Source organism: Typopeltis vanoorti, chromosome 8, assembly GCF_054136105.1.
Source record: "Typopeltis vanoorti isolate ZY-2024b chromosome 8, IOZ_Tvanoo_1.0, whole genome shotgun sequence".
Classification (NCBI taxonomy): Eukaryota; Metazoa; Arthropoda; class Arachnida; order Uropygi; family Thelyphonidae; genus Typopeltis; species Typopeltis vanoorti.
In genome coordinates, this window is record NC_143556.1 from 22,541,551 (window position 1) to 22,613,639 (window position 72,089).

The 72,089-nt window shown below is 36.4% G+C and overlaps 1 protein-coding gene across 1 annotated transcript; it reads left to right on the plus strand.

Moving 5' to 3' along the window:
- The first annotated feature begins 12,714 nt into the window (after positions 1-12,714).
- On the plus strand, positions 12,715-28,800 carry LOC150103835 (uncharacterized). Its single transcript, XM_090397033.1, has 3 exons — positions 12,715-12,850; positions 21,211-21,740; positions 28,607-28,800. Exons 1-2 carry the CDS (start codon positions 12,801-12,803, stop codon positions 21,716-21,718), a joined length of 558 nt encoding a protein of 185 aa, XP_090253159.1. The 5' UTR covers positions 12,715-12,800; the 3' UTR covers positions 21,719-21,740; positions 28,607-28,800.
- The last annotated feature ends 43,289 nt before the right edge of the window (positions 28,801-72,089 follow it).

The window sequence follows — 72,089 nt, forward strand, 5'->3', positions numbered from 1 at the left end:
ACAAGATGAAAACACTGGCATAACATTCATCCTTGAAATACGCAAAAAATAAATCAAAAATAATTTTAGAATTTTAATTGTTGTGTGCTTTGGATCTTTTTCTTGAAGCACTTTTCTTCATTTTCTTTCTATACTAGTTCTTATATAATCTCTATCACAACTTTATAGTAACAAATAATACCAATTCGTAACGAAATATTAATTCATGACTCATGTAAACATCTTGAAAAGCTATAATAACAAATGTTTAATATAATAAATTCTATTAATATTAATAATCAACATAATTAGTGCAAAAAATGAGACATGGAGATTCTGCTTTGCTCAACGGACATCAGATTGGCAACTTGATTTACAATTTTCTGGCTGGAAATACCTTTTTCCCGAAATTTTTCTAGCGCCTAATATAGGATTTAAGAGAGGTAAATATCGCATCCTTATTCTTCAGACTGCTCTCGGAGGCCTTTTCGTGAATAAAAATCCAAGTTGAGAGTGCATGGTATGTTCATGAGTGGTGGGGAATTCTCTGCAATCGAGAAAAAAACCATAATTTGTACGGTTGTTCCGCAGTCTGATGTGTTTCGTAAGCAGGACACACTCCCGGAACAACCCGGATAAACTACAGCAATTTCGGACAAACATATATTCTTGTGGTTGCTACCACTACGCTAAATAAGTGAAAGAATGAATCCTAGATAGAATTCTAGTGAATTACTTGACGTTTTCTGATAGCAGATGATTTTCATCTCCAGGTGTGAGATCATTATCCTGTTTACTGAAATCCTTAAATGGCTTTGAAAAGGCAGTTTGATCTCAATCAGGATTCTCTCACTCTTCGTTTCTATATGAAAAAAGTCTACATATTTATGTGATTCGGACCCATGAAAAATTGGAAACATACAGTACAATTATTATCGTGTTAGGGGTAAGATTTGAGCAGGATTACTATCGCAACGACTAGTCATCATAGGTCATCAACCTGTAATATTAATTGACAGGTTGGACTCTCTAGGCCAGGGGTTCCCAACCCTATGCCCGCGGGCACCATGGCGCCCGTTGACCAATTTGTGTGTGCCCGCCGCTGTTCAACCGTGTACCGTATAGTTTGAAATAATCATGCAACAATTCGTGGCATGCTATATGACGCATGCGTTAATGACACATGACGAGTATTAAACACATACAATGTAAAGTAGACGCGCATTCGACGTTGTTTGTTCCAGTTTAAGAACTGGAATATCATCATATTCTCCTAATTATGAAGCACTGGCCAATGAAATGCAAATGCCAAAGATCACACGAACTACATATATATATATATTTAAATTTTTATATAATGTAAACTTTTAAGTAATAAAACATTTGATTATAATGTTTTATAATCAAATTTGGTAAATGAATACATACAATCTTTGTATGTATTCATTTACCAAACGAATTCAAAAAAATTGTTTGAAAAAATAGATGGTGCCCGTCGCCCTATCGGTAATTTAGAATGTGCTCTAGGAAACAAAAAGGTTGGGAACCCCAGCTCTAGGCAATGTACTCCTGTCTCGCATTAAGAAGTTAAAGGCGTTCAGTCCTTAATGTCCCGTGGTACATGAACCTAAAGTCGTTCAGTTCATGCATTTACCACATTATGACTAATCTGACTAATCAGTCATACTCGCCAGCACAAAACAATACCTATAACTAATCACGTCAAATGTTCGTACTGTCGCTAACGCCAGGTCAAGCACCTGCCATGGATTTGGCCAGTCGAACTTCACCTTTACAATAAATTTAAATTCTTCTTTCCCCAATTTATTGATAATTTTCCTTATTCTAGCCTACATGCTTGCTTACATCTAACTTATAACTATTTTACATCCAGAGCTATTAGCTCACCTACTCCTATTCAAGGATCTCCTATTCTTATCTCACACAGAGTAATTCATTTTCAGCAAGTCCACCAATTTAAACCAGATGAGACATGCATCGCTAGACTTTCCGAGAAAGGTCCTCAACAACTACTGTGCTGTGGAAGGGTGATGGGTTAATGTAGTACATCCCTCCATGTCGTGTTGTCTAACGACGAATAACTGCAGAATTTCCATCCCACCCGTGCACCTACGCACAGGAGCACGGGTGGGATGGAAATTCCCCACGTTAAAGACAGCACGAAGGCCCAATCCATATCCCTTCGGGATCCTTGAGAGGCCACCCGGACCTGGTATCACGAAAGTGGTTCACCAGGAATTTCAAAAATGTGTGTTATCTGCACTCATCAGGCTTCCCCTGATGAACAGGGCAAACCTTATATTGACAGAATTCGTAGACAATCTCACCAGCTGAACCAGGGCTCCATCCAAAATGTCTACCTCAAGAAGAGTTATGTTTACTCCACCAATTGCCCGCGATCTTGATTGGTATTCTTTCGTTTAAACATTCAGATCAGAGAGCATAAAATCCCGTTGGCGGCAACACCTCTCCAAAGCCATCTCAATTTGCTTCATTTCTGAGTGGGCTGTTAGTTTCCGACCGAAACGGTCACGCCAGACTAGCCATCCGGCACGCCTCTCCAGCTGATGCATTCCGACGTTCTTCCGGGCTTAACCGTTCCATCACTGGACTGTTTCATCCAGTCCCAGTGTAGTGCCATACCCGCTTCGGACCCCAGCACGACCGGCTTAGAGCCAATCCTTGTCCCGATGTTACGGATCTGTCTTGCCGATTTTCCTTACCTACATTATTCTATCGACTGGAGGCTGTTCACCTTGGAGACCTGCTGCGGATACGGATACGGTCCGGCACGAAAATCACACTCTCTTCCTCGGATTTTCAAGGGCCAACTGGAGTGCTCCGAACACCGCAGGAGGCGCGGGGCTATCGTCTGTGGAACAAACAACAAGGAATTCATTCCTTTGGATCGACTGACACACATAAAACTGTGTCAATATCAATACTAAATATCACCAAATGAAACGAAGTGATGGCAATCAGCAAATAGTGCAGGATCTGTTCTAAAGAGATAAACAGTTAGTAAATAATAGCATTAGATTTGCTAATTCTTAGAGACTAGGAAAATTGCATTTAGAAATAGAATACATAGAATTTTTAAAGGCTATCTTATTATATATTATAATACATTATATATTACTATAGAGGAATGAAAGCAGACCAAAACTTACCAGTATCCCTTAATCAAAATGTTTAATGTTTATTAAGAGGCAAAGTCCACCCTGCAATTCCAGTCCTGCTCATCAATGCAGAAGAATAGTAATAAGCAACAAAATGGACTGAACAAAAACAAAAAATAACGGATAACAGCTCAAAACTTCCCATATTGATAAATAGAACAACATTAGCAAATAGCGCAGTGATCTACGTGGAATAAATAATGTTTTTCCATGGATGAGACCTCGAAATGCAGGACAGTGTAACTTGAAGCAAAGAATAACTACTGCAGATTGATGCGGAGGATGAAATCTTAATTGCTCTCCTCTCAGAAAAGGAAGATGATGGATTCATTTATACATTTTCTCTTGAATTTATGGCAAAAGCATCTAAGGCTGTAAGATCAGAGAATTATGTCTGTTAAATACTTTAGTTCTCTGGCGTATCAAAAAAAATATATATATATCTAACATACTCCATATGTTAGTAAGAGATTTCCAGCCATCCTTTATTGCACGACTGTGGGATAATTAATAAATAGTAGAAGGTATTTTATTCCTAAGGGAATTAGGCAGAGCAGTATTAGTTCTCAGTTCTTTGGAAGTTCAGCCAGCATCTGGTCTCTTCTTGCAGCTGACGGCTTCACGTACAGCTAAAATCAAGAATTATCCGTGAATCAAGATTTGGAGAAGAGAGAGAGAGAGAGGACTAAAAACAACTGCTGCATCTCGTGGTTCTCAAGTCTGACAGATATTATATCAGAAATATTGTAAAGGTTTCTTGATTGTTTTTCCTGGTTAAAATTCGAGTTTCCGGGGGGAGCACTACTTTGCTGGGTCAAAGATCAACTAACTCTAGAACTAGTTGAAAACAAAAAAAGTCTGAAAATAACTCCTATAGCTGACAACTGGAATTCGGCTTGTGTCAGTTTAGCGCTATGTTTCCAAAACGTCCTTTAAAATGTTATGCTCTTTGCTGTTTACAGCTTTCTTTAAATTTGCTCCTTGTACTAATGAATATGAGAGCGGGTGTGTCAAATAAGAAACCAAAATGATTTTTTTTTTCAAATAAACTTCACCTGGACATTCTGTTGAATTCCTTTTATTGAAAATATAAATCAGCCGAACAATTTATTGCCATCTTATTTTACATCTTTCTCTTATAAATCTTTCTTAGAAATTCTTAAGAAATTTTTCAACAGAACATCCTTATAAAAATATCAGTCCATCGTTAAGTTTTGCTCCAAAAGGGAAAAGGTGATCTATCATTTTACAGAAATCAAAGTTCATCTTAATAACCCACGTTCTACTGATAAAAGTTAAGGCTAAATATATAAATGTTATCCTTTCTTTTAGTGTTACATGGTGATCAGCATTCGTTTTAGAAATTATGGACTTTAAAACCGTGTTTTAAAAAACTCTTTTAATTTCCCGACGTTTCGATCTTCATATCAAGATCATCATCATCTGAAGTATATACAAAATACACAAGAACAAGCTGAGTTACATTACATAGAGTGAGTAAAGAAACACTGAATTTGATCACCGGTAATTCTACTGGCATGACCTCTAGTGAGAAAAAATAAAATAAAATAATTAATTAATGAAAAACTGCAATAAAGATAAATTCTATTTGAGATAACATGAGAAAACCTTTCTTATAAATAGTCTTCTTTCAGTAACAAAGATATCCTATTTTTAGCATTACAATTGTTATTTTTGATTTAGGATTCTGGATTACCTACAATCCTGTTTATAGTTAACTCTTAGAGAGAGAGAGAGAGAGAGAGAGAGAGAGAGAGAGAGAGAGAGAGAGAGAGAGAGAGAGAGAGAAAGAGAGAGAGAGAGAGAGAGAGAGAAAGAGAGAGGTCCCGTGGGTCGAATATGTACCTTCCATATGCTTGGGATTTTTAGACCGTCATTATTGTTCAGATTGGGGTGGTTGATAAGAATCTCACAGGCTTCCTTAAATTTGCGTTCATACCATGTTTTGGTGTGATGTAAAGAACTGGTGCTTTTCCAGTCTGTTCTATGTAAAGTGTTCAGGGCATGGTTAGAAAGGCCGGATTCACCATAGCTGTTATAGTTAATGTGTCGTTTATGTTCCTTTTGTCTGATAGGAATTGTGCGTCCTGTTTCCCCTATATATGGTATGTTACAGGTGCAATATATACGGTATACTCCAGGGTGGGCCAGCGGAGGGAGTGGGTCTTTGGATGAGTTGAGAAAGCTTTTTAGTTTTGCAGGAGGATTAAAGGTGGCTTTGAGGTTGTATTTCTGTAGTATTCTGTTTATTTTATCTGATGTCCTTTTAATGTAAGGAATGGTTATAGTTTTATTGTAGTCTGGTTTATCTTTGTTTTTTATTGAGGTCTTGTAGAGAATTTTTTAGTAGTGTTTTGGCTGTATCCATTTTTTAGAAAAGTATTGATGATAACTTTAAATTCATCTTTCAGAGATTGTTCATTGGAGCAAGGTTTCAAAGTCTTGTTTTTTAGAGTAGTAATGACACCTAGTTCTAGTTTTTCTGTTGGGTGGTAGTAGGAGTTTATGTGTATATATTGGCCAGTGTGTGTTGGTTTCCGGTACACAGTGAAGAAAAGACTGCCAGAGGGAAGACGTGTGACAAGTGTATCTAGAAACGGAAGTGTGTTCTGTTTTTCAATCTCAATTGTGAATTGTATGTGTTTGTGTTGTTTGTTTAGGTGGCAAAGGAAAGTGTCTAGTATCTGGCGGCCATCGCGAAAACATCTTCAACGTATCTAAGCCAGACTTTGGGTTTTAAAGGAGAAGAATCTAGAGCATGTTGCTCAAAATGTTCCATATAAAAGTTAGCAATAGGGGAGAATAATGGCGAGCCCATGGCTGTGCCTTCTTTTTGTATGTAGAAATTATTTTGCCGAACAAAATGGCCAGAACGCACAAAGAACACCGTGATATCTGGAGGGGATTTGTTCTGTAAAAGAAGGATTGTGTCATTGATCTGTCTAAATAAATATATAAGTATTGTGTCATTGATATAATATAAATATTATAATGCGTGGATGTTTATTATAATAAACCTACATATCGCAGAACGTATAGGCAGACAAGACTCACTTTTTTGAAATCGTTTGATAAACCAGTTCTAATTGAATTGATAGCTAAACCTCTGAATATCTACTGAAAAAGATCGTGGTCGTTTCTAAGACTAGCATTGTCCATTTAATATAATAATAATTTAATATTAATGCTAGAATCTTCTACAGGATAATGGAACAGATTAATTAGGTTTCGTTCTTAGATTGGATTTAGATGACTCTTCGTTTTTTTTTGTTCGTGACTTGTTTTTTTGCTACTAATGACTCCTTTTTTGTCTGTTGATCTTTTCTGAAATTCGAATAACAATCCTCTCTGACTGGAACTTAGTTCCAGACATGGAGGATCGTGTTGTGCCTCTCTGAAGAACTGAAAACTGCATCTTTTATTACTTTTAACAAATCATCCATCGTAGACTTTCGTTGAAAACTTAAAAATCATACAAAAAATACTTGGAGTCATTTCTTTATCATTGCTATATTAGCTATTAATTGTAAGATGAGATAATCTATGAGGAATGTTTAATATCAACTGGACGCTTAACATATCAGTGCAAATAGACTGAAATGTTATTCCTCCAGACTTCATATTTCTGAATGTGCGATCAGCATTCCTCGTGGCAGAAAAAAAATTTCGTCGATTCCAATCAACATGATTTGTTACCAATTTGTTTAACCCTACCAGACAGACACCGGTAATAGAATCCCACTGATCCATACAAGTAGCAGTAAGAATGGCACTGAAAGGGCATAAAATAAACTTTACATAACTTTAGCAAAACTACTCTCAGTCTTCAAACACTTAAAGCGAGCAAGAGAGAGATTCTTGAAATGTGCGTTGCAATAGATGCGAACACAGCGACATAACAGGGATTGTTCAGTGAGCTGCATTCATTTAATACAACTTTGAAATAAAATTGGACTTCGTGTTAGAGCAACACCCGATGAAACCTACATTATTGTACAAACATCCGATACTTCGCTACCAATAAGACGAAATATCGGATATTACTGTTTTAATATCTGCGGACATTGGAAGTGATGACGAAGTATTGAGAAAACGTTCTAATCTAACAAATTATAAATCAGCTTCAAACAAAATAAAAAAAGAAAATCCGGAGGAATAATTGTAAAGTGGAATTATTACCAGAAAAGTGCACACTTGTAAGAATACTGTACAAAATATTTTTTAAAAAATAAAATAAGCAGCGTACTAAGTAATTAGGCAAACAAGCCTGAAAATTAAAACAAAATGTATCCCAGTACAAGAAACAAATAAAATGACTATTCAAAATTAAAAATATATATATATTATTTAATAAATATCTTCAGGATAACAGTGATCTATTGTAGTTAATAATGAAGAAGGAGAAGAAATTAAATAAATAACAAACTTTAGCCTAAAGCAGAACTACTAGGACGGCTGCAATTTGAATATGACTTTCATGTAGAACAGAAACGAATAGGAAAAATGATTCCAAACTAAAGAAAAGAAATATGCGAATAGCTTATATTTATGTATTTTGTAGAAAATATATAAATGAAAGTTTCCGTATAGAAATATAGAACTGATAAGAGAATAACTGAAAAATTATACGAATTGAAACAGTATGTATGAACGTGAAGAAATAGAAATGGCGAATTAGAGTCAGCGAAAAATTAAAGAAATAAAATTGTAATTTCGCTATTGAAAATTAGCTAAACTTAATAGAAGGTCTAATGAAAGTATAAAACATGAAGCTAAGGAAATAACTAAACACGTCTAAAACTAATTCAGTTTTCATGTGTTCAGTTACTTTTTTCTTCCTTTTCTAAATCTTAAAAAAAAGAAACAGTATTTATAGAAATAAATAAATACAATATATATATATATATATATATATATAGAATACTCAATTAAAATATAAAAAAAAGGAAAAGATTCTGCGCGGGGGGGAGGTGTATTAATCCTATATTCATTGCAAAGGAAATAATAAACAAAATCATTAGAGTATAATAATTAAACATTTATACGTTTATTGACTTAGAAAAGGCCTTTGATTGAATCAGCATACAGAAATTTAGTATCAAGTTCCTCCTGTAGTAATAATAATAATAATAATAATAATAATAATAATAATGGAAAGAGCAAAGCTTGATGGTTGATGGAGTTGCCCCAACTTACAGCTAAAGACAAATTTACATTTAGTATAAAATGTACCTGATATTTTCTCATCTCCGCCTTCAATTTGCCCTACCGGGTACTCTTTATGACTACTCTTAACATAGTTTTAATTTCGTATTAAATGTAAATTTGTCTTTGATTGAAAAGCGACGAAGCTCCATCACCGAATCATCGTAGCAATTGCAATTACCAGATTGCGGAATGTTTCATAAGTTTCAGCATCAAGAAATATACTTCTGCAAATTATAGAAATGAATAAAAACTACACACACACACACACACACACGCGCGCGCGCGCACACGCACACAATAAATAAAGAATTTAAATTTGGTTGGATAAACAACGATAGAAGAAATGAAGAAAAACACGATCTCCATAGGTAATTATTTAAACTATAAAGAAAAACCCAGTAATTTTTCTATGCAGATACCAACAGAAGAAAAAAAAAAGACTGTCAATTGAAAAAGAACCAATAAAATGTAAATCTTAGTGAAATGCACTATACAGAAGTGAAAAAAAAAGTAAGAAATTGAAGTGTCCTTTATCAGCTTTAAATTTACCAAGAATTTATTAATCATGCGTCAAAACATTATGATTACTCAGCCTGTACGATTGGCCGGAAACATGCCAACCATCGCAGCATCCTGGTTTGGAGATTTTTCTCGTGAAAATCCCTGATCCCTTCATCCTTTCTGAACAAATCATGAGCTCATTATTAAATCTCGCGTTGTGAAAACATGTTTCGTAAAGCATTTTCCAAGCATTTCTTGGGCGGCAATGCAATTCTCCTGATTATAATCTAATAGAACATTTGCGGGGTGGACTTCGTGGAACTTAGCAACCGCCGTAGAAGCTAGTTCCTTGTTTGATCGCTGATCTTCACGATGTTATTCTGTCAGTTGGTCCAGATATCTGAGGTCACTTTCCGTGGTTTAATTGATTCTATGGCTTGCCTATAGAGTAAAATTATCTCGGCAAAAGGAAGCCCACACGCTGCTCTGTTTTGGCTCATGAGTACATGAACCTTTTTAAACAGAAGAAAGTTAAGCAAGCTTTTTATTCGATGGAGCATCCCAATTTAACTTACATTTTTGCTACAATCTATATGTAGTTATGAGATGAAATGTGATTTAAAAGTATATTAACGATATAAAATCTTCTATTTAAACATTAGTGATAAAGAGACAATATGAAAGACCTACCTTTCATAAATTCCTTCTACTCATTCAATCATACCGAAAGTTAGAGTACGTAGAACATCTTCAAGAAAATTGTCAGAGATTTAAACCACTTAATAAAAGCTAAAGTGGTCTCTGCAGAAAGAGCAAGTTAAGAGAAAATAACAAAAAAGATATTGTCGAGGCCAGAGATGGTCAAAGTCAAAAAGAAGAAAGGTTATCTGAAAAGTAGCTGACAGCCTAACGGCCTAAGTGATGAGAAGAAGAACGAAATGTGTAAGGTTGAAAAATATGGTAAACTTATTGCAGATAAACCACATGCAAGAGTTTTGAGGATTATAACGGTAGAATGCAGCAGATAAAACCTAAAACTAAATTGAAGAGAATAAGATTACACTGGAAAAAATGTACTGAGAGGTGAATGAAGTCAGACAAAGCATTCCAAGGGCATGATGGGGTAGTTTCGGAAATAACTGAATTTACAGGCTGCAACAGATGAAAAGCTGTTGTTGGGAGTTGAAGGAATAAAAAAAAATCGAGGCGTGGCATTAATAACTTCAATATACAAAAATCATAGATACAGAGATATTATCTTATAAAGATATCGAAAAAGCTCTAAGATCTATGAAAAGAAATATGGAAACTCTTGTTAAAAGGGGCATCTCATTAATCTAAATGCCGTAGTTAGGATGGCTAATTAAAATAGTAAAAATGGTTAATGAGGTGTTGCAGGAATTTGTCGCGTCAATGGATGTTCGACAGGAAACATGTGCCATCAACATGTGCGATTGATGAACGATACTGCTGAAACTAAGATCTATTAATTAATTAATTAATTAATTACTGCGACCAAAAGCAATACAGAATACATTGGCATGAACTTTCAGTTTGTGCCAATCTTATAACCTGTCGTACCAGTAAACTACTGGTGTCAAACTATTTCTTTATGTTTTGTGTTTCATATATGAATTTTCGTTTAATTGATATTTTGTGTGTAAATGCAGCTGTTTACCTATGATTTCATGATAATGCTAAAGTAGTTTATTACTGTATATGTTTTATAGAGTTAATAATAAACACAATATTTCGCACGCAGCGAATTCTGGTGGAAGAGTTTGGTTTCAGCCTTTCAGTATAATTTTTTAGTTGAATGTAAATAGAAGACTATTTAGAAAGAAAAAAAAAGCAGGGCTTTAAGTTATATACCCTAAACATCATAGTGTCAAACCATCCATCTAATAGTTCCTGGATGGACACAAACTAACTTTCAGTATAACTACTAAAAACATTTTGGTACTATTTTTCTACAAAATATCTACAAAAGTCTTCTACAAAATGATCAACATTGGAAGAGGATAATGATAATGTTTATAAATATTTGGATTTCAGAGTTGTGGAAATAGGGTTGGGTCATAGTTGAACCGGATGGCATTGGCTAGAAGCCTTGATTACCATTAGAACGGGAAGCAAGTTCGTGGCGTTTTGTCCTTTCAAAATCAGATTTAAATTTCGTTTCATGTTTTATTACTCATACTCTTCTAGCTGTTTACAGCTGCAGTGTGAGCGGAAAGTTTATTTTCCAGCCTCTCGTGCTGAACATTTTTCGTAGACTGCCTTGGAACAGTGGTCGAAAAATTTGGGTAGAGTGAGGGATGAAGATCTTCATTTAAGTTAGAATAATATCTCTTATTAAGCCTGAGCAGGTGTTTGGAACAAGAGAACTGCAGCAATAATAAATCTATGGAATGGACCAATAAAATGCACCACTGTCCCACTCGGCAGCCATTTATGCTGGTGGACACGTTGATGAAAATAGATGGGTGTAGACTATTCTAAAGTGAAGAAAACTTGTATCAAATCATGGCTTGTGTTACCAAGAGAGGAACTGAGAGCCACATGGCGCAGGGAAATTAAAGATTAGGGACATTCAGTGAGAGGAGAAAGATGTGAAGCTTACTGCCCACATGGAGGGAAACTTGGTTTCCTGATGCAAATCCAAGTTCAATGTTTAGGCACAAGCCACTTTTATTTTCCAAATTATATGTTTGATGATTGTCGAACACTTAACTGTGGAACTAAACTTGCTGTTAGCGAGTTTTTCTGAAGGACGGAGGACTAGCATAGAAAAATTCACTTAATAATCAGATGCTGAAATTTTGGAAAATGGTACCATTATTTTCAAATTTCAGCATCTCAATTTGAAAAAAAAAAACCATTCCATGTTAACAATGATAAATTTTCATTTATGATTTATATTTTTATGGCAGCTCCACACCAAAGATTGAAAGACCTGTTTCACATTCGTGCCATGTGTTAGCAAGAAGATACCAAGAAACCCAGTGTCGTATTTTTGAAGCTTTGTTTTCAGACGGCATGAGCAGACTTGGAAGAAAGTGGGGTGCATGGTTTATATTGCTGTTCGCAAACCACTGAACCCTTTTGTAAGGATTATTAATTTCTGTGTTTAAAATAGGATTTAAATAGTTTTTCTGTTTTCAGGGTACTTTTATTGTGAGATTTTGAGTGATAATAAAATAATATTTCAATAATTTGTTGGGAAAACAGGAGCATTTTTTCTAGTGTGGAAGAATTGGCAGAAGCTACAACTAGAACTAAAACGTTTTAATATTGCGAGGGTCATGCACCAAATTTGCCCACAATGTGGGTACCGGAGGTTGAATTTTTTTTTCCAATTAATATACAAATTTTCTTCTTTTATCTGTCAAATGTTTAATAAAAGTTTTCTAATAAATGTCTATCGAGTTGTTAATAAAACGTACATTTCAGCATTAAAATTTGAAAAAACAAAATCGTCCCTTTGTTTACTAAGCTGTTCACACCTTTCTTAAGGATTAATATTTGAGAGTTATTAAAATCAGTGATTAATATATCAAACTTTTATCCCCTTTTTTCCTTAAATCCTGTAATGTTGATATCAAAGATGGTGATGTTTTAATGCACTGCGCTGTCCCAAACTGGTTTCCGAAGGTACATGTATGATAACGCCTTTCTACGAAATATCACGACTTTCCTTGACGTAAAGAAAGTAGCATCCAATAGCAGATGATGTTTTGTGAAGTCATTAATACGAAAAGAAGCATTTTTCTCAACAACTTCCTTTTGTATTGTTGGGTTCTTTCTGTTCTACGCATGCTACGCTCTCAACGTTTGAAAAGAATTTGCTCTAACAATTATTTTCTTAGATTAAATAGCAAACTGTGAGGAATGCATACAAAGGACGTTAGTGTACAAATGATTAGATGGTCACTGATAAGGTAAGTGGATTGAGAGGAAATCTTTTTGTTTACTGGTAATATAGAATAACCCCGATGAATGAAATTGCATTTAGAAAAATCATAATAAGAAATAAATGATACAATTAAAAAAAAGGGCATATGATACTTGTGAAAAAAGTAATGTGACAACTGAGGAAAATGAATTCGAGGCACTTCGGATATTTGACATTTTCAAATGAAAAATAGTGTGGAATGGGAGGTCATATCGGACTTTGTGCTACCGTCTGTAAGGTCAGAATGAATAGTTGGCACAACCGTGCCATGCCAAATTCCATGGCCACGATATGATTTTTGTAATTTGGACTAAATCTTCAAATAGTACGGAGTTGTATTTCATGACCTGCTAGATACTAACCTTTCTTTGTATTCGAAGAACTGTACTATCTCCGAAGTAGTGTAGGGATTAGGGAAAAGTTTATAATGAATTATTGTAAGTAGGTTGTTAAATGGACGTCTTGGCTTTATTTAGTAATATTTTCTTCCTATAATAAAGTGAAAGTGGAAATGGATAGAGAAATAACCGAACTATAATACCGCTAAACTTCAAAAAGTCTTTTAAGATGATATCACACGACTTTCAGCATTATTTATTTAGCGTATGATGTACAGGTCTCGGGGTAATACATACACATTACATAAAACAGCATAAAAACAATTGTAAAAATCATATTAAAGGGGTACACTAGGTTGAAATGATTATACATCAAAATTAAGAATCAGGAGTCAGAGATTAATCCTTAAATCCCGGATCCACTCCAGGGATTCTGGGGTCAGTTTAAAAAAGTCCCTTTTAGAACCTGAGAATGAGTAGATAGGGCACTCAAGCACAATGTGATTTATAATCTGGATCCCTCTTCCGCATTCACAGTTTGGAGTATCGGACCAGCTCCATTTATGCAAGAGATGTTTATATCTCCCCATGTCCTGTTCTGATCCGATTTAAAGTGGTCCAGACATGTCTAGGGAGATTTAAGCTCTCCAGACGAGATGTCGGATTTGAATTGGGAATTTGAAGATTGGAGGTACGTTGAAACCAATACTCTCTCCATGAGTTGCATAGGTAGAAGTTCTGGTCGTTTATTTCTATTGCACTCCTCCAGGCAGGATGCCTGGATTTCAGTCTTTTTGAGGTATGGAAGGAAATGTCTTGGTGGATAGGCCAGGAACTGTTTCCAATTATTTTTGTCCATAGTTTGCTTAAGGCTGGGGTCCTGCGAAGCGAAGGAGGAGCTATGTTACTGGGAGTTGGGAGGCAGTAGCCAGGAGTAGATCTTAAAACTCCAGAAATTATCCTCATAGTTTGATTCAGCTGGACATCGACTAAAGAAGCATGCGCGTTGTTCAGCCACACAGGAGCACAATACTCTGCTGTGGAATAGACCAAAGACAGTGCGGTAGTACGCAGTGTGTTGGCATCAGCACCCCAAGAAGTACCAGCAAGTTTATGCATTATATTATTACGAGTTTTTAAGTTTCCAGCAATATTTTCTAGATGATATTTAAATGTTATACTTCTGTCTAGGGTAACTCCTAGGTATTTTGGATGATTGTTAAATTTCACCTGTTTATTTCTGAAGTAAACTTTTGGGATATAGTTGGCCTGGATATTACTTAAATGAAAGGATCCTTCTTCAGTTTTGTTCAGGTTAAGTTGTAATCACCATCGTCTAAAGTATTTATCAAATACAGTCAAATCTTCAGTTAAGGTGTTCTCAGCTTTTTGTAATGTTGAATGTTCAGTTACAATGGCAATATCGTCAGCATACATGAATCCCCGTGATGCTGTCTCGGATATCACTAATATATAAGTTAAAGAGCAATGGGGAAAGAACTAACCCCTGAGGTAGGTCATTTTTAATCTTAACGAATTTACTTTGGGATTCATTGAGAGATACCTGTATCCATCTGCCTGCTAGTATTTGATTAATTAAGTTGGCTAGTTTTGGTGATGGGATAGTTTCTAGGAATTTTAAGATAAGATCCTCTCTCCACACTGTGTCATTGGCAGCAGAGATCCACGAATACCGCAAATGTTTTCGATTGTATTTCATAACCGTTCTCTATAAAGGTTATAAAGGCCAGTACTTGATAGCAACATCTTCTGTCAGGTTTGAAGCCAGCCTTCCTGTGGAGTTCTGTTACTTATACTTTAAGAAATTCTGTTGTATAGCATTCTTTCGAGAAGTTTCAGGCAGATGCTTAACAAGGCGATAGGACGGTAGTTGGAAGCAGTTGTAGGATCTTTTTCAGGTTTTAAGACAGCAATAATTTTAGATCTTTTAAAAATTGATGGAAGTATGCCAAAGTCCAGGATATTATTGTGCATAGCAGTAAGCCATTTAGTAGTTTTTAGTACACAGTTCTTAATGAATTCAAGGTAGATGTTCTCGAGTTCAGCCGCCTTCCCAATCCTCAATTTACTGCCTGGTTAAGTTCCTGGGAAGTGAAAGTCTGAGATAGTGGAAAAATGATCAAGTTCAACGTGATATTCAGCAAAGGTGGGCGAAGTGGATGAATAAGATGAATGTGGCATCGATAAGAGTGTGGCTGATGCACAGACAACTATCATAGTGAAGTACATAGTGGAGTAGAATCAATGCGATTGAAGATGAGAAATTACAGGCTTCAAGACTCTGCCCCTGGTTCACACTATTGTTTCATTTTTGCATTGATGATTTGGAGGTAAAATCCAGTTGTTTGCTAATGAAGCCAAATTAATAGAGGAAGAATAACTAAAAATGATGTAGAGATCCTGTAGGATGAGTTGAATAAACGGAATTTCTTGGCAAATGATAAAGTTCAACGTGGCAAATAAAAAATTATGTATATTGAGCAGGTGAAAATGTTGCAAGCGATGGTCTATCGATGAGGTGAAAACTTCAAGAAACGAATGTGTGTAGAAGTAATTAACAAGAAGTTCGAGGTAATTAAAATTTGCTAACTAAAAGGTGCGTCATAGAATAAAGTGCAATTGCAGACTGTTTGATGTTAGTATTGACTGACAAAGCAATCGACAAATTAATTAAGAATCGTTTCGATATTCTTGAAGGGAATCACTTGTTGAAGAAACATGCTTACACTTTATATATATATAATATTCATCAAAGCTTGATTTGCTTCCTCAGTCTTAAGAACAGGCTGGTTAAAATCCACTAATTCGAGCCCTACCCAAGGGCCTATGAGTTGTGGAAATACTTTCTGAAAATGAATGCGTTGCCGAACAAAGCGGCCTTTTGGAGCTGCCCAATTTTTAATCCATCTAACTCGAGTGCTTCTAGATGTTTTTTCAATGTTTTAGAGATGGCGCCTAAAGCACCTATTATTATGGGACAACTTTCGTTTTCTTTTGCCAGATTCGTTCAACTTCGATTTGCAAATTGCGATATTTTGTAATTTTTTCATTTTCTTTGTTGTCAATCCTACTATCTCCTGGTACTGATATTTCGATAAACTTAACACCCTTGTTTTCACTTTTCTCAACCACTGCGATATCGGGTGTATTACATTCCAAGCTTTTGTCAGTCTGAATTTTGAAATCCCAGAGTATTTTAGCTTTTTCATTCTCAACCACGTTCTGGTGGACTTAATGCTTCCAATAGTCTTTAGATACTTCAAACCCATACTTTTTACATAAATGCCAGTGGATTCTCTTAGCTACGTTATCATGCCTTTTACGGTACTCAATTTGTGCGATTTTGCTGCATCCACTTATAATGCGGTCTACCGTTTCTTCCTTTTTTTGCACAATCTACATTTACTGTCTTCTTGAATTTTTTGTATTTTTGTCTTCATAACGTTGGTTTTAATGGCCTGTTCTTGTGCTGCAAAAATTACTGATTCTGTTTCTTTCTTTAGTGCTCCATTTTTCAACCATTGCCAGGTCAAGTTGCTGTCAGCGCTGTCCTCTATGCTGTTAAGGTATTTTCCATGCAATGCCTTATTTTTCTATCTTTCAGTTCTCACTTTTACTTGGTTGGTTTTGTATTCCAATTTTGTCTCCATGGGTTTAAATAAACCCTCTTTCCTTACCTCAATTAGAAATTTTTCCGTTATTTGCTGCAGGTAATTATTCAAATTTCGTTTTTCTTCTTCAATAACTTGCTTCACTTGTAATAATCCTCTACCTCCTTTTTTACGTGATAGATAGAGCCTATCAATGTCTCTGCGAGGATTGAGGGCATGGTGCACTGTCATTAATTTTCGAGTTTTGGATCTAAATCTTCCATCTCTAGCTGGGTCCATTCAACAATGCCTGCTAAATATCTCAGAACAGGTATTGCCCAGGTATTAATTGCTTTTATCAAATTTCCAGCATTAAGCATTGACTTAAGGAGTTTTCTTAATCGTTTCATGTATTCTGCTCTAGTCCTTTCTTTGATCTTATTCTGCAGAATTTGTGATGTTTCTAAAATTCCCAAATATTTGTAGCTGTCTTCGAATTTTATTGCCTCCATTATTTCACCATTGAGCAGCTCAATTTCGTTGATATCTTCAAACTTTCCTCTTGTTATTCCAGCAATTGCACATTTGTCTAAGCCAAAATCCATTGATATATCTTGACTCAATATGTGCACAGTATTAAGCAATGATCCAAGTTCATTCTCTGATTTTGCATACAACTTCAGATCGCCCATGTATAAAAGGTGAGATATCTTTTGCGCTCTTTTGCGCAGTTTGATAACCATGAGCCATTTATATAAAATTTATTACCATTTATTTAAAATTCTAGTTAAGGGGATCAATGACAATATAAACAATAGAGGAGATAATGAGTCTCCTTGAAAGATGCCACTTTTAATGTTTACCTTTCCAATTTCTTCTCTCTTTATAACCAACGTTGTTTTCCAGTTTTCCATGCTTGATTGCAAAAGGTTTTGCACGTTTTCGCTAATACCGATTGGTTTTGTGCATTTTAAAATTCACCTATGAGGCACGGAATCAAACTTTTTTATAATCTATCCAAGCGATATGAAGGTTGGTTTTTCTACTTTTGCAATTTTTAAGAATCATTTTATCAATCAGCAATTGGTCTTTTGTGCCTCTTGAATTTTGGCTGTTACCTTTTTTTTTTCAATTGAGAGAAGAGAATTTGCTTTAAGATAGCTGTATATTTTATCAGCTAGTATGCCTGTGAGTAGCTTCAAAGTTGTTGGCAGGCAGGTTATTGGTTGAAGTTTTCAGAGTTTGGACCTTTTTCTTTATCCTTTATGATCAAAAACGTTTTCCCTGTTGTGAGCCACTCTTCTTTTTCCTTCTAAAACATCATAAAATTAGTTAGCAAGTATTTCATGTAAGCCTGTTAGATATTTCAACCAGTAGCCATGTAATTCATCCTTCCCAGGTGTTGACCAATTTTTTATTTTTTTTAGCTTGCTTTTGAACCATTTCTGTTGTTATTTTCAGTTGGTCCATTTCTCGTTCTTGAGATTCATTCGTAATTTGTTCAATCCATTTTGCCTTGTTATTGTGCTCTTAGGGGTGTCCCATAGGTTTTTCCAAAACTTTAGTGTATTTCCTTTGTCTCTGATATTTATATTTATATTTTCTTTAAGGTTATCATTCCTGAAGCAATCAATTTTCTTGTAAAACTGGTGCTGATTTGCGTGAAACATCGAATTTTGCTTGTATTGTTCAATTTTTGTGTTTTTCAGCTTCTTTTCCTTAAGGTTTTTCAAATTGCTCACGTCTGCTCTGAGTTTAAGAATTTTATTCTCCAGCCGATGCTTCCATTTTGGCTCCTGAGCCTTATTGCTTTTGGGTTCACTAATCTTATATCCTAATTCAGATGTTACGACGTAGGCTATTGAATACATAAGTTGATTCGTTTGCCCAATAGTTCCAGTAGGAAAATCCCTTGCAGCTTTATTGTCCTCTTGTAGGAGTTCCTTCAGTTTTTGTTGAGGTACTTGTCTCAATACTGGTAGCCTAACTCGTTCCTGGTTGCTGTTCATTTGTTCAATAATTTTTCGTGCGAGTTCTTGTTCCTTGTCTGATAGCTTCCTTTCAACTATTTGTATATTTTCAAAATTTTCAGCATTCTGCAAGTTGGAATCTGGTTCTGCTCCATTCATATTCTTGGTCACTTCAGGTTCAGTACGGTCTCCTTTTACAGCTGGAGGTTTCAGTGCTTCCAGCTCAAGTTCACTAAATACCTTGCGTTTGATAATAAAGCTGTGTTGCTGCATCAGCCTTTCGGATGAAATTTCAGAATTTGGGTGTCGTTCAAGCCAAAGTTGGAACATTCGTTTCTGAAATCCCCTAACTGATGGGTTTGAACTGTAGAAGCACTGCATGACTTGTCTATTTTCAGCCATGCTCCACTTTTTCCTAGTAAATACTTTCGAGTTCTGTGGATCTTGCTCCTGTAGCCCAATTGTCACTGGCTGTCCAGAAAGCCTAACATCCAGTGCTGTCCTTGGTAACCCGCGCGACGACCGATGCGGTATAGAGTTATGATTTGTCTTCACCATTTTTAACTGGGGATGGGTAGGTGCATGAGATAAAAAATAGGTAAATAGAACAGAATCACACCTAGCCCTCGAATACTCTAATAGCATTAGGAGCAAGGTGAAAAGAAATATAGAGGGAAAGAAGAATAGGGACCAGTCTACAGATAATATAACAGGTGTATATTACATGAAGTACGGGGTGGTCCAGCTTCAGGTGCCTCGGGTTCGCCCTGCCCGTACTCACTAGAGTGAGCCCTTGAAGGGTGTATATATATATATATATATATATATATATATATATATATATATATATATATATATATATATATATATATATATATATATATAATAAAATATATATATATTTTAAACCTGGTTTTAATCCATTTCCCAAGAAAGCAAACAGACAAGTAAGTCAAGTTTGCGCCTGCAAGTAGTGCAAGTCTGGATGACTCGCAGAGTAGTGGAAGGCTTAGGGAACTCGTGGTAAAGGTGGAATAAGATCTGATCACTATTCTTAATATTTACCCTTAATGAAAACACATCTCTTAGAGATGTATGATGCCATGCATTAATGGCAAGGGGCCACTACCCAGACCGGTTTCGACCTTTATTGAGGTCTCATCAGTGGGAGCTATATATATATATAGCTCCCATTGATGAGACCTCAATAAACTATATATATATATATATGTGTGTGTGTGTGTGTGTGTAGAAAGTATTATACCTTGGGTATAATAAATGTTAAAAATACCAAGCAATTTTAAACCTGGTTTTACTCCATTTCCCAAGTAAGCAAAGAGACAAACAAGTCAAGTTTGAGCCTGCAAGTGATACAATACTAGCTGATCCTACAGGTAGTGCAAGACCAAGGCAACTCGTGGTAAAGGTGGCATTAAATAAAAATCTCCTCCTGAGATTTTTATTTAATAAGATTAAAACACCTTATGGTAACTTGTTGTGGTAAAATACTTATAAGCTCTGTATTACTAAAATCTTGGTATTTCTAGCCTGGCTCCCACTAATGAGACCTCAATAAAGGTCGAAACCGGTCTGGGTAGTGGCCCCCTTGCCTTTAATACAAAACATTATACATCCCCTTCTTGGAGATGTGTTTTGGCATTAAGGGTAAATATTAAGATTAGTGATCAGAGCTTATTCCACCTTTACCACGAGTTGCCTTGGTCTTGCACTACCTGTAGAATCAGCTAGTCTTGCATCACTTGCAGGAGCAAACGTGACCTGTTTGTCTGTTTGCTTACTTGGGAAATGGAGTAAAACCAGGTTTAAAATTGCTTGGTATTTTTAATATATATATATATATATATATATATATATATATATATATATATATATTGAAAAAACTGCTTAGTTTTCGTGAATAGGTCATGGCAGAAATGAATGAATGGATGTCATGGCCACGATACGATTTCTTTGTATTTTAGACTAAATCTTCAAATAGTACAAAGTTCTATTTTATGACCTGTTATATACTAACGTTTCTTTGTACTCGAAGAACTGTAGTATCTAAGGATGAATTCTCATAATATGCACGTTTGGATAATGTTATTCATCCAATATTGCGGTGTCTTTTCTTAACGGTCCTAGATCTAAATCAACACGACAGTGGACCACGGTATTCTGCAGATGCTGCTGCTACATGCCTTCATGAAAATGATGTGAAAAATTTTAAATGGTCTGCGAAGTGTCTCGATTTCAACACAACAAAGAACGTTTTATGCTGTCCTAATACCTAATTTAAAAATAAAACATTGGTCTCAACCTATGTACCAAACTTCAGTGGTGCAGAATTTTAATATTTATCTTATTAATATATATTTCATATAAATTTTTCCCTTCTCTATAAAACTATATTCGTTTCGTTTTTAGTTTCTTTCTTTTTGGAATTTGCTTTGCAATGGAAATCAAGCAATCGAATCCCGAAGATCTAGATCAACCTCAAACCAATTTGGACGTAAACGTTCGTATGAAATTGAGAGATCTCTTCGCTTACAACAGAAGCGGTCGGTGTTCCAACTTAGCAGAAAAATGCTATGTTCTTAATAGTTCACCGAAGACCAGTCCATTGGTCTCCCTGGTTCTTAAGCAATCTTCCTTATCTTCGAACCCACAGAATGTTAATAAAGAAAATGCCTGCAATGAGGAGGACTCCAAAAAGGAGAATTACAATGAGAAGCGCTCCAATGAGCAGAATCCCAATAAGAAGTGCGTCAATAAGAAGAATCCCAATAAGAAGCGCGTCAATAAGAAGAATCCCAATAAGAAGCGCGCCAATAACGAGAATCCAAATAAGAAGCGCGCCAATGATATAGACTTCCAGAAGAAAGTTTCCGGAAAGATGGCCCGAAAGAAAGACTGGAAAAGACGGTTTCCCTGAACAGATAACATGTTCATCAACGGTGAGTGAACTTATGGAAAAAATCTCTCTGTTTTTTTTTTTTGTTTTTTTTCTAAAATGTAATTGCCGAGAGTGGTAAAATATGTTTAGACTTATCCTGGTCCGGTAAAAGCAATTTCATGACTTCTTTGGCATTTACTTCTCATCTCTCTATTTGATTTATACAGGATGGCCTTAAGTCACAAAGGGGTTAAAATATGAATAACCTTCTTGATTATTAATTTTTTTCATTTTATTTTTGGAAGGTATTCTAAAGAATACCTTCTGTGGGAATTATGGGAAAGTTCACACCCCAACAAGGAACCAAAATCTTGCAATTATATTTCGAAAATATAGCACATGTTTTGGGAGCAAATAATTTTGCAAAGATTTGTAATTAATTCTCCATCACGTTCTCCAGATCTGACGGCTCCCGACTTGTTGATATGGGGTTGCCTGAAGGAAACGGTGTGTGTGAACAAGCTCTTGACAATCCAACAGCTGAAGAAAAACAGAAATTGGGACGCTGCAGCCAGAAATCTTAACAACTGTCAAATAGTGTAGAAAGGGTCCGTTTCGTGAAGCCAAAAATGGAAGGCATTTAAAGTGATGTGGTTTTTCATAACTAACAAAAAAAAATCAGGCTCTGTATTTCATTATGAAGAGGGAAAAAATAATTAATAAATAAAAGCGTTATTAAATGTTACTCCCCTTCATGACTTATGAATCATCCTGTAGAGAAAAAATGTCAAAGCGGATAATTTTTCTAAATATTTTCTAGATTTATTTTAATTTTATGTTTTCTATCTCCTTGTGTATTTCTCAGTCTTTTTTGTTTTCATAAAAACGCTAAGACTTCTGTTACTTTTAAACATACAGGCAGCGAATTCAAGTTATTCAATAACGTAGGAACGTTTTGCAGACTTCTCGGGTAACGGGGAGTTAAACAGTCTCTTGCGAATGAGGGTAGGTTTTCGAATAATGGAAAGCGGTTTATTTACTTCGTAAAACAGACAAATCAGGCATTAAACACATGCAATTTATCGGTGCAATACATCCAGCTTAAGAGCTAGAGGCGAAGTTGTAATATTAACAAATCTTTACGATAGACATCAGTAGGTTAAGGGACTATTCGCTTACCAGACACCCAACGCTTTAAAATTCTTGGAAATAAACGCGCGCACTGAAATTAGGAGTTTTAGCTTTCTTCATGGAAAAATGAAGGAAATTTTATATTAATTTATTTGCATACTTTTAATTTTATTAAATAATTTGATTGAAGACTTCACGTTGTACACCTTGCAGTGTTCAATCAAATTATTTAAAACTCAACAGAAAAAAAAAATGCGGTTATAAATCATTTTGCCTTTGTTGCTAATGGAATTCATTTTTCCTACAGATCACGTTTTCAAATATTCTGGCGATTCTTTGCACTTGACCAAAATGCATTATGTGTATTAATTTACGAAAATGTCCATTAAAAACCCTACATAGAATTTTTGTTATTTTCTAGATAATGTCACGTTTCTCATCTGTATTGTGATAATTTGGGTTGGGTGTGATTTGTATGATCTCTTCCGCAATGGTTTTCATGAATTCCTTCCTGAATCCCCGTCTATCCACCATAACGTATGCTACGTGAACAAAATTACTTATTTACACCTAACGTTTTTGAGATTCAAATGGGAAGTTGCTTAAGTGATCTTAGTATATAAGAAATTTTTTCCTGAGTGTGATTGCAACTAGAAGATAGTTTTGTTTCAAAATCGTATTTTAGGAATTATACTCTTCAGGTAAACGTCGGGTTTGTTTCTTCTTTGATTGCTGGCCAAATAAGAAAATATTAGTTTCTTTGTTTGCTTTGCACTGTATTTTTAATTGAAATCTTTCCAAAGGACTCCATGTAAATATTTGCAAGATGTGGCGATCGAGATGAATTCCCGAGCTAAATTGTCTTTCCTCCTGATATGGCTCACTGTGAAATTAAAAAAAAAAGAAAGAAAAGGTTATTCGAAACAATTAATCATAATTATAAAAAGTTGTTACTATTCAAACTGTAATAATTCGTTGTAAGCCTAACCATGTTATTTTTAAATATTTTCTCTGAAATCGCATTCGAGTAAGCATCATTCTAAATAAAGAACGTTCCTCCTAGGTTCATTAAGGCCAAATGCAACTTTATGGTGGTGAAACGGAGTTAACCATCGAAAAGACAATCGCTCAGCGGTCCCGATATGTACTCAGAGGGATTGATAATTTACTGTGATTTTGATTCCATTATAAGGATACTTTTCGTGGGAGGACATTTTGCTCTTTAAAATTGGTTTTTTTGAAAGTAAAAGCTTCATAGTTTTGTGTTTCTCTTCAACAGATGCATTTTAATAATATGAAGTGAGATTTCAAAGATTTATAAGTTTTGAATTATATTTTGAACATTTGTCAACATTTTATACTATTGACACCAAAATTATCTTTACTAATACTTACTGATATCTATGGTTTCTCGGGCTTCCAATGGATACTGAGCGCCACCCCTAGGTGGTGGATGAGAGAGGGGGAACACCCTGACTACCAGCCGTTAGATTTCAGGGCAGCTCTGAATATTATGTTGAATAAAGAGCCGTGAATTAGTGGTTTTGGGACTGGCGATCCAATACAATATTTTCGCATTGGATCACATTGGCGATCCAATGCAAAATATTGCCATTCACCAATCTGCACTTGAACTTCATTCCCCGGGTAACCAGATGATGCTACCATTGGAAACTAGACATTGAAACATTAAACTGTAGGACGCTGAGCAGTGAAGTACGGCTAACTGAATAGACTAAAATGGGACATCTTGGACTGTGTAAAGTAGATGTATTAGTGAAGGTCTTTATAATATAGTATGCCTCAATTAAAAATTGAGGAATACTAAATTATAAATGCCAAGAAAATGAAAGAATCAGGGAAGTTGGAACTACGAAACAGCTGAATGCCACAGATTTTACCAGAAGAACTAATGTAAAGTATCCAAAGTGAGCAAAATGGGAAAACTACAGGTCAGGATGCAGTTATAGTTGAAACTCTAAAAACTGGAGAAATAATATACACTCTTAGCAAAACTATTTGCTTTATGCTTTAAGAAAAATGACGAACGAAGAACATGGAAGAAGTTCCATGTTCTTCGTTCGTTACCCTAATTCTGATACATAAAAAAGGCGATGTAGAAGACTTGAAGAACTACCGACCTATCAGTCTACTGTCAGTGGTTTACAAAGTGTTTACAAAAGTCTTAGCTCATAGGCTTTGTGCGCCTCTAGACATAGCACAACCAAAAGAACAAGCAGGCTTTCGAAGGTCCTTTAGTATATAATGGACCATATTCAAGTTGTACAGAAGATTAGTCAACGGTGTAATGAATATTAATTTTCACTATGTCTTGGATTTATTGACTATGAGAAAGCTTTTGATTCACTGAACACCTTTGCAATACTTAAGGCATTACGAGACTGACAAGAGGAGGAGCCATACATCAGTACTATCAAATCAGCATACATTCAATGGAAACATTTCTGCTGTGGAACTACAGGCAGGTATAAGAGAGGGTCGGGAAATATCTCCAAAATTATTCACATCGTGCCTAGAAGAATTATTCAAACTTCTTGATTGTGAAGGAAACGATCTGAAGATAAATGAAAGATGTTTAAGCCATCTACGCTTTGCAGATGAAAAGTTGTCTTTACTTCGACTGCGCATGAATTACAGACTCGTAGCCATGAATTCCAAACTCCTAGCAAAACAGCTGGCCTAAAGTTAAACCTATATAAGACCCATGTTGTGTTCAATAGCTATGTCCAACCAGCGGTCATAGAAATAATAAAATAATAAAAATCAATAATGAGGAAATTAACCAAGTAGATCATTACATATACTTAAGACAACAGATACCAATGGAATACAATACCATATGGCTGTGAAACATGCACACTAGATGCAAAGGAAATTCAGACATTAAGAGCAACACAATTTACGAGGTTGGTCTGAGAAGTTCTCAGCCTAACAATGCAAAACGAATTTATAATTACAAACTTACTTTTATTTTTCCTATTAGTCTTAAGGGAGAATATAATCTCCATTAGGACTAATACATTTATTCCAGCGATGCTCCAGAGCTATTATCCCGTTCATGTAGTGGTTCTTAGTATGATCTGCAAAATACTCCTCTACAGCTGCAATCACCTCTAAATTCGAAGAAAAACGTTGAGGAGCTAGGAAGAGTTTTAGTTTTGTGAAGAGAGAGAAGTCAGAGGGAGCCAAATCAGGGGAATAGGGTGCATGTTTCAATAATTTATAATGCACATCCCTTAATTTTCCCATTGTCAAAACATCTTTGTGGGCAGGTGCATTGTCCTGATGAAAGATGATTTTTTTTTCTTCTGCAAACCGGGTCTTTTCTAAAAAATGTTTTCGTCTAGTCTGATTAAAAGATCGGAATAATATTCCCTGGTTATTGTTTTACCCTTTTCAAGATGATTAATAACAAAATGTCTTTAGCATCCCAAAAACGCCGATGAGAAGACTTTATCTACTTTGGCGCTGAATAACCGGCTTCTGTCCACTGTTTCGACAGCTGTTTGGATTCTGGTGTGAAATGATGAATCCAACTCTCATCCATAGTAGTAAATCGATGCACGAAATCAGTTTTTTCTTGATAAAACGCTTCAAGCATTGTTCACAGATTTTCATTCGAGCAAGCGCGGCACCCATCTTGCGCAAAGCTTTTTCATTTGCAATTCTTCGTGCAAAATATATCCTACACGTTCTTTTAAAATGCCTATAGTCTCAGCAGTTTCACTCACTTTGACTCGCCGGTCATCCAATAACATATCACTTGCACTTGATCAATTCATTGATCAATAACAATGCACTTGATCAATGATGTCTGGTGTTGTTACATTTTTTTTTGGACGTCCTTCACGTGGATCAACTTCAAGGCTGGTATGGCCCCGATTAACCTCGGTAGCCCATTTCTTAATTATCAAAAACAAATCAGAAGAGTGCCCATAAACGTTTATGAACTTCGAACGAATTTCTTTTGGAATTAAACTTTCTTTTACAAAGAATTTCATAACCGCACGATACCCAATTTTATCTATTTCAAGGGATACAGACAACACTTTTGCTCCAGACAGCTGTATAAAACAAACGGCTTGATAGAATGGTTTGCAATTTCACATGAATGCTTATGACAGATGTACCAACTTAGAAAAAAAATCTTGTCGATAGTGTTGCGATCTGAATTCGAGGCCGAGAACATTACAGACCACCCTCGTAGTATGTTTGGTATTACAAGACTGGATTCCAAAGGAATACGTGGATAAGAAACCAAACCAAAATCTGTGATAGCATAGGAAGAGCGAAACATCTGAAGGCGAAATTGATTGTGCATAATGCTCGAAGATAAGATCAACGATGGAGTACTGGATTGGATTTTACGAAAGGAAAATCCACCCCGACGCCGAAGAAATCACTGTGGATTGATGACATCAGATCTGCAGGATTGACATGGGAAAGTGGAGTATCGGACAGACAGTTTAGAGTAATCTTGGAAAGGCCTTTATCCAGCAGTGGATTGAAAATGGCTGATAATAAAGCTGATGATGAAGATGATGATGATGATTATCTATGGTTTACTATCGTCATTTTTCTCTTCTCAGAACTCTATTGCTATGTTCTGAAAAGTCATTTATCAGAATTGCTATCAGAGGTATGAACCGATTTCTTTCTTGGTCTCACTAGCCTCATCGCTGCTAGACTATCACCTTGAGATGGTTGTGTTTTAGTCTCTAGAGAATAGTTTATGGACTTTCTATCTCTTAGGACTTCTGCATTACTATAGTTGATAATCTTTCATGCATAAGACTTTCATAAAAATATGATAAGGTCAACAGATGAAATTCATTTTTCATTATATTATTAAGGTTTCATGAACAGGTGAAAGAAAATCACCCGAAGTTCTAGGTTAAAGAATGTTCAGTGTTGCCGATATCATAGTTAATTATTTATTGCTGACACTGGTTTCATTTTCGACAAATGGCTAATAAACATACGAACTCGTTTTTCACTAACATTGAAATCAGACCGGGATCGACCTACGATATTAGTCTTACCTATGGAGATCGTTCACATATGAAGTCTAATCTTTAAATCTCACCAAGTAAAGTGAGACATTAAGAATGACCTTCAAAGGTAAAAGCGTTAACCAAGAAGACAATCAGACATTTGTTTTAATGTTCGCAGATATTAATTTCACTAAGTATATTCAGTTTTATCCTTGTTAATCAAATAGGTTCGAATCTTCCGTCCGTAGATTTTCCATATGGAAAGTCACAGGTGGTCAGAGGGTATTCAATTTATTTTCACTTTAATCAACAGAAAGATATCTAAGGTTGTATAATCAGCTATGACTTGGACACTTCCTCAGCTATTTGCAGTCAGACACGTACTGCATAACTATTAGAATTTAACGCACTTCGTAGTGCGTTATTTTTAAAAAGGGATACCATTCATTCATCAATATTTGCTTCATATTCCTAGTGAGGATAGCTCAGTAGACCACTCAAATTATGAGATGGGAAAGAGCTGAGAAGCAGTGCGAATAGAAGTGGTGAGAAAGAAAGATGAAAAAGAAATACACAGTAGGTCATGCAGGCAATATTATCGATTCTGAAAAATGTAACGTATATATATATAGAGAGAGAGTATTTATGTTATCACAGTGTTCTTTCTTCATTACTTATAAAATCATCCCTATATAAGTTAGAATGATACATTTTATAAAATTTAAAGATTTTTTTTTAATTAAGAAAAATATTTATTTTACTGTTTGGTTCTGTTTTCTAGGACTGCATCCCACTACAATTCAACTTCAAAATTTAAAGATGCATCTGCTGAAATTTCTACTGTTCCTAAGAAGTAGTGTTAAGGGTTTCTTGGGGAAAAAAACAGCATACATCTGCTAAGCAACTCTGGAAACCACCAAACGTGTCTGTCGGCATTCCACATTGTATAGTATGAAAATAAAGTGACTCTTTATATATGAGTTGATTATTAGTACACAGTGTATGTTGAATCTGGAGGATTCGTATAAACGTTTATATCGTTTATACGAATGCTTATACGAATATGGTGATTCAACGTCTGTGAACCGCCTTATTTTTATCTGGGTTCGCGACCGGCAAAGCTGACAATTCAGACCTATGGCTGGTGGGATCTTCGTTAGTTATTTCTCGTTGTTCCCGTGAGTGTTCACAGAGCTGGTTTGTCTGCTAGCGGGAGGAAAAAACCCATATAAACAGGGGGGGGGGGAACTCCACGCCCAAGACCGGTGAATTTCGCTTTGTCTGAGAAACATCCTGAAACTCGTCATCTGCAACGAGAATCGAACCCAGGACACTCCTTTCCAGGCATATGGTTGGGAAACGAATAGCCACTCGGCTAACCGCGTGGACAAAGAGAAAAGTATAACATTGAGATGAATTCTCCTTTATTTTATTATTTTTATTCTTTCTTAAGTTTAAGAAAGAATAAAACCAAAAGGTATTCTAATACTAATCAGCAGCACATTATATTGATTACTGATATCGCGGTCTCTATTCATTTGTGAGAGTAATTTTGTAGGGAGTTCCACGGCTACCACGGATTGATAGAGAAAGATTTCGAGATAGGAACTACTCACCAACAAAAATTTGTTTTATAAACTTTTTTTCACATCCGATTCGGAAATACTAAAAAGGTAGTGGGAGAGTAGGGTGCTCGCCACCATTTTCCTTTAGAATTTTCCATGGGTTGAATTAAACTGTATGACAGAGACACCTGGAATGATTAATTTGATACTTTAAAAGTTGTGAATTTGAAGAGAATATGCGTTTTTTTGGGTGGTTAACTCATAAAAACACGTGTAATAGCATAAAGCAGAGGTGTTCAACCCGTCGATCGCGATCGCCAGTCGATCACGGAGCGATTTTTGGTCGATCTCTTGTGTATTCCTCTTTACTTACAAATTTAATTAAAACTGAAAACATAACATTTTATTTATCATTATTTTGCATTATTTTTAATTCGCGTTTAATAGCAAGTGTATTGCTATTGTTTATTTATTTTTCGTTAAAAATGTCAAATCAGTAATTTTCTTATAAGTCCGGGTAAATGAATTAATTGGATCAGTGGAAGTCAAAAGCGAGCTGAGTGAATACGATTATAAGCAAAGTGTAAAAACTCGATTGTAGCTTAAATATTAAATATTCCAAAGCACATTACATCGATTTTTTTTTACTTAGGTTAAGTCCCATGTGAGCATTGTAAAAAAAATAAACTTTGTTTGTCTCGGTATAGTTTGTATTAGATATTTTTGTAAATAACTCTTTTGAAGCTAACTGTACATACTGCTTTAATAAGAATATGTTAGAGCAGAGGTCGCCAAACTTCTTTGACCGTCAACCCCTTCAAGAGTTTCTTGACTTTTTATCGACCCCGTCTATTTTACTATTACGTAATTTTAATATTACCTAATATGTATGTTGATGAATTTTAGAACATTAACGCTCACTTGTATGTCGATTCGCAAACATGAGACTGGGTTCGAATACGTGTAAGTATAAGTAAATAAAGCAACCCCGCACGTCTTGCAATGTCACTCCTGCGGCGGTGCCAGGTGGAAACCACCGACATCAGTTTATTGGTAAATACGTCATTTTGGCCTACATGATGGGCCTTCGGAACTGTTTTCATGACCTTACTCCATCTTACAGGTCCTATTCATGTCACTGTTCCCACGATTCACTCTTAATTGCGTGGTAATTCAGAATGGAGGTAATCCAGGTTAACCGAATTAAATATTACCCGTACAATGATGTCTTATATTTTTCTATCGACTCCCAATCGACCCCTAACAAAGTTATATCGACTCCCTGAAGGTCGATGTAGACTACTTTAGAGACCACTGTGTTAAAGTGTTAAAAATAAAGGCAATTTTTTTGTCGCCGACGCTATACATGGCGGCATTAGAAAGATTGTTATTGAAACTTGTATCTATGAGAAAGGCTTGCAGGCTCTAAGTGTAAACATCTCCGAAGTTTGTTTGAACTCTTTCTGACTGACCAGGGACTTTTTGGCGGGCAACTTACAATCAAGAGAAAGCGGAGGAGAACAAAAGCGTGCTAAACTTGAAACTCAAGATGAAAGACTCATACCGATTCTTTGGGGTTGCCAAACTTCATGCGAGGTCTCAGAGGAGGCCTAATAAAAAGGGACTGAAGCAAGAACGGTTCCAGAATTGCTGTCAGAGAGGAGGCCGCCCAGTTCATAATCGCCGTCAGAGAGACTGCCTTGGGAGACGTTGCTTGAGAGAGGAGTTTCCCGCTTCCAGAAAGGAGCTTCTCGGTTCGAGACGTCGCTAGAGAGACTACTTCTAGGCCGCAGACAAGGCTTCAAATTACCGAAAGGAAAAGTTCCCATTGCCAGAGAAAAGTTTCCCGGCCCGGTTAATCACTCATACACTGGTGAATGATCAGGCATTCACCAGTGTATTGCGTTTTCATTACAATTTGGTGAATCAAACGACTTCACTAATATTAATCACTTAATGGTATTTATTCACATGGCATTTCAAGATTATTCAAGTAAAGAAGAGCTTTTGAAAATTATACCATTATTGGGAAGGACTAGGGGAGAAGTCATTTTTTCGGCATTTGATGAATTTATGAAACAACACAAACTTCCGCTTTTTAAACTTGTGTCTATTACTACTGATGTTGCTCCTGCAATGATAGGTAATAAATCAGGCTTCATTTCATTATGTAAAAACGATGACAAATATCCAGATATTTTAACGTACCACTGTATTATTCACCAACAAGTACTGTGTAGTAAAAGATTAAACCCAAAAGATGTTTAGGATATTACATTTAAAATTGTAAATTCTGTTCGAGGAAAAACCCTGCAATGGCGGTTATTTAAATTACAGGCAGATGATGATAGGGAACGTCTATTGTACTATAATGTTCTCTGGCTCAGCAGAAGTCAATTTTTAGAAAGATTTCTTGAATTAATTAACAATATAAAAATTTTTCTTGATAAAAAAGGAGATATTTATCCACAATTGAGTGATAAAAGATGGTTGTTACACTTATCATTTTTAGTAGATTTCTGTACGAAATTAAGCAATTTAAATTTAGAGTTACAAGGTAGAGATAAAAATTTAATTGACATCTTAAGTTCAATTAAAACTTTCCGACAATACTTACTTTTATTAAAGAAAAATATAAATGACCGCGAATTTAGACATCTCCAATATTTATTAAACTTTTTTGAACAAAATCAAGAAATGCTTCTCTGTGATTTAAAAGGATTTATTCGTGAAATAGAATTAATTGAGGAAGAAATAAATTCAAGATTTAAAGATTTTAATAAAACTGAAATGATTGTATCTTTTATCAATAATCCATTTCAAGAAAACTTGAACATTACAGAAATTTCAAATAAAATTAGTGGGCTGTTTGATATAAACCAAGCTGAAATAGAAGTTGAGATAATAAATATTCAGAATAGTTTATATTTAAAATCAATAAACAATGAAGTCATTTGGAAGTATGCACATGAAAAATTTTCAGTATTAACTGATATTGCGCGAAAAATTCTATCGTGTTTCGGATCGATATACTTGTCAGAATCCGCTTTTTCAAATATGACCGTCATAAAAAATCAATTAAGAAACCAAATTACAAATGATCATTTGGATGATTGCCTGCGATTGGCCACTTCTTCATATCAACTTGACTATAAATATATTGCGTGGTGCAAACAATGCCAAATTTCACATTCACTTTTTTCTTAATCAACCAGCATTTCCTGTAACTTGTGAGTTTGTAATCAATCTGTCCTTTTTTCTAACTTTGGCTTTCCAAAATAGAGAAATAAATATTTTATTCCAATATATATATATATATATATTTTTTTTTTTTGTTTTTTGTTTTTTTGTTGTTGTATTAAAATATTTGTTTTATTAAAATAATTAAAAGTGATAAATAAATTTTTAAATACACAAAAAAAGTTTTTTGTTGTGTATTTTTTTAAATTGTTTATTTTTAGTTGTTTATTTGTGCGTAATCAGATATCAGGTTGGGGGAATGTGATCTGTATAAGAGAGTAAATCGCCGAATAACGTTTTACAGAAAAGTAGCTCGCGTAGTAAAAAAGGTTGAACACCACTGGCATAAAGCGTCGCCTCTATTTTGGTCAGTACAAGGTTGCATGGATTACTCAAACAAAATCAATGGTGATTCACATTGAATAAAGCACTAGATTGTAATAAGAATAATAAATTATCCGGTGTGTAGTGCCTTGAATATTCTTTTTTATTGGCATGAACAACTTCCTGGAGCTGGTCGGCCTTCTTGGTTAGTTTAACCGCTCAACATGCTAGCAACCGCACTCAATTCTTTTGTAGCCAAGTACAGCCTGTGATCGCACTAAAATCACGAAACCTTTTTACTTTAAACAAATCACCCTCCACTGAAAGAAAGAAAACCACACGTCATATTCATAAAGCATGACGAAGTTGTATGAGGCACGAACGTGTGACTGAATCGCAGGAAACATTCTGAGATAATTGTAGGACTCAATATATTTGTGTTGATAATATCCATGCAGATGGAGTCACAGCTCGTGTCAAAAATGCTTCTTATAGAGGGGAAAGTAATCATTAATTAAATATAAATGTGTTTTTTTTCCGCTGCAACTCGACTTCTTCCCATCAGAGAAAGGAGCACATGGTATCCAACTAGTTTTAGTTTCCTTGAGATTGTAATAAATCATAAATGTTACTTCCTGTTTGGTGCATTATAAACGTTATATCGGAAAAGATATTTCATTTTTCCAAGTATAAAAATGCGTTATGTTGAAATACATAATATCATCTCTTATTAATAGAGTGAAGAGCACTGAAATGCCTACCGTCACATAATAAACATTACTGTATAAGGCTAACAGATACTCGAGAGTCAACTGCATCTACCCTGTCACTTACACGTAGAAAGAGGTGATGTTGTAGGCTCTCTTCAGGTGATGTTGGAGATGATAATAACACTCCATCACCGAAATTATCACCTTCTAAAGGAATATTCCTAGCTGATGGAAATTGAAGGAAGCAAACGAGTCAGTAGAACCAGGAAGAAATTAGAAAAAATGTTCTCAACAGTGGCAATATCGACAGTCCAGTGTCCATATAATGTCACTCAGGAGTTGATAAATCACAGGTCTCTAGGTTAAAATTGAGATGCAACGTAAGAAGCAGTTCGTTTTTGTTTTCTTATTCAGAGCAGCTAGACTTAAACCAAACAGTCACAACGGTGACCTGCTGTTCAACCTGGTTACCTGAGTGGATCTCTCTCTCTCTCTCTCTCTCTCTCCAACATGCTAGGATTTCGAAACGTTATAGCGTGAATGTTTTTGACATTGATTTTCAAATTTTTGCAGCCTAATCAAAACTATCATCATACTTGTTGGACGCTGCAGTTGCTGAAAAGAGTCCCATGTTTGGTCCCTGTAGCTGGTTTCCGTTTCGTCTAACCTTTATCCTTAATGCAACGCTCCTTTTAAATAGCTTAAGAACCTTCTATGGTTGAACCTCATGCTCAAAAAATACCACTTGCTACACTAGTATCATTAGAATAAATAGTATTTGAAATTAGCCCGCAAAGCGTGTAATATCGTAATATAACGAGTAGGACCCTCATATGTGGCCCAGCTCATCTTTACTGAATTTTTGTGAAGAAGAATACGCTCGGAAGGAACTCCAGTTTTCTTTGTACAATAATTCATCTGTACTTTTCTACTATCAAAACCTGGAAAGATGAGTCCTGATGGATAAACAACACTATCGGAAAATGCAATGTAGCTATATTGGAGCAAATACGTTTAATATATCTGTGTTTCTTTAATACTACTGAGCACCATCTCATATTGTAGATAGAGACCTGATTCGAGGAAAATGTTAGAGGCCTCTGCGGAGTCCCTATCCCCCCCCCCAAAAAAAAGGCAAATTCAGGTTTTGGTTTTCAATTTACTCTTCTTTGACATTAATATTCATTTCACCATACGAAACATAAAAATACTGCATAATAACTAAAGCAGTGATACAAGTCAGTAGAACGGAATTTATCACATATGTTTCATTATTGTAAATTTGTTCCTTCTGTACCAAATTGCACTTTTCACCACCATTTTTAAGGTTTCCAAATTGCTACCATCAACGAGCAGTCCGATCATCTCGCATGTCTAGATTCAAGTGTAATCGTGTGTGAAATACAACGTATTGGATCTTCTACGGGTCGTATGTGTACCGACAGAATCAAACTATTTTCTATGAACAACAAAATGATTTAAAAAAAGGTCCAGGTTGTTTCTTAACGTACAAATTTTGTTTCCTTTCACTTTTGTAAGAAATCTTTAATAAAAATAATATTTTGTCTGGTATAATTTACTGTGCATTTGATTTATAAGCTCTCTTTAACTAATTCTGATACAGATTTTTTTATGTGACACTTTTTTATATTTTGTATACGGAAAATAGATGAAACTTTATCAAAATGTGCGTGTAGGAGGCGAATAGATGGACGCTTTCATAGCGGTGGTGTCTCCTATAAGGTCCGTCTAGGGCAACTCGTAAACACCAGCGAGTGTATTCCCATAAGCTCTCTAGTCAAATTTCATACGAAACTTTTATATTTTCTGTATTCTCTCTCTCTCTCTCTCTCTCTCGAGCCCTACCCAAGGGCCTATGAGTTGTGGAACTACTTTCTAAAAATGAAAGCTGTGCCGAACAAAGCAGCCTTTTGCAGCTGCCCAATTTTGAATCCATCTAACTCGAGTGCTTCTGGATGTTTTTTTCAATGTTTTAGGGATGGCGCCTAAAGCACTTATTATTATGGGAACAACTTTTGTTTTCTCTTGCCAGATTCGTTCACCTTCGACTTGCAAGTATATATGTTCACTGGGCATCTATAGATACCGTATGGTCACTCCGATGCTCGGTGATGTGCCACACCAGGCCTCGCGATTTAGTTCTGTGGTTTGCTTTTCTGGCGACCTCAACTCTCTGAAGATCAGTCGCTCCACACACACACCATCCATCTCATTGATGGTCTACCCCGTCCTCTTTGTCCAGGAACATTAATTTCTATTACTGTTCTGAGAAGTCCCCTTTTGTCCAAATAATTTGTCCAAAATATTTTAACTCTCTTCTGGCAATATCCTTAAGGAGCCTTAACGTTCTACTGATCTATCTATTCTAACACCCATTCATTTGTACGCCTTTCAGTATACGATATCCTCAACTGCCTTCTGTAACACCACATCTCAAAAGCAGATATTCGTTTCTTATCTGACTTTTTTAGTTCCAAGGCTCACATCCATAAGTCTCTGTTGGAAAAACAACTGCATCCAAAATCATCAACTTTGTTCCCATGGAAATAGATCGATCCTTCCAGATTTTAAACAGGTCTCTGACTGTTGTTTTAGCCATTCCTAACCTTCGTCTTCTGAACAAAAATTCTTCACATTAATAATGGATCCCAGGTACTCGAACTTGCTGACTTTCTCAATTCTTTCTCCATTAAGGTACACTTGTTTCACAAGAGCTTCTCTGTTTGTATTTCCTTTGGGAACCATAATCTTTGTCTTGCTAGGATTGAGTTGAAGTCCTTTGTTATTACTGATCTTGTTAACTTTGTCAAGAATTAGTCCTTGTTTTTCCATGGCATTTCAAAGGGGTACTGTATCATCAGCATACCTCAGATTACTGATCAATCTATCTCCTATCCTAATTCCTGTCCTGAGCTCTCCAATGCTTCACACATGGTGTCCTCTGCATAAATACTAAACTAGTGAGGAGAAAGCAAACATCCTTTCCTAACTATTTTTCCAACTTGAAGCCAGCCAGTCAATCCAACACCTGTTCTTACCGTGGCTTCTTGCTCCCTGTTCAAATTGGCTATCAACCTGATAGTGTGTTGAGGAAATCCCATTCTTTTCATTACTTCCCTTAGTTTCACATGCTCAACACAGTCAAAAGCTTTAGAGTAGTTAAGAAACACATTACCAGAGGGAGTCTGAATTCTTTATATTTTTCTATGATCTGTCTAAGGCAAAGAATCTGATCTCTGGTGCCCTTACCTTTCCTAAAACTTGCTTGTTCCTCAGGCATCTCTGCCTCAACTTTGGTCTCAATCCTATTTTCTGTATTCGGCTTTGAAATAATGCTGGATTTAATATCCACTTGATTTTTATAATTTTTGCATCGCCGAAGTGAAGCCTTTTTACTCTTTATTTTAGTAAATATGAAATGTGCACTGAAGTAGTTTCTATGCTGAGGTTAAAGTCTGCATTTTCACGCTTTATGCAATACCTATCGTTTAAATTATACTTGTCTCCACTCCAATAGTAATGTAACCCTTTCCGACTTAGCCACCTTGTCGCCCATTATGGATCAAATACGCATCCTCATACGCTTCGTTTCCATCATATATTTCAATGTAATATCAATGGTATTACAATTTTAATATGTACTTCGCATCCATGGAAACTTGGACGTATATGTACGTCCTGGTCGGGAGCGTGGTTTTGCGCTTTATTACCTTCAGCCTGAGCCATATGGGCGATAAATATAATTTTACTTGAACTCATGTAAACAGTGATTTCCTTTCGTAGCTGCTCTGATTTATGCGAATTAATTTCGTGTTCTCAATTTTACAGGTTACGACTGAACAAAAAAAAAAAACGCAATCTTAATATTAGAAATATTACATTAGCGGTCTCCAAATATTTCTGTCGAAGATAAAGAAGATAAAAAATGAAATTTGTTCAATTTTACGTGACTTTGATGAATGTGCTGAAATAGCAACGCCAACGTCACCTACAAATTAAGGATTGGTTGCTTGCGACTTTCGTTGTTGTGAGCTCAGGATAACTCACACATTGAGTCTGAGACTCGAAACTTGCGCGCAAAAATAATGTTCATGGGCCTGAAAAATTAGAGGGAATATTGGTCGCAGGATGTTGGGACATTGTTGTTGCATGTATGAAACCTGACTTTGATCTTCCCCCACCCCCCACCTCTATGATCCTAGGAACCGCTAAAAGAGTATTTTACCTGAAATATGCATTATCAAATCTGATTCCAACGAGTTGTTTGTGTTCTTCAATGGCTTGCTCAACATTACTCTATTACATCACACACTGGATACACCCTGATGGGGAGAACAGACAGTTACAAGAATGGAATGAAAACAGACGTTACACGGCGCTTTCTTCTCTCCCAGTGTCATAATATTATTCGGAATCCGTACGACGAACTCGAGCCTCCGTAAGCGAGTTGGTTTGGACCAGCGCATTGGTCGGTAACATCTGGGTTTGAATTCCGTCTACGACGTGAGGTACGTCAGGAACCATTCCAGTTAATATATAAACAAATCGTACGTGAGGTAACTCTTTTTATGTTTTATCTACAAACATAAATATAAACAGAGCTGTAAACAAACCAAGAACATAACGAACGATTAATGCAGCAGTGGGTAGGTTAAAAGGTATATAAGTAGAATGATTAAATAGAAAATGCTATTAAAATCAAATTCTTTTCATATTTGTATAAAATTGCATATAGAGTACATATAAAATTAAACTGAATATAATAAGTGCAGGTAAAAAAATTAGTGAAGTCCAGATTTCTGAAGAAGGAGAAAAGGGACAATCTCTATGTTGGGATATATCGGGAATGTACAGTAGAACGCCTCTGATCAAAATAGGAGTGAATGCAAGAAAAAGGTATCTGGTACACATCCAGGTGAATTACTGTACGATGTTTGCCTTTATTGGAAGGCAGGGAAGAAGAAATATTGTTTGCTGGCTTGAAAGTTGTCTGGAATTATTTTTATTTGTTTATTTATTATTATTATTTTAATATTTATTTATTTATTTATTTATTTTGAAAATGTGCGATTCAGTCAATAATGCTTTTTATATAAGGAAGGGAAATTCTCTTTGGATCTGATAATGAACTAGAGTAGGAGATCAACATAAGGAAACCCGATGGAAAGATTTTGCCTCATTAATTCAACGAATCGGTTTCAATTCGTGGTGAATGTGTTTTTCACATTATCACTTGAAGGAGGACATGTTCAGAGAAGTGTTGAAACGAGTTTTCCATTGGAGAATGGTTGGTGGGTGGTATGCATTGCCTGAGAGAGTTTGTCATAAGTTGAGAAAACCGTGAAGAATTCAAGGAAATATGATGATGTTGCTTCATCATCATCATCATCATAAGACCTTCACGAAATCAACATTCATGGCGGGAGTTCCCACTGGCACATACGCCTAGATGATCAAACGAGAACTCCAGCGATGAGCGTTGATTCCGTGAAGGTCTAATGATGATGATGATGATGATGATGAAGTATCATCATCATATTTTCATGAGGGATGTTGATTTGTATGCTTACTTTCGCAGCAAAAAATACTCATCGAAGCGTAAACATATGTTAAATGATCATCATGTGTGAAGATTATAAGCGCAATATTTCTGTGAAAAATACAACTGTTTTTTCAGCAATTTCGGCAAGGATTATTTTTCGAGATAATTTTTTCCACGATTCCTCAGAAGTAATAACATATAAATTACTGATGATGTAAACGATAGTACAGCATACAACTTCATCTCGGCCAACAAGGCCAGCCTGATTGTTTGAATGGTTAGCGTACAGCCCTCCAACCAACAAGCTGCGAGTTTAAATCCTAAGGTGGACATGGATGTTTCTGATTGCCTTTAGGGTGAGATGGATTTCATCGCCCGCTGGGGGACTAACACCCCGCTTATTGGAGACCTGAAATGGCTTGAACAAATCCTTAGCCACCCACGTTACAAATGGTACTATAACTTTTCAAATAACCTTTTAAAAGTGAGATAACATAAAAAAATCAACTTTTGGTATGTTTATTTGAGGAATACCTTACACTGATGCTATATCCAAGTTACTTGAATGAAGATTTTTTCCGATGAATTAGCCGGAATTCTGAATCCACTTTCTTTGAGAATGAATGAATCTAAAGAATTTAGCTTCATAGAAACTTACCTAATTCTACGCTAGGCTAGGTAATTCTTTCTGCGTAGCAGCATACACTTCCATGGATCATGTACTTCATTCTGCAATATGTACTTTCTCTAGATTGTCCGTGGTTTTGCAGGAGGAAACACCTCACTTGAATTTCAAGAAAAGAAGCCGCAGACTGCAAATGTTACTGACTGATTCATCTTTCGAGTCCTAATAAATGTTTCTCGAGGATTCTTTCAAAACCAAAGCTTGGTTTTCTCCAAATAAAAATTAAAAATATCTTCTCCGATAAAATACCAGAACAACATTTGCATCGCTAGAATATTTGTAGACAACCATTCGACAATTTGTCGGCTTGGTTGCCCAAGTGGATAGCGTATTCGCTCTCCAGCCAAAAGGCTGCGGGTTCGAATCCCGCCGTGGGAATGGATATTTGTGATTGTCTGTGGGAATACTAGTTGTGGTGGTGGGTAGTGAACCCAGTGGTGGAAACAGAGCGTTGTAGAGTAGGTGCCCTCCCTCAATGAGTCTTTGGATTCCCTGGAGGTGTCACGTAATAATAATAATAATAATATAATAATAATTTTGGGATGAACGTCTGATCGAATAAGGCAGTGAAAGGCAGGTCTGCCTCATCAGCAATTCGAACATAGGAAATCAATGTGCTAACCGTAATGGACGCTTCTGGTCTCGTTATGTTTCGCAATAGGAGTAATTTTCATTCTAGTGGACTAATTTAAATTAATTCGGGAAAAGCACGTTATCAACCTCTTTTCTCTGTAACTAGAGCGAATTATTCTGTTCTATGCAAGCAATGTTCGGCACGAATTATTCAAAATAGATGCCCCTGCAAAATTTCAACTTCAGGTTGCATACTACACTTGTAGCATTAATTCCATAATTGGAATCACATAGTAATCTATTAACAATGAAAAGATGAAAAGACACTTCTAAGTAATTTAACTACATACATTATATAATGGAATTATTTAGACACAGTAGTTTCTTATGTCAGGTTTCTTACGCTCTTTTTCTCTTCAGTTATGAAAGATTTGGTTTAAGGTACAATGTCTCAAAGCTTTGACCATTAAGAACGACATTGCTGACTAAGATGAGATATAAATGTAATCAAATTTGGAGCGGAAACGATGTCGTGTGATGGAAAGAATCGAAGTTTAAACCCGCTTCTTTGAGAGGATCTCCTCAATGAATGCGAGCACCATTTTCTCTACTTTTTTTAAAATATGTCGATATTTGATAAAACACCAATCATTCGTTTCCCTTAATTTTTAAGATTCGATCAGTGGAAATCATTTTAATCGCCTTCTTGTTCCGTGTGAAACCACAATGCTGTTCGTTGTGTGTGCGAGGAGGGGGGGGGGGGGCTGAAGTCGCTTAAAAAGGTTTAGTGTCTACTTTCTAGAGGGGAATTCCTACAGTCTGTAATCCACACTTCATACATAATAATAAACATGCAATTTATTTGAATGCAACCTCCTCTCTGGATACAATTATTATTAAAAATCATTATTGCACGCGATCATGTTCATCCTCATTTAGGATGCGAGATCACTCCCGTGTGCACAGTCTACTTACACATATCTTATACTTTTCCTTTTCTTCACTAGTAAGAGTGTACTAAAAATGAATATCTCCATCCTTCGACAGTTAATCCAGGGCATCCCTTTTGACTAACACTAATCTCTCTCACTCTCTCTCTCTTTAAGCGACCCTTTCTCAAATCCCTCTAATTAAAGAGGCAACATTAACCTAACCAGCAAACGTATCCCTAATGGCTATATTTTTGAGTTTGAATGTTAAAACAACAGAAAAAGCCACGATTTAATAACATGGAGTGGCCACGTCGTTGGAGTTTTCTAAAGAGGTCTCTATTATGGCCTCAAAAGTGAAAGTGAAGTTTGGAGTATGATGTAAAAAGAGGGGACACCAATAAAGGTCTTAGGATTTCTTTAGGTTCTCTCTCTAATATGACTGTCTAAAATAAAGCTACTTCTCAATCCCACCACGTGATACAGAAACGCTTTTAATGTGACCGCTAATTGCAACCTCAGATAATCTAAGCGTTTTGCCTCTTATTATTGTAGCCTAAAAAGACCAAAAGACCACACTTTGTAGCTGTCATCGGCAAAATATTATCTACAATTTATCCATTGGAAGGCGAAATGGTTACCAGCCTCGCCAATGATAGTCGTGTTTACGTGTTAATCGGGTTTAGGTTGATATTTCCGCCGTAGCAACTAAGGCAATAAGTACAATATATTGTGTCTGCTAATTTCGTGTGTTCTTAAGCTGTTTTGTTTTTGTTTGTTTGTTTGTTTTCGTTGAAATATCACCTGAATTGCATCATTAATGACGTCAAGAATTTTCATGTTTTTTCGTGTTACAGTCTCCGTAATAGCTGGCTAGAAACCGAGTGACGCCAAGCAACATATGTCATGAACATGACCTTCTCGATGATTGCACAATCCCCTTGCTTTCATAAAGCTGCCCATATTTGATTAAATTAGAAATAATTCGTTTCACTTAATTTTTACATTACAATCCTTAAGGATGATCAAAGATTTGTGAAAAATAATAAAAACATTGGGAAAAACAAAAGCGTGTTTTTTCTGACGCAAATTCTTACTGAGCTAAAACAAATTTCCTGGTCTGCATACCCAGTTAGGTCCACACTCCAAGGACGGATCTAACGAGTCATATTAGGATGCAATTAAAAACCGGTATGAGAATCCAACCCTACGAGATTATACCTGCTTTTAGAGGCTACGAAACATGGGAGGAATAAGACAAGTAAGAGGGAACTAGAATGAAGTTTAATACACCATTATGGGAGCAAATTAACTGAATTATAAAAACGTCTTTACATTTTCCTCGCTGAAATAGATATAATTTAAATAACGAAAAGAAAATTTTCGTAGGTTATTTGAACTTTGTAATGAGACTTTATTTAATAAACAGCAACCATTAGACTAACTTATAAACTTGCAGTTGATTAAGATAAACTTGCAAATACGAAATTGATTAGTCTATCTTTAACCAAGACTTTGCTTAAGCAATTTGATCATTTTTCAATCACAAAACTAAACGTAACGAATTGGATGGAATAATGATTAACATTTATAGATATTATCAGGTAAGGAAGATATATTCGAAGCTCGCAGTTTTCTGATGGCCGAAGATCAATATTTGTAGTCATTAATAAAATAGTATTGACGTAAAATCGATGAAAAATTTGTCAATAGAGAAAGAAAGATAGGAAAGGAAACGCAAGTAGTTGCTGATATTATTGGATTTGGGATATTCTTTGGTACTTGCATAATCTTATAAGAGTTGAATTTACAATGTCTATGGAATTAAATTTGTTTCTTTACTTATTTACCTCTAGGTTCACATATTTGGGGCTATACGAAGAACCTTTTTAAGATGACAGAACTTGTCATTCAAAATGATGTAAAATTAGTTCGCGATATGCAGACATAGGACTCTTGGAGAATCAGGATTATCCTCTCTATTCAGTCAGATTTGGTTTCAAACACCTGAACGGTAAAGTGTGCGGTCTAAATCAGGAATGAAGTAAAGGACAGACTATAAACATAAATATAAACAGAGCTGTAAACAAACTATGAACATAGCAAACGATCCGTACAACAGTGGGTAGGTTAAAACGTATGTAAGGAGAACGTTATAAAAGAAACTTTTATTAAAATCGAATTATTGGCGTAATATTTGTATAAAATTGCATATAGAGTACATATAAAATTAAACGTAATATAATAAGTTCAGGTAAAAGAACTAGTGAAGTTCAGATTTCTCAAGCAGGAGAAAAAGGACAATCTGTATGTTCAGATATATCGGCGTATTTACAGTAGAAAGCCTCTGATTGAAATAGGAAAGACTGCAAAAAAGGTATCTGGTACACTTTCAGGTGAACTAATGTACAACGTTAGCCTTTCATGGAATGTAAGGCAGAAGCAATGTTGTTTGCTGGCTTGAAAGTTGCCTGAAAAAAAAAAAAAAAAAAAATCTCGAAAACGTTTGCGATCGGTCAAGAATGCCTTTTATAAAACGAAGAGAATTTCTCTTGGTATCTGATAATGACTATGAGTAGGATATCAACATAAGGAAACCAGATTGAAGAACAATGAATTAATTTCAGTATGTTCAGCATGCGTTTCTCACATTATCACTTGGAGGATATGGAGGATATTCTGCACATATGGAGGATATGTGCAGAAGACTAATGAAACTGGTTTTTGAGTGGAGAGTGGAATGCATTGCCTGAGAACATCATAAGTAGAAAAACCGTGAACAGTTCAAGGTAATATGATGATGATACTTCATCATCATTATTAACGCGATTAGACCTTCACGGGATCAGCCTTCAACATTGGAGTTCTCACTGGCAGATACACACTGATGATCAAAATGCGAACTCCTGCGATGAGCGTTGATTCCGTGAAGATCTAATTATGATGATGATGATGATGATGATCAAGTACCATCATCATATTTTCATGAAGACTCTTGATTTGTATACTTACTTTCGCAGAAAAAAATACTCTTCAAAGCGTAAACGTATGTTAAATGATCATCGTGTGTGCAGATTATAATCGAAATATTTTTGTGAAAAATAAAACTTTGTTTTTTCTGCACGGGAAGTATCACAAATTCTTGTTAACATGCTTTTCCACGATTACTCAGAAGTAACTAAATTACTTATGATATAAACAATAGTAAAGCATACAACTTCATCTCGGCCAGCAAGGCCAGCCGGGTTGTTCGAATGGTTAGCGTACCCGCTCCCCCCACTAACAGGCTGCGGGTTCGAATCACGCTGTGGGCATGGAGGTTTTGATTGTCTTTAGGCGGGAGATGGATTTCATCTCCCGCTGTTCTCCCAGTCACATAATGTCATTCTGAACCCGTAGCACAAACTAGAGCATTCGTCAGCTACTTGGTGTGGAAGAGCCCTTTGGTCGGAAAGGGCTCGGAAATATCTGGGTTCGAATCCCGTCTGTGAAGTAAGGTATCTCAGGAATCATTCGATTTAAACAAATAGTACGTAAGGTACCATTTGTTTCGAGTCCCGCAGTGGACAAGGATGTTTCTGATTTTCTTTAGGTGGGAGATGGATTTAATCGTCCGTTGTGAGACCACCTCTCCGCTTATTGGAAGTCTGAAGTGGCTTGAAAAAACTGGGAAAACATCCTTAGCCCACCCCACTGTACAAAATGTAATATATCTTTGCAGATAACCTTTCGTAAGTGAGATAACATAAAAAATCAATGGAATGTTTCTTTGAAGAATATCTTATCTCTGATGTTTTATATCCAAGTGATTTTGATGGCGATTTTTTCCAATGAATTAGCGGCAATAGTGCTACCCTTTTTCTTTTCAAATTAAATCTGAAGAACAGCTTCATAGAAACGTAACTATTGCTGTGGTACGCTAGGTAATTGTTTCGGTAATTGTTTCTGCACTTCCATTGATCATGTACTTCCTTCTTCAACATGTAATTTCTCTAGATTGTCTGCGGTTTTGCAGGGGGAAACACCTTACTTGAGTTTTCAGAAGGGAAGCCCAGACTCCATATGTAATTAACTGATTCATCTTTCAAGTCCTAATGGATGTTTTTCGAGTATTTTTTCAAAACCAAAGTTTGGTTTTCTGCAAATAAAAAGTAAAGGTATCCTCTACGATAAAATACCAGAGCAACATTATCTCGAATATTTGTATCCAACTGTTCGCCAATTCCCAGATGTACTTGTCATCGATTAATTCAATGAAAGGCTGGTCTACCTCATCAACAATTCCGAAACGGAAATCAATGGGTTAGCAGTAATGGGCACTTCTGGTCCCGTTATGTTTCGCATTCGGAGGGATTTTCATTCTAGTGGTCTACTTTAAAGTAATTCGGGTAAAGCGCGCTATCAGCATCAACCTCTTTTCTTTGAAGTATGTAGACACAGTAGTTCCTTATGTCAGGTTTCTTCCACTCTTTTTCTCTTCATCTTCAGTTATGAAAGTTTTGGTGCAAGCTACAGTGTCTCAAAGCTTTGTCCATTAAGAATGACAATGCTGACTACGATTAGATTTAAATGGAATCAAATTCTGAGCAAAAACTATGTCATTCGATGCAAAGAATCCTAGCGAACTCGTTTCCTTAACAGGACTTCCTCAATTAATGTGAGCATTATTTTTTTTTCTAATATTTTAGAAAAAAAATAATGCTCTCTCTCTCTCTCTAATAAATAAGCATATTTCTCAACCCCATGCCACGTGATGTAAGCACAATATATTGTATCTGCTAATTTTCTTGACCTTAAACTGTTCTTTTTTTTTTTATTATTTGTTGGTGTTCGTTGCGTATTATCTGATTTATGTCATTAATGACGTCAGGAATTTTTATATATTTTTGCGTTACAGTCTGTAATGGCTGGAGACCGAGTGACGCCAAGCAACACGTGTAACGATTCTGACCTTATCGATGATTGCATAATCGCCTTCCTTATATGGTCGATATAGGATTTTGGGGAAAAAATTAATAATAAAATAGGCAAAATACGAATGTGTGTGTTGTTTCTGATTGCAATTTCTAATGAATTCCGTGTTCTACATACCCAAGTAGGTCACTTTAACCTACTCCAAGGAAAGATCTTACGAGTGATAAAGTGGAGAGGGTGGGATAGAAAACCGGTATAAGAGGGAATCCCTACCCTACGGAAATATATTTTGCTTTTGGACGTTACGAAACATAGGAGGGATAACAGAAGTAAGAGGACACTGGGTTGAAGTTTGATACGCCACTATGGGGTTGAATTAACTGAATTATACAAACGTTTTTACAATTTCCTCGCTCTAATAGACATAATATAAATAACGAAAGATCACTGTTTGTTAGTTTAACTTACTATTGAGACGTTATTTAATAAATAGCAACCATTTATCTCAGAGACTCACATTGGTGAGTAGGAGCAATGCGAGTCCCTGTGAAGCAGTGTTAGATGAGGTCTAGCATGTGTGAAACACATGCTAGACCTGATCTTACTTCTTACAATCACTTGGTATATCACATCTGTGGACTGGTCTTCTACTCTTCTTTCCTCTACTCTCTCTTACTTTCAAGTCTTAACAAAATCCATACTGGACAGAAAACACGAAATGGAAGACCGGATAGACCTCAAAAAAGATATTAGATAGATAGTGAGACCGGAACAGATCAATATGGTCAATATCCGTAATTAGCGTTATGATGATGACAGCAGCCATTACATAAACGTCTAGTTGGTTATTAGTCACGCATGCAAATACGAAGTTAATTAGTCTATCTTTATCCAAGACTTTGCTTAATCAATATCACCATTTTTCAATTATAAAACTCAAAGTAGCGGATTGGATGGCATAATGTTTAACTTTTTGGGATATTATCAGGTTCGCGCGGTTAGCCTATGCGCTTCGCAACCATATGCCTTGGAAAGGAGTCCGAGGTTCGATTCCCGTCGCCGAAAAGGAGCTTAAGAATCCTTCTCAGACATAGCTAGCCAAGTTAGCCGGTCTTGTTCGTACACAGCAGGGTTTTTCTCCCCAGTTTATCTGGGTTTTTTCTCCCGTAAGCAGGTAAACCGGCTCCGTGAACACACCAGCTACAGACATAGGACACACCGAGAGTCATAGGGCTAGTCCTCCGGAACGGGTACGACTTAGAATTGCTCGAGACAGCTCTGTAACATGCTCTTCTTCTTCTTCTTCTTCCTACTACGTAGGAAGAAGAAGAAGAAGCATATTATCAGTTGAGGAAGATATATTCGAAGTTTGCAGCTTTCTGATGGCGATGGTGAAGATTTGTAGTCATTAATAAAGTAGTGGATAAGGGCGTTGAAAGATTTGTCAATAGAGTAAGAAAGATAAGAAAGGAAATGCAAGTAGTTGCTGATATTCTTGGGCTTGGGATATCCTTTGGTACTTGTATAAGTACCAAAGGAGTTGAATTTACAAAGGGGTTTAATTTTTAAGAGTTGAATTTACAAAGTTGATGGATTTAAATTTTTTATTCATTTGTAAATTTTGACTAAAGGTATTGAATAAGCTATGCAACTCTAACATTACGCATTTCTTTCCAGTGTACTAGACTTAACTCGCATATTTGCGGGTTATAAGTGACATCTTCTCTCATCTTTTGAAGATGACAGAAGATGTCATTCCTGATGACTTATAATAGTTCAGTAAGTTATTAAAATTTCGATTTTTCAACTGGAATTTTTGAAGTTCGACATGATGGTTAAATTCATTCAACGAAAAGTGTCTTATAAAAGCACGTTCAACTGTATATTTATTATTATTTGTTTTATTTATTTATTGTTTATTCTTCTGCCTGTTTGGTATCCATTTGCTAATTACAAAATAATAAAAATGATGATTTATCTTACGAGATATACTTTCCTGGTACTGGCATATTGTGAGTTGCACTTCCCTTTATCTCACCCGACGCTCTAGTTCATAACACCGATTTTTAGATCAGGGATCTGTGGAGCCGAGACATGTTTAGTGACTGGCATGTCCACAAACGACGTAGTTACAGCAGCAGCCTTATGACACGGTGCATTGCCTTGCTGAAAGAGACAATGGCCAGTTCCTAGAAATGCCACACAATATAAATCATTGCATTGGCCAGAATGTTTAAGTACCTTCGCGGTTCAGTGTCGTGGTATCATAAACAAACACCAAAGAATACACTAGGAAAAACAACACAATACCATCACACCTCTGCTTCCGAACTTCATAGAAGGGATTACGCACTATGAGTGCGTAACCCCTTCTATGAAATTCGTAGGACACATTCACCGGGCATCCTCCACACCCGTGAATCAGCTCGTTAGAGGGTGTTGCCTGATTCTCCGGTCCATATTACAGCATTTCCAGCTTTCACATCCACTGTACACGATCTTTGCTCCACTGAAGATGACTCTGTATGTTGGTAATGTGGGGTTTGCATATTGAGGTCCGACCATGGAAACCCATGTTGTGAGCCTGGCTTCTTGTGCACAATGTTTTTATGCAGATTAATGTTGCAGTGGATGTCTGGAACTCTGCATTCAACGTGTCGCGCGACGAATGGCTACTTTTAATATTGTCCTGCGTAGCACCCTAAGGTCACGTTCGATGATTATGGTGAGTTGTCCATTGCGGGTCGCACTTGTAGTTGACTCTCTGTGCATCCATCTCAGTATGGGTTCACTGATTGTTGAATTGGACTGGTCCAGTTTTTCAACAAATTCCCGAACAAATAAGTCTGCAACATGGTATCATATCACAGTGCCTCTTCATACTCCGTCAGTCAGGACCGACCGTCTCTATAAAGGGACCCTGGTGCAAAAACCTTTTGGGGGCCCTAAAATATTTTTCAAAGGTAAAAATTAAAGGATTAGAAATAAACCTATTGTAAAACCTCTTACCTGCAAATGTTTTGGCACAGGAAAACAAAAAAAAAACACATTCGAAATATAATACGTTTCCACAAATGTGTACCGACTGTGCCCACTCGATCGTGGGGCCCGGGTGCATTGCACCCACTGCACCCCCGAGATGCCGTCAGTTTCCTACTTGGAGTCATTCACTCGGGCACAGTTCCACTCACTTGGGAGTATCATATTCTTCCAATTTACGATGCACCTTTCCCATGCGGGTATCCATTGACTTCTTTCTAAGCAGTGTATATAATGCTCTGTCTAAACCAACTTTATTATACACAGGTAAAACATGGACCACAAAAAACCGAAGAACGAAATATTGATTCATTCAAAATGGATCAGCAGAAATAAAATTTCTCAGAAAATAGCTGGATGTATCAAGTTGGACCATAAAAAATTAATTAAAAAATTTCACAGTCTCTTAAGTATTACTGTATATACGTAAACATAAACGAAAATGGTTAGAACATCTAAATCGAATGGGCAGTAGCAGTCAGACAAAGATACTATTTAGATATAAAATAAGTGGGAAAAGGAGATTTGGTATATCAAGGAAGAGATGGCATGAGACTGGATCGGGCCACTTGTATTTATATCCATGATAGAAAGATGAAGAAGAAGAAGAAGATATATATTTTAATGTCATTTGACTTCATAATATAGTTCTTCAATATTTTTATAAACAAGTGTTCTAAAGAAACAGACTTTACATCGTCATGCAATTTATTATAGCTGTTAGCGTTTATATATCAAAAGGATTTGTAGATTCTCTCTTTCTCTCTCTCTCTCTCTCTCTCTCTGTTTGGCTTTGGAAACTACGAGAAAGTTTCTCTCAGAGCAAAGATTATAATCCACTAAGCAGCAGTATAGGTATAAAGGTTTCGTAATGGTAAGATATCAAGGATGGTATACAGTTTTTCTGTGGAGTATGATGCTGGTAGGAAATGCGAATTGCTATAATTGTTTTGGTTTGGATTTTTATCAGAGGGAGCAAGTTACTGTAATAATCTCCACCCCAGTAAGAGATGCTATACTGGAGTGAGGAATTTATCCCTGCATAGTGTAGACATCTCAGGAATTATCTACTGACAAATTTTCTAACATCAGAGATTCTTTTGATGGTGTAATTTTGTTTGTCAAATATGAACCATGGATATTCCACTTCAAGTTGCTGTCGATATACAGACCTAAATATCATAATGAACTTTCTTTTTTTTTTTATTAAACCACAGTGACTTACATGCTTGCCGTCGCCAGTCCAGTCAAGTCATGCCAATTTATTAATAATTTTGTCATATATTTTGTCTTTATTTAAATTTATTTTGGATAGCAATGTACATAGTCATGTGCTTTGGATATGTCTAGAAAAAGAGCTGCGGTACTCTTCCCTCTATTTATTTTGTTGTGCATCAAATTGAATGAAAGTCAACAGTGCATTTCCGTACTTAGACGGGTTATAAAGCCAACTGATTGGTTGAGGTAGAAAAATCATGTCCACTTTTGGCATTTTTTAATTAAAGTCTCAATGAATTTAGAGAACCTTTAAGTTTACACTGTGGTAAGCATTCATAGTGAATTATTTATGAAGACACAATACAAGTCTTAGAATAATTACTTAACTTCGAGGAGAATTTAGTGATCTTTTTATCTTATTACAATCTGTACTTTAAAGAGGGACATTACTGAAGCTACCTTTAAACTCAACAAATTTTCCATTTTCGATGGATTTATTATGATTTTAATTAAAAACACTTTCACTCCTGCTTATAATTTGTAGATTCAGGATGTTAGTTCATCATATCCTGTCTTTTGACCCTTTTTTAAACTGTTCATTATACTCTTCACTTCTTGCTTATCGAGTTGACCAGCAACCTTCCGTAACTGGTCAACCCGTGATTTATTTCAATGAGTACCGTTATGACGTCATTGTCATTTGGGAACATACAGGTTTCATGTTTTCCTTCAAGGTTTCATTAAATTCTGTACTCATTTTCATATACTAGATTGTACAGATTCTTGTGCTTATTGTAAAGTTTTCCTTTCATCCATTTCACATTTTTAATTCGTCATTGATCCAGAATTTGTATAGATCGCTTTATTTTTACCATTGTTTTGTTTCATATTACCTGGATTTATCATTAGCGTAGGTGATCATTTGGATAAATTAATTATATAATTGATCTTCATCTGATCGGTCATTATAGGATTGGTAATAAGTTTTTATACATTTGTCAAACATGTAACTGAATCCAATTTCAGTCTCTTCTTGTTGATGAGCTTAGTTTGAACTGGCGTTGTGTGGCAATGACAGGCTCAGTAGGAATGATGGTTTGAGATGTTGCTAAACTAGATTACTACAGATTTAAAGGTAATGTATTTCTTATAAACATATGATCTGTGCAATTTACCACATTAATCACTTCCCTCGTATTACTAACTATATAAGCTAGGAACCCATGAGAATGCAACATATTTTTACATTCCTCTGTAGTGGTATCAGTTTCATTAAGCCAAAGCTTATGTCGCCTACTCAAGTAACGTTAATGTGTGTTGTTTAGTTTAGAACATTATCTAGCTCAATGCGTTATTTGGGACATCATTGACATCCTTTACCTCTAGAAGATGTATGATTTACGAAAACAAAAAGGTACATTGAAATATCCGACTGTGTTAAAGAAATATTCCTTTAAAAACGCTTCAAGATCAGAGGATAACAGTAGATGGGAAAAAAAGATTAATTTCGAATAGTAATTCTTGTACTGCGAGTTAAAAATATGATCAACAACAGAAAAATATTTTATTTATTTATTCATTAATTTTTTTTATTTCTTTAACAAGATATTACTCAATTCATAATCATACTTTCCTTAATGTTATTTTATGACCTGCCACAGCCAATAAACGTGCCTTCAAAGTGGTCAGTTTATTTGTCTTAATAGTTCGGTTAATCCCATTTGCATCGTCTGCTATCTCCTATCAATTATGTTTGTTCTGTGGCTGGTTTGTCGTTTTTGGGGATAACCGACTAACTCGCCATCAGTTGGAAAACTCTCAAAAATGTCCTCATGCAAGAAAGGATTTTAACCCAGGTCCTTCCAGAAAAAAAGGCATCTAGCTAATGATGAACTTCATTGGAATTGAAGTCCTTTAAGGAGAAAGAGAATATTCGAACTTTTAGATACTGTTTTATGCGGAATGCGTATCCAGAGATTGTTGGATTAATGTCACCAATTAACTTGTCGCATACCTGATTTGTTTTTTTGTTTGAATTTGAAAATAATTGAGGAGAAGCATTTATTTAACAATGTCTGTCTGCATGATTTATTTCATGGAAATTGATATAAATTTTGCTGTTTTGGTTTTGAATTATGGTCAGAACAACTACAAGACGCTTGTCTGTATTGAATGTTTTTTTTTTTTTTTTTTTTTTTTTTTTTGCCTGAGTGATGGTTTTAAGCGAAAAAATTCCCGAGATTCTGGAAGATTTTGCCACATTCATATCACGCTGGCTAACTTACCTTGAATCGTATAAAAGTAATTCGCTTATCAGACAGGATTGCAAGTCTTTTCAAGAGCTTCGTTACAAAGGAATTATCATCATCTTGCATATATTTCATGTAAAGCACTTCAAGAGTTCGGTTGTCCGCGTGGTTAGCCTAGCGGCTTTGCGCTTCGCAACGGTATGTCTGGGGAAGGACTGTCCCAAGTTCGATTCCCGTCGAAGACGTGAGGAATTTGAAGATCTTCATCAGGCATAGTCAAGTTATCCCGTCTTGAGCGCAGGCAGTAGGTTTTTTTCGCCAATTTACGTAGCGTTTTTTATCCCGCAAGCAGGCAAAGCCCTGTGAACATACGCTTCTACAGTCAAGAATATATCTCCCCCCGCCCAGCTGTGGACCAGGCGACAGGTCGGCTGGGAGTGGCACTGACAAGTGATCGCATCTAAGTAATACGCGGACCCTGCATAGGAAGCGGAAATAACACGTAGTAGTCAAAGAAGATTTCAAGAGTTCAGTTATACTTGCTAAATGTAGGGCACCAGGCAAAAAAACAAAGATCGCCAAATATTGCGCATGAAAAATGAGAGCTATCTCGAGTGTAAATCATAGTTAAACTCATGAGGGTCTCTTTTTGAACGGGGGCTTATTACTAGAACTCTGGCATCTACATCATCTTGGTAGCTATAGATGCCAGAGTTCTAGTAGTAAGTTTAATTAAGCTTAGTGATTGGAGTACGAGTTCATGTATATTATCTATTATCTCTGCTATGAGTAAACAGGGAGAGTCGGGAATGAACTTCTAAAGCATACTGTCGGCCTGTTTACTCTGCAGAAGGCAAAATATCTTTCTCTGGCAACATTAATATTGAAGTGCTTCACGTTAATGTATCTTAAGTTGTAGGCGTACATAATAAAACAAAGAAACGAACATTGTTAATTATGGTAGGGATCGCTTTCTGTTAGTCGATAACGTCACTTCGATAGGTGATATGCAAACTTAGGAATGGTAAATAACAACGTTTATTTCTTTGATTAACAGCGACAAATTCAATGGAAATCTATGTAGCGTTAAACATTGAAAGTTTCTTCTTCCAATACTGAACTAAAAGCAGATAGCAAAATGCAGAAGGTCGTTTGAAATCTTTCTCATTTTTCTAAACAGATACTTAATTATTTTTTTAAAGAAGAAAATTTGAAAATTAGGTTAGGATGGTCTGTAGATTGTTTATGAGTAAAATAAAACACAGCTTGGTTTGGATATGTTGTCTCCTTGAAGTTTTATTTACAAAAATTTAAATATGTATTTTCGTTATACTGTATTCTCATTACTTGTCAGCTATTTTTTTCTTAAAGTAAAAATTGAGTCTGGACACCTGCTTTCCCATATTCTCCAATTTATACAGTCTTCCTGTTGTATTCTGTTAAAAACTTTAGCAAAATCCAAACTTACATGGCTTAGAAAAAAGCAGCAGTTAACTTTTATTCAAAAATTTACAATAACAAGAACGTTACTGACTAGATGGGTGAAGCAAACATGCTTTTCATATTCCCTTTTGTCTGAATGAAGAGTTTGGTGATGGGATGGTTTTGAGCTTTATGCTCATCCTTTGTGTTTTTTGGGCAGTAGGGTTAGTTGTGTTCATATAGGAGTAGAACTGACTTGTACCTTTTGTGTTTGCTGTAGATTGCTTCGTTTTAGTTGGAGGGCTGTTTAATTAATGGGTTTGGGTGCGTGCTTACCTTGTTGAAGAACTTTTCGACTAGTTCAATAAGAGGGGAAGAGATATATGGAATTATGGTCTCTCGATGTGAGTGTTTCTAAGGAACCATGGGGCGTCCAAAATCATCCGCAAGCACTTGTTTTAAATTCGCTGCAGTTTTAGAATATTTGATTTTGATGTATGGCTCCACGCTGGAGAGGCGTAGGTAATTACAGGACGTATCACCATCAGGCATATTAATAATTTATTTTGTATTGCTAGTTTACTGCTGCGGTTAATTATGGGGTAAAATTAAGCTATGGATGGCTTAGTACCGATGAGTTTGATATGGCTGTTAAATCTTGCGCCTCCCTCCCCCTCCCAGTTCTCAGTCTATGTAGGGACATCCCACAAAACCCAAGGACAACCATCACAGCCCTATATGCAGATGACTCGACAATACTAGAAAGATCTCTCAGCCCTGTCCCCACTTGATAATTCCGCGAATCCAGGAGAATATTTCTACACTGGAGAATGGGTCTGGGATTGGAGGATTCAAGTAAACCGTCACAAAAGCTCAGCCCTACTACTCTGTAGAAGGAAAGTATACTTCAAAGATGGCATCAGCTGTTTGTAGAAAAGATTCCAATGCAGTCAGAAACGAAATATCTCGGAGTTAAACTTGACAAAATACTTCGATTCAAAAATACAACTTCAACTTTATTGACTCCAAGGGTAAAGCAAGATGCTTTTCATATTCCCCGCTGTCTGAAATGGATACAGTGAAGGAAAAGGTTTATGAGCATTATGCTCGCCCTGAGAGGTAAAGTGGATTATAGATCATTTCTTGAAATTAAGATGGCTTTAGGTCTTTTTCCTTTTGTAGAGATCCGTTTCATCATAGTCAGCAGCTTGTTGCACCAGCGGATTGAAATGTGTAATCGTTTTTAGGAAATACTTTGCTGGAAGAGACTGAAGGAAAGAGTAGGGATAAGGGATGTCGGTGTCCCGATGAAGTTGAACATTGACAAAAACTTGTTTTGCACTCGCTGCGGTTTGAGATATTAGTATCAGCGGTATGGCTCCATGCTGGCGAAGCATGTGTGATTATAGGACGAATCATCAGTTTGTAGAGGAGCAGGTTGATTCTGATGTGTAATTTACTGTTTCTGTTTATTAGGGGATAGAGCTGGGCGACGACCTTTGATGCCTTTGCACACGAGTCCTTGATGTGGTGGTTGAAGGTTAGTCTTTTGTCCAGCAGTAAACCAAGATATCTGACTTCTGTTTTCCAAGGAATTTTGGTATTAGGCAGGAAAATGTACCCTGTAGGAGATACTGTTCTTCTGGAGAAGAGCACGGATATGCTCTTCAAGCGGTTTACTTGTAATCCCCAACTGGAGAACCATTTTTCTAATATTAGTAGGTTTGACTAGGTGTGGGCGAACAGATCGGTTAATATCGCTGTGTCATCAGCTTAGAGGGCCAAGATAGATGGCATTAGATTGTGTGGAATATCTGCCATAAATATCGAGGACAGAATTGGGGCCAGTGAACATCCTTGCGGAACACCAGCCAGAATGGGGCGCTTGGTAGATATAGTTCCGTTTACCTTGACCTGCATGAATCTGTTGCTGAGATATGACTGAATCAACTGTACTATCTGTAGCTAGCGGGATGTGAAAGGTGATGCGCTTGTGGAGCAGACCATAATGCAACACCTTATCAAAGGCCTTAGCCATATTCAGAAATACAGCTCCGGTAAGTTGATGCCAATTGTAGCCTGTGGTAATATATCAGTTAGTCTATGGATCTGTTGAGTGGTGTTGTGATGTTGACGGAATCCAAATTGTTCATTTGCGAGGACATTCAGCTTATTTACTATGGAATGGAGTCTGGTGAGAATGACACTTCCGGCAATCTTTCCCAGGTTTGAAATCAGGCTAATGGGACGATAATTTTGCGGTAGATATGGGTCTTTGCTTCGTAGATATCTGTTGGTGAAGTAGGGACGATTTGATTAGTACATATCTCACATGACGATGAATTTTATAAATGTAGTTGAAATTTAAGTTTTCATAAGCAGGTGACACTGCCCTTCTAATTTTTTTTGCAATAACTTCTGAATCCGTGTGCAGGAGGAAGAGGTTTGTTTTTGTTTCTGAGATTCTTCATGAGTCCCCAAATAGAGTGATCCACAGGTGAGAAGGGAGCCGACTTATCTTCCCACAACCCTGTGGGATTTGAGGGCGTCTCTCATAGCTCCATTTAATCTGTTAAGGATTCTTTTGTCTTGAGTATTGCGAAATCTTTTTGTAGCTATATTTTTATCTCTGATCAGGTTCATAATATCCTCCGGTAACCGATTTATTGTGTAAGAGGTAACTGCCGTTATGGCTGCATTAATTTGCTACTATTCCAGGTTGGGTGTTTGGCATTACGATCTCTTTGCTGCTATGATCTGTTCTACCTGCGTTCAACAGTTTTAACAGGTTTTAGGAGTTTTTTTTTATTTGGAGGATTGTAGGCTACAAATATCTTGAAACACAATTTTCCATGTGGACTTCGATTCCTGTTGTTTCAATGTGTTCAGCTTGGGGCTTATCGAATTCATTGTGTTTTATTCCTTTTGATGAAGATGGCTGAGTATCTTCCCCTTGCGTAGAATCTATCCGTGCGGTAGGTGATGTAGTTGTTGATTTTTGGGTTGTCGCTTTGGCGCAGATGTATATCGTTGATGACGATAATATCAACTTGGATCTCTGATACGATTTCCTGTAGTTATGGGACCGCATTTGTTATTCCATTAGCGTTTGAACTGACAGTCTCTAGTGAGATAAGTTTTCTATTGTGTTTATCCATTGAGGATTGCATAGAATAGTAATGGAGTATGCCTAAGGATGATGTCCTTGGCTTCTTGAGGGGAGTTGGTTTGTCGAAGTTCTGATATCATTGTTCAGATGCAGCTTGTTAAATTTGACAAGTCAGGTTTACTGGAATTCTGGAAATAGTTTGATTGCGATATGGGATCTTGGGGGTAAGTTGGTCTTTGCGTAGCTGCCTCTGCGTAAGATTTTCTTCTTGTTGTGTAGGTCGTGGCTTGTATGTGGATGTCTGTTCTTGTGGATGTTTACTGATTTGGGGTTGAGGCTTTTGATTCTGTGACAATGCCGTACATTCCCTGTAGCTTTCCGGGTGTGAGCCTCCCCGATTTCCACACTTTGCTGGTTGTAATCGTCACAGACGACAGTGGAGGACCGAAACCACGAGAACATGAGAGAATTAATCAACAAACAACAGGGCTCAGAGAAGTCACCAAACCCTGAGGATGCGGCCAAATTCCAAACTAATGCCCACCTTATATTGGATGCAGCTGAAACACAGGAGGAATTCCACATAGTTAAAAAAAAAAAAGAAAGTCTCCGTTACTAGAGACACTCCCAAACCAGTGGAAATGGAGACTGATAATAATACAAATTCAAAAGAAAGAATACCCACAGTCATTCTAAGAGATAAAAATCACTGACATCAATTGTCATTTCAGTCCGAACTCTAGAAATATCATTTACCAAAGCTAAAAATACAGAAGGAATTCGTATCCAACCAAACTTCCACCCATTGCAGAAAATTAACCGATATTTACGACAAAACACCACACCCTTCCTGGTAGATATCATCAAAGACCAGAAAAACATCTACGATCTCCAAATTATCGATGATTTATTCATAAAGACTGAATCATTAAAACACAAATCAATAACTATGCAATGTCATCGATGCCAAAAAAGTTTTGCCATGCACAACGCTGTTGAAAAGCAGATTACCGATCCGTTAAATGTGGTGGCAAACATGTAATGACTGAAAACCAAAAACGATTGTGGAGGGAAATGCCTCATCGAGTTTTATTTTTCCTGGCCAGTTATTATTAAGTATTTCCCCTAATCTGATGAACTCCCGATATAAGTCTTCGAATTTCGTTTCAAGTATTAGTTTTTCCATGTCTATATGTCTATCAGAGTTGCTATTTGTTAAGATTAAAAGGTTTTTCTTACCTGCGTTTGCAATACTTAAGAACTATCACTATAACTGCTAACTCTTATATATCACAATCCACACTGACCGCCATCATAATACCAATTCATAAAATTCACAATCACCAACTTGAACAACACAAGAAATAAAATATAATTTGTAAAGACTATATGCAAAAATTTAGTTGGTTTATTATATATTTTACAAATTAGATTAAAATTTTAATTTTAATTTATTATATATAACAAATTATTATGTGTGTGTGTATATATATATATATATATATATATATATATGTGGCGATTAGTTTTTACTCGGTTGTTATACATTTCAAAAAATAGATTTAATGACTCCAAGACCGAGATAACATATAAAGATTTTAATGATAAATACTACTAGTTTCGGCATATAGCAGCCTTCTTCAGGTATTTATAAAGGAAAGGAATACTAATAAACATTGAATTATTTAAATAAACAAACTGGAAATTACAGGTACAAATTGCCTCACATAATCGATACATAAAAACGTTGTATTTTTCAAGTTGTTCCAACTGGCGTGCCATTGTTTGTTGCAATTGTGCGTGCAAGTTCACGTGAACGCCAATATTGAATAACTGCAGCATGGCTATCTGGGATGTTATAACTTAAATTATTATTTAAGTGGACAGGGTTCAGTAGGATTTCCCTTGATTCTACGATTTTTCTTTCAAACTCATCTTCACAGCGAAAAATATTTTCTGATCTATTCCAGCATACAGAGTGGCTTTGTTGGTCATCATTAGGATTATTTGAAAAAAGAACATGACTGGATAACGCAGTTGCATGAGATCTTTTGTATGAGATGTCTCTCTTATGCTCTTCTATGCGTTGTTCAATAGCTTTGTTAGTTTGACCAAAGTATGGGATATTGCAATCACACCACAATTTATATACTCCAGGGTACTTAAGGTTGTGATGAGTAGGTTTTGGATGGCTGATTAGAGAGCGGATTTTTGGAACCCTCCTAAGCAGTGCACAACAGAGACTATTAATTTTAAAGGTAGCATCTCTATTCCATACATTAGCACAGTCTCTAAGAAAATAGCTAAAGTCCTTAAAAAATATAATATCAGGACCTTCTTCACCACACTTCCAAAAATCCGCTCTCTAATCAGCCATCCAAAACCTACTCATCACAACCTTAAGTACCCTGGAGTATATAAATTGTGGTGTGATTGCAATATCCCATACTTTGGTCAAACTAACAAAGCTATTGAACAACGCATAGAAGAGCATAAGAGAGACATCTCATACAAAAGATCTCATGCAACTGCGTTATCCAGTCATGTTCTTTTTTCAAATAATCCTAATGATGACCAACAAAGCCACTCTGTATGCTGGAATAGATCAGAAAATATTTTTCGCTGTGAAGATGAGTTTGAAAGAAAAATCGTAGAATCAAGGGAAATCCTACTGAACCCTGTCCACTTAAATAATAATTTAAGTTATAACATCCCAGATAGCCATGCTGCAGTTATTCAATATTGGCGTTCACGTGAACTTGCACGCACAATTGCAACAAACAATGGCACGCCAGTTGGAACAACTTGAAAAATACAACGTTTTTATGTATCGATTATGTGAGGCAATTTGTACCTGTAATTTCCAGTTTGTTTATTTAAATAATTCAATGTTTATTAGTATTCCTTTCCTTTATAAATACCTGAAGAAGGCTGCTATATGCCGAAACTAGTAGTATTTATCAGTAAAATCTTTATATGTTATCTCGGTCTTGGAGTCATTAAATCTATTTTTTGAAATATATATATATATATATATATATATATATATATATAGAGAGAGAGAGAGAGAGAGAGAGAGTTTTAGGTTAATTTTAGAATTTTTAAAAAAAAACATTTCTGAGAGGATTATTGTAGTCCACAGCCTTTTTCTTCTTATTTTTGTTAAATCTAAGAATAATTTGATCTCTACAAGAATCACAAATGCCCATGAATTCCAGTTGCTTGATTGATTTCATTCAAATGACTTTTCAAATGACTCCATGTAAATATCTTCCAGATATGACGAAATAATGAATCCGTTGCTAACTCTATTTCATGCTCATATGGCTCATTGTGAAATTAATAAAAAAGACATTCTTCAAAAACATAATCATAATTATTACAATTCAAACTGTAATAATTCGTTATAGGTGTAACTGTGTTATTTTTAAATATTTTCCCTGAAATCGCATTCGAGTAAGCATCGTTCTAAATAAAGAACGTTCCTTCTAGGTTCATTAGGGTCAATGTAACTTTATGATGTTGAAACGTGAGTTAACCACCTGAAAAGACATCCGATTAGAGGTTAAGTATATGTGATCAAAATTACCTGTGACTTGATTCCATAAGGATACCCTTTTGTGGGAGGACATTTTGTTCTTTACATTTCTGTCGCTTTTTTGCGAAGTGATATCTGAATAGCTTTGTATTTCCTTACAGCAGATGCGTTTTAATAATATCCAGTGAGATTTCAAACAATTATCACTTTCGATCAATGTTTAAAACGAAATGTCAAGATCTTACATTACTGGAGGAAAAATTACCTTGTTAGTCGAACGAATTTCGCTAATGCTGCTGAGATGTATGGCTTACCATCGTCATCATTCTCTCCCCAGAACTCTATTCCTATCTTCTGAAACGTCGTGTATCTTTTTGTTGTTGAAATCGGCAACATTCATTAGTGTTGTGTCAACTTTTTATGACATTTGTTTCATTAGAAGCCGAGTTATAGTGCCAAGAGTGACAGTGTGTTTTGATGAACGGTCGGTCGTCACGATATTCATGCCGTATGTGACGAATTCTCGCTACTAATCGCTTCAGAACTTTGAGATAAAACTCACCATTGACTGTTTGGCCAGGCGAAACGAATTCTTTGTAGATAATGCCCTTGGAATCGTAGTAACAAATTAGTATTGTCTTTACTTTGGACTTCTCCAAGCGACATTTTTTCGGGTGCCCCTCTTCAGGTGGTCTCCACTCAGCACTCTGGCGCTTTGTTTCGGGCTCATACTCAAACCTCCACGTTTCGTCAACAGTAACGATCGTTTCAAGGACGTTTGGAACGAGCGGTTTTAATGAGGTCTTTGCAGTGTTCAATTCGATACATTTTTTGGTTGTCGGTCAACTTATGGAGAACAAATCTCGAATTCAATTTACAAAGGCCCAAACTCTCGGTCAAAATGCTGTGCACAGTTGATTTTGTAATCCCCAATTCATCTTCAATCAATCTCACGGACGAGTTCGGGTTTTCTTTGGTGAAATCACTCACTTTTTGGATGTTAACTTCGCTGAGTCCAGTTTTTGGACGGCCCGGCTTTTTGTCGTCCTCAAGCGTCTCCCGACCACTTTGAAATCGCATAAACCACTCGTAAATTTCAGTACGGGATAAGCATTTATCACCGTATGCTTTTTTGGAGCATTTGATGCGTTTCTGTAAAACATTTTACCAAGTTTAACACAAAAGTCAATCGCAGTTCTCTGTTTGAATCTCATTTTCCCACCGTTCGTTAAAACACACTGTCACTCTTGGCAATATAACTCGGCTTCTAATGAAAGAAATGTCATGAACAGTGGATGCAACACTAATGAAGGTTGCCGCTTTCGAGAACAAAAAGATACAACAGGTGGCGCCACTAATTTCTTCTATTTTCGGAAGTTCGGTTTCTTTTTGGACAGAGGGTGTATATTACCTATGTTCTCAGTTAAACAATGCACTAGTGTTATTGATATCGGAATTAATTATTTATTGCCAACACTGATTTTATTTTCGACGAATGGCTAATACACGGATGAACTCTTAATTATCGCTAACATTGACAAGAGACCAGGAACCACCCGAAGAAATTACTCTTATCTGTAGAGAACGTACACACTTGAAGTGTAATGGTTTTAAATCTCACGAACTGAACTGAGACATTAAGAACGACCTTCACATACAGGTCAAAGCCAATCTTTCCGAAGCGTTAATCAAGAAGATAATCAGATCTTTGTTTTGATGTTCGCAGATATTGATCTTATTAAGCATAGTACGTTTTATCCTTCTTAACTAAATAGGTTCGAATCGTCCATCAGGACACTTTAAGTTACTTAGGTTCCTTATCAAGCCATGTCCTGTTTTCAGCAAATTCGAACGAGGAGGGCCTCCCACATCCAATTCTCTGAGAAAGTCTAACAATCTTCACTGTTGTTATGATGAGATAGAAAGAAAAATTTTGGAGTCAAAATAAATAATCCTAAACCCTGTTCATATCAATAGTAATCTAAGATGCAACTTATCAGACTGCCACAGCTCTGCTATCCAATATTGGCGTGCGCGAGATCGTGGACGCACGCATGTGCCTAATAATGCAGTCGGAGGTTGTTCTTATTTTTAAACTCATCTAGGCTTTAGCCCCTACACTGTTTTTGCTGTGCTTTTTAATACTGTTCAGATCCAGTTCCTCTACAGTTTCTGACTGGGATTCTTATATGTTTTAGCACCTGAAGAAGTCTATGTAAGGTAAAACTAGTTGTGCGATTAAACCTTTTATATGCTAATCTTGGCCTTTAGTCATTTAATACTTTTAACATGTTCCTAAACCGAGTAAACCTTCCTATAAACACACACACACACACACACACACACACACACACACACACACACACACACACACACACACACACACACACACACACACACACATGTATATATATATATATATATATATATATATATATATATTTAGAGAGAGAGAAAGAGAGAGTTTACTGATGTAATCACAGTGTTCTTTCTTCATTACCTAATATTAATATAGTCCCTATATAAGTTAGAATGATACTTTTTTATTAAATTTAAATAAATACGTTTTTCTTTCCTTAAGTAAGAAGAAACATTTACTTTACTCTTTATTTTTTCTAGTACTGCAACCCGCTATAATTCAACTGCAAAATTTAAAGAAGCTTCATCGTATCTTTCTACTGTTCCTAAGAAGTAGTGTTAAGAGTTTTTGTGGGAAAACAGCACACTTCCGATAAGCATCTCTGGAAAACAATCAATAATCATGTCTGGTCACATTTCATATTGTAATATATGCAAAATAAAATGACTCTTTACATCGACTTGGTTATTAGTACACATTGTGTGTTGAATCTCGAGGATTCCTATAAACTTTTATAAACAGATAACTATAACATAATATTGCATTCTTTACGTGTTGTGTTTTAAGATCTCCTATATTTCGTTATTTTTATTCCTGATATCGTGATATCGCGGTCTCTATTCATTCGGATGCCATTTTCTAACTAGAGAGGTTAGAAATTCGATACAGAAAATATGCTGTTTTAATTAAACAAAACTCTCCATGCCATTGGTGTTAACGAAGCAATTGGTAAGCGTTCGCTGTCTTTTGTATTTCCCTATTGGCAGACAGAGGCACAGGAATTCGAGAAGGGCAAATGAAACTTTACAGTGTCGAATGAAGCAGAATAATTGGAGGGTTAAAACTAAAGTTCTTCTTTCTTGGAGTAAAAGAATAGAATGGGATGTGAGATCTTCGAAGGTCTTATAATAAATTTCTCGTTAATTCTTTCGAAACAGGTTCATAGGACGCTGTACTCTGTGTTGTGCTACATTAAACCTTCTATTTTGTGGATTGCCTTAGCTCAGTATAGTATGCGTGGAGTCTCCTACGTTAATAAAATTTTTTATCACATTTTTACATGAAAAGAATTTCAATACCCTACCTTAAAATGGCCTAGGAGGAAAGAACAAGGATTCTTGGGAAATTCATTCTATACACTTTCTTCAAACCAGCTCGAAAACACTGTCTTCCTTCTTACCATCTATAAAGGATACATTTATCACCAATTTCCTTACCGATTGTCTATCAAGTACCCTATTCATGACTTTGCAAAGTCATAGTATTTTTGACTGCGGGTGGGTTAAGTATTTTTTTGCAGTTTTTTAAGCTACATCTGGTTTCAAAAAGCGGGGTGGTGGTCTCACAGCGGCGATAAAATCTATCTCCCACCAAACGACAATCAGAAAGATCCATGCCCACGGTGGAATTCGAACGCGCAGCCTGTTGGTTGGGGAAGGGGTACGCTAACAACTTGGCAAACCAGGCTGGCCTTGTTGGAAGAGGTGAAGTTGTATGCCTTACTATTGTTATATCATCAGTCATTTATATGTTGTTACTTCTGTGGAATCGTGGAAAAGCAACTTGAAAAATAATCCTCTTAACAAGTATTTGCAATACTTTTCTTGCAGAAAACACGGTGTTTTATTTTTCACAAAAATATTGCTCTTTATAATCTTCACACATGATGATCATTTAACATATGTTTACGCTTTGATGAGTATTTTTTTCCGCGAAAGTAAGTATACAAATCAACACTCCTGATGAAATGATGATGATGATACTTCTTCATCATCATCATCATCAGATATTCACGGAATCAACGCTCATCGCGGGAGTTTCCATTTGATCATCTATGTGTATGTGCCAGCGGGAACTCCCGAGATGAATGATGATTCCGTGAAGGTCTAATACCAATGATGATGAAGATGATGTATCATCATCATTTTGCCTTAATCTCTTCACGGCATCTTTACTTATGAGATTCTCAGGTAATGCATTCCACTCCCTAACACTCTCCACTCAAAAACCAGTTTCATCACTCTTCTACACATATCCTCCACACACAGCTTCAACTGATAATGTGAATTTGAAACACATTATGTGAAACACATTATGAACGCAATGAAAGAAAATAATTGTTCCTCAATTTGCTTCTCTTATGTTGATCTGCTACTCATAATTCATTATCAGATACGAAAAGAATTTCTCTCCCTTATGTAAAAGGTATTATTGATTGGATTGCAAACGTTTAAAAAAAAATCAGACATCTTTCAAGCCAGCACACAATATTTCTTTTGCCCTGACTTCCAATAAAGGCAAATGATGTACATTAGTTCACATGGAATTATAAAAAATACTTTTTTCTTGCAGTCTCTCCTATTTTGATCAGGGCATTCTACTGTACATCCCCGATATATTTGAAAATACACATTGTCCCTTTTCTCGTTCTTGAGAAATCTGGACTTTATTAGTTCTTTTACCTCCATTAATATTTCCATTAACCTTACTGACAGGATGGGTGAAGCACTAGTGCTTTTCATATTCCCCTTTATCTGTAATGAGAGTTGTTTGGGAATGTGAGGTTTGTGAGCAGTTAAGCTCGCCCTCTGAGGGCAGTTGTGTTAGCTATGATCAGTTGAGAGAAGAACAGCCTTCGGTCTTTTGTGTTTGTAGTAATCAGTCTCGTTGTAATTGACAGCTTGTAAGATTAGTGAGTTTTGAATGTGAACTTGACTTCACGAAGAATTTTTCTGCAAGATTATGCAGAAAGGAGGAGATATACGGAATGATGGTTTCTCAGTGAATCTGTGAATTTCTGATGAACCACGGTGCATCCAGGATCATCCAAAGGCATTTGTTTTGGATTCTCTGCAATTTCAAAATGTTTGATCTTGAAGTGTGACTCCATGCTGGTGAAGCGTAGGTAATGACTGGACGTATTACCATCCGGTAAAGAAGCAATTTATTAGGTAGGTTAACTTTGCTCTTGCGGTTGATCAATGGGTAGAGAAGTGCTATTAATTTGGAAGATATATAGCCAATGAGATTGATGTGCTTGTTAAAAAGGATTTTCTTATGTATAATGTCCGCGATTTTCCAATCTATGGGAAAGTACTGGAATCTTAAAATGGAATTGGTAATATTAACTAGATGAATTATGGCTTTCCGTGAGAGTAGCTTTGTTATTCTATTGTTAATGCTGTCAGGTTGGGAGCCTTTTTATTCTTCAGATGGGAAATTATATTTATTATTTCTGTTGGAGATGTAGAGGTGATGGTTTCTGAATCATCCTTAGGCTGTCTTAGTGCATTTCTAACTTTACGATGAACTATGTAAATAAGATTGATATTTAAGTTTACGTAAGATGCGCTGCATTGATTTTCTAGATTGTCAATTAGGGCTTCTACTTTTCCTTCATCTGAGTGTGCAATTCCAAGATTGGTCTTCAATGGGGGAAGTGGTTGTCTTTTGGTACGAAGAGATTTTACAAACGTCCACATGGGGTTATCTTCTGGGTTGATTTCCCTGAGTTTGGATCCCCGTTTGGAATTCTGTGCATCTGGAGGGCTTCTCGAACCAGTCTGTTCAGGTTGTTTAAGGTTGTTTTATCCTGCGGGGGCTCTGTTGTTGTGATATCGCTTTCTGGCTTTATTTTTGGCCCTAATCAAGTCCATTATCTCTTCTGGGATCCAGCTGGGAGCGTGGAGGACAGTGGTTTGGGTGACTGGTGCTATTGCTATGTTGATTTGCCTAGTTAAATTGCTTTCAGCTTGGTCTATTTCTTCTTTTTTACGATTAACAGGGGATGGACCTATGTGAACTGGGAGAAGCTTAGAGATCTTGTCCCATGGTAAGAAAGAATTATGATGGGATAGAGCTGATCTTGAAGTCCTAACCTGAGCAGGATTTGATTATGATCTGAGTTAAGCTCTTCTAATGTCTCCAGCTGGTATTGATATTTGATATTTCTGAGGATAACTATGTCTAATACATCGAAACTTCCTGATGGGCTGTAGTGGGTGGGCTCAGTGGGTTCAGCTACTATTGATGAGTTGAGTGACGTGTAGTTGAATAAGATATGGCCTTTGGAGTTGATTGACGGACTGAAGTGGGCCGTATGTTTGTAGATTAGGTCTCCTGCTATAATTATGGAATCCGTGAAGCCGAGGATGGAGTCTAAGTCTGCTGTCAGTAGTGGAATGCTGGGAGGATTCAACGCTGCGTAGATTTTGAGTTTGCCTGCGTTATTAGTGTGCAACTCCACACCTGTCACCTCAAGGTTTAGAGATTGGGGTTGGTCAGAGAGTTGTGGCTTAAATAATTTTTAATGAAAATAGCTGTACCGCCTGCACTAGAGTTAAGTCTGTCTGTCCCACATAAATTTTAACCTCTTAGTTTTGGGTTTGATGGTCTGAGGTGGGATTCACTGATCAAGATTATGTCTGGATTGTATCTTTTTGCGAATTCTTGCAGCTCGAGAATTTTATTTGTTAAGCCGTTGGCATTGCATGCTGTTATCATGAGAGAATTTGGTTCAAATTTTTTAAACATTATAGATAGCTGTTAATATGGATTAGGTGTCTAGATAGAATCTCTTTCTGGAAGATGGTGAGGTGCTTATTTGCTGAATTCATGCAGCATTGTTGCAAGTGACGAGGTTAAAGCTGATGTGAGATTAGAGCTTGTTCGCTCTTGCGGTCAAGGAGTCTGGGTTCTTACCGCTTCCGCATATGATTTGGACATGGATGAAGGTCGAGTGCCTTCCTGTGTTGCCGAATGTGAGGTATTGTGATCTGGAGGTGACCTGTTTGGTTGTTTGTGTCATTGCTTGGAGGAGCGTAGTTCATTCTTGTTGATACACGGTTTTTTGGATGGAAAAAGGCAACCCTTGTAATTAGAGGGATGTGGTCCTCTACAATTGGCACAGCAGGCAGGTGTGGATCTTGGCTTGGTGCAGGAGTTCGTTTGGTGACCCTCACCGCATTTTAGGCATCTGTAGGCAGCTCTGCACAGTTTTTGGGCATGCCCGAATCTCTGGCATCTGTGGCATTGCCCTGCCGATGTTCTTCTTCCTTAGAGGTTCGGTTGTAATTTTAAGCTTACAAATGTCGGTAGCTTCATAGATTCTTTTTTGTGTGTTGGAGATTTCGACCAACACCAGTGGCATTGGTGTTTTATCTGACCTCAACATTCTACTCACTTTGATTGGGGTCAATACTTGATTGATGAGGTCAGCTGTGATCTCATCAGTTGTGATGCCCTCAGCTACTCCTCTTTGAACTACTTTTAAGTTCTTCTCGCTTGCTAGCGCAAAGGTGTGAAAGGGAAATTTAGAGTTGTCCATCATTTTCTTCATCATGCGATAATCTGTGACAGTGGTAGGGTGAATCTTTATACACTCTTTTTACACCCTCTTTGGCTTCTTTCATTCTCAGCTTCCAAGGATGCCCTCTCGTCCTTTCCCCACCCTCCATAAATTGAAAAATCCCATCAATTGAAATCTTTTATGACCCTTTCAACAGTTTGTAAGTCTCAATCATATCTCCCCTCATTCTCATATTTGCTAGTGTGTGCAATCTACAAATTCTCAACCTGTCTTCATAATCACTATTCCACAATCCTGATATCATTTTTAACACTCGCCTTTGTACTCTCTCCAATATATCAGAATCACATCGGAAACCAGGAGACCAGATCTGCGCACAATAATCCAAGTGAAGTCTTATCAAGGCCTTGTAAAGAGGCAAAATGACATCCTTATCTTTACATGTGAACGTTCGTTTGAACATTGCAATTATCTTTTGAGTTGTATTTGCGATCTTTGCCATATGGCCCCTGAACTTCAACTTCCTATCTATAAACACCCCAAGATCTCTAGCTCCATCAGTTTCTTCTAGCCTAATCCCACCAATATAATACGACATTTCGTAGGTAATCATGCCGAAGTGAATGACTTTACATTTACTGACATTGAACTGACACCCATTTTCCCATGGCCACAATTCCAGCTTATTCAAATCATTCTACAAGGACTGCATATCAGCAGCATTCATGATTACCTTGGCTATCTTTGCATCATCAACAAGGGACAAATAACTGTATGTCCCTTGTCAAATCCTTCCGAATATCATTAATGTAGAGATTGAATAACAGTGGACAAAGCACTGATCCTTGTGGTACACCACTTGTTACCTTAAACCTTGCAGACTCAGATCCCCCGCATATCACTTTTTGATATCTGTCAGTCAGCCATCCTCTTATCCATGCTAATGTTGTATGAACCAAAACCATTTTCTCCAATTTATGCAACAGTCTATCATGTTGTATTCTATCAAAAGCCTTAGCAAAATCCAAAAGTATCATGGTGTATCCATTCCCCTTGTCTAGTTCAATGGTAACATTATCATAGAATGTGAGCAAGTTGCTAAAACATGACCTTCCCTTAGTAAACCCATGTTGTTCATTGCAAAGTAGAGATTCACTGTCAGCCCATTTCTGAATGCAGGCCCTAACTAATTTTTCTAAAATATTCACCACCACTCCTGAGATACTAATTGGTCGATAGTTTGATACATCGGTCTTTGCACCACCCTTATGCAATGGAATTACCATACATTCCTTCCATTCCTAAGGAATCTTTCCTGTTCTGAGACTCATATTAAACATACTGGTCAAAGGAATGATCAATTCAGCTGAATACTCTTTTAGCACGCATGCTGATATTCCATCAGTCCCTATTGCTGAATTCTTATTCAGTTTGTGCAACAGCTCTAATACCTCACACACCTGCGTATCTTCATCTAGTGAAGAGGTAACAGTGAGCTCAATGTTGCGTTCACTAGGTTGATAGCTTTTAACGAAATGGGCACTCATTTACTGAGCAACCTCTTCTGCATCAGATAGAATTCTTGTGGGTTGTCCTTTCTTTTCATATCATACTTTGCTTTCCGTACAACAGTTGTGACTATTCTAGCCTGCTGCTTATAATGTTCATAACGGACGTCATCCTTATGCAAACGGTATTCCTTCCACATTGTCCTTTTCTTACGAATCTCTTCCTTAATAAGATTACACATCCATTGACTCCTACTCTATTTATTCTTCGAACTCTAGGAACACATTCTGATATCGCATCATTTAAATATTGTTTAAATGCTTCCCATACACTGTCGATATCCTTTCCATCCAGCAACCGATCCCATTCCACTGAACTCAGTATACTCCTCAGTTGGTCATACTTTCCTGCTTTGTAGTTCAACATGTAACCTTTTCTGAATGGAACATTCATAAACTTAGTCACTTCCCAAGTGAGTACCAAATGATCACTGTCACCAACTGGAGGCAGATTAGTAACGTCTTTAACTGAAATGCCTTCTGACACTATAATCAAATCTAGCACTCTTTGACATTGAGTTCCTTCTGTCACATGCTGCTTGAGGAAGTTGTCCCGCAACAGCTCAATAAATGCATTTTCATTCTTCTCATGAGATTCTACTGCTACCCAATCAATATTTGTATAATTAAAGTCCCCCATTATGATTACTCTTTTCGCGCTCACCTTTTCTATTTGGCGATGCATTTCTTCATCACTAGCAACCAATCCACCAGGGTCTGTAACAACACCCACTGTGAAATTTGTCTTATTAGATTTTACCTCACACCAGACGGCTTCAAACTCACTGCCACGTGAAATATTATTAGTAGTATTACTATATTCATAGGTCTCAAATGTATCTGGATTTAAGTCATCCGATATCATTAGCAGCACGTCCCCTCCTCTCCTATCCACTCTATCTTTCCTAAAAATACTGTACCCATGACACTGGATACTAGTTAGTAGGTCTGATTCTGATAGCCAGTTCTCACTAATTCCTACAATCTGAGGTTGCAACATATTGGCTAAGGCAACAAACTCTACCCCTTTGTTTCTGATACTCCAGCATTCGTGTACAGACATAATAATCGACCTTCATGTTCTTTAGTATACCCTTGTTTGCAGTCTGCCTGACCCAGTTTGAAAAATTGCAGATCTCTATTCTTCTTTAATGCTTTACATATGTAGATATCTTTGCACACATATGATTGATCCGAACCGGACGAACACAAACCCGAAATCGTTCTCACCTCGTCAACATTCCCATGACAAATCCAATTCCCATCATTAACACAGTTATATACCATTTTCGCTCTTACACTCACAGTCACATCATTCCTCCCTTTATAATTTAACTTCCTTGACTCTCTGTGTTAGGTCTCATACCAGTTAATAGTTTTTCCAGACTCCTGATACCAAACGAATTCAGGTGTAGGCCATCCCTCTTATACAAATCCAATCTTCCCTCAGACTCACTCCACACATCCAAAAACTCGCATCCATTCCTTCTACATAGCCTACCCATTGAATCGTTTGCCATCATAGCCTTCTTTTTAATTCATTTTTGTCATTATGCGATCAGAAAAATGAGACTGTAGAACATCTAATCAGTGCCTGCAGCAAAAAAGCTCAAACTGACTATAAATACCGCTATGATCAAGTGGCCAAAATAATTCATTGGCATGTATGCAAAAAATATGGCTTTCCTACTTCTGATAACTGGTGGCAGCATAAAATTGAGACTGTATTGGAAAACGAAACAGCAAAAATTCTCTGGAACTTTAGAATACAAACTGATCGAAATTTGGAGCACAATAGACCTGACATCACAATTATCGAACATCGACAGGTTTGAATTATCGATATTGCGGACCCAGTGATAACAATATTAATAACAAAGAACTGGAAAAATTTACTAAATATCGAGATCTGGCAATCGAAGTTGGCAGGCTGTGGCTTGAACACACCAAA

Coding starts and splice junctions, on each gene's coding strand:
- LOC150103835 (XM_090397033.1), top strand. CDS start 12,801: ATGCATACAAAGGACGTTAGTGTACAAATGATTAGATGGTCACTGATA. Junction 12,851..21,210: donor ATTAGATGGTCACTGATAAG/GTAAGTGGATTG, acceptor TTTCGTTTTTAG/TTTCTTTCTTTTTGGAATTT.